Below are 72,089 nucleotides of genomic sequence, written 5' to 3'. Positions count from 1 at the left end.
CTGTTGAAGGCATACATGGCCAAGAATGATGCCTTAATCCAAAGCCAAGCATCTACATTGAAAAACTTGGGAAACCAAATCGGCCAGCTTGCAACTGAACTCAAGAACCGACCACTAGGTGCCTTACCTAGTGATACGAAAAATCCAAGGAATTTGGGGAAGGAGCATTGCAAAGCATTGACATTGAGGAGTGGAAAGACAGTAGAGCCCAACACCATCGAAGCTGAAAAGGAGCAAGCTGATGCTAAAGATTCAAAGGAATTTCAACCGAGTGTCGAAATTCCAGTTTCATAAGAACTAGAATCTACAAAACTTGACAAGGTAATTTCAGAACTAGCTAATTCTGATCAACTAACAACTCTGTTAGATGCAAAATTGCTACAGAAGACCAATCAACCAGTTCCAGGAAAGAAACCACCACCATCCTACCCTCAAAGACTTCAAAAGCAAAAGTAGAAGATTCAATTCAAAAGTTCCTAGACGTACTTAAGCAACTTCATATCAACATCCATTGGTTGAAGCACTTGAGCAAATGTCGAACTACATCAAATTCATGAAGGATATCCTGTCCAGAAAATGAAGTCTTGGAGAATTTAAGATGGTAGCTCTGACGAAGGAATACAGTGCATATCTTTTAGACAAATTACCTCCAAAGTTGAAGGATCCTGGATTTTTTACCATAGCTTGCAACATTGGAGCAACGTATTTTGGTAGGCATTATGTGACTTAGGTACGAGTATTAACTTAATGCCTATGTCAATATTTAGGAAGTTGGGGATAGGTGAAGCTAGACCAACTACGGTTACACTTTAATTAGCAGATAAATCTCTAGCACATCTAGAAGGAAAAATCGAGGATGTATTGGTACGTGTAGATAATTTTATCTTCCCTTCTAATTTTTTTATCCTAGACTTTGAAGCAGACAAAGAAGTGTCAATTATCTTAGGAAGACCGTTCTTAGCAATCGAAAGGACCTTTATTGATGTACAGAAGGGCAAGCTTACTATGCGTGTTCAGGATGACCAGGTAACATTTAACATTTTTATGTTTATGTGATTTCCTGACACAATTTATGATTGTTCTGTAGTGTCCAATTTAAAGGATTTATTAGTAGGGAAGGAGCTCAACTATGTTGAGGATCCATTGGAACAAATTTTGACATCAGATCCTCCGAATGATGAAGAGCAGGATGAATACTTAGTGTTGTTAGAAGCTAATCAAAAGGGACTTAATCCACAATCCTGTTTTGAATCTTTGGAATTAGAGAAAAGGGATTATGCCCAACCAAAAGCGTCAATCGAGGAGCCACCTAAATTAGAACTCAAGGTCACATCTGAAATATGTTTATTTAGGTAACAATTCTACTTTGCCTGTGATTGTTTCAGCAGAATTAAAGCGTCAATCGAGGAGCCACCTAAATTAGAACTCAAGGTACTACCTTTACATCTGAAATATGTTTATTTAGGTAACTCTTTTACTTTGCCTGTGATTGTTTTAGTAGAATTAACTACTAAGCAAGAAGAGAAACTCATCCTTGTATTGAAATAATTCAAGAAGGCTATTGGATGAACCATAGTCGATATTTGTGGAATTAGTCATCTGTATGCATACACAAGATTATCCTTGAAGATGGAAAAAAAGGGACGATTGATGGACAACAAAAATTGAACCCCATCATGAAGGACGTAGTAAAGAATGAAATCATCAAGTGGTTAGATGCGGGTATAATTTACCCCATCTTAGATAGTTCATGGGTAAGTCCGGTCCAGTGCATGCCAAAGAAAGGAGGTATCACAGTCATTGAAAATGAGAATAACAAGTTGATACTGACTAGAACAGTTACGGGATGGAGAATTTGCATCGACTACCAGAAGCTAAACAAAGCGACTAGGAAAGATCACTTACCTTTGTCATTTTTGGACCAGATGTTGGATAGACTCGCAGGGCGAGACTACTACTGTTTTCTCGATGGATACTTGGGGTATAATCAGATTATAGTAACACCAGAAGATTAACACAAGACAACATTCACCTACCCGTACGGTACATTTGCACTTAGACGCATGCCATTTGGTTTATGTAATGCACCTGCTACATTACAAAATGTCTATTTTTACGGATATGGTTGAGAAGTATTTGGAAGTTTCTATGCATGATTTTTCAGTATTTGGAGATACTTATGATGATTGCTTAGCCAATCTAGCAAAGGTACTAGGGTGATGCGAAGAAAAAACCTAGTACTCAACTAGGAAAAGTGCCACTTTATGGTACGAGAAGGGATTGTTGTAGGGCATCGGGTAACAAGACATGGAATAGAGGTTGATAAAGTAAAGATAGATGTTATTGAGAAACTCCCACCTGCAACATTTGTAAAGCGTGTTAGGAGCTTTTTGGGCCACGCCAATTTCTATTGAATATTTATCAAGGACTTCTCCAAAATTGCTAAACCCTTATGCAAATTATTGGAGAAGGACTCGACATTTAAGTGTGATGAGGAATGCTTAAAGGCTTTCAAAGATTTGAAGATTCGGTTAGTTATGCCACCCATAATTATCACACTAGACTGGGATTTGCCATTTGAATTGATGTGTAATGCAAGTGACTTTGCGATAGGAGCTGTCATGGGCCAGCGAAGGAACAAAGTTTTTCATCCCATCTACTACGCAAGTCGAACTCTGACAGGAGCTCAACTGAATTATACGGTAACAGAAAAATAGTTACTTTCTATTGTGTTTGCTTTTGACAAGTTTCGATCTTATCTTATAGGCACCAAAGTGACTGTCTATACGAACCACTCGGCAATTAAATACTTACTTTCTAAAAAATATGCTAAGCCGAGGTTGATTCAATGGGTACTTCTACTTCAAGAGTTCGATCTAGAATTTCAAGATCGAAAGGGAGTGGAAAAACCAAGTAACAGATCACTTGTCCAGATTGAAGCCGTAAGAAGGGAACTCTCCTCTTTATACTAATTTGAGAGACGTTTCTGGATGAACACATACTAAAGGTAAATCATGTCCATAATACCCCTTGGTTTGCTGATATTGCTAACTATTTAGCTTGTGGTTTGATGCCGATTGATAAGACATATCATCAAAGGTAAAAGTTTCTTCACGATGTGAAGTGCTATTTCTGGGAAGAACCATACTTGTTTAAAAAGTGCACGATCAAATGCTCAAGAGGTGCGTGGCAGAAGATGAAGTACAAAAGATTCTATACCATTGTTACTCAACTCCAAGTGGGGGACACTTCGAAGGTACTCGTACTGCGGCCAAGGTACTGCAAACCGAATTCTTTTGGCCAACACTGTTCAATGGCACATATACTTACATAAAGAGTTGTGATCGATGTCAAAGGGTTGGAAATGTCACCAATAAAAATGAGATGCCTCGAACAAATATCATTGACAAACATGTGTTCACAAGGTTTGGAAACCCAAGAGCTATTATCAGTGATGAAAGGTCCCATTTTGTGAACAAGTGGTTGAAATGGTTACTAGATAAACATGGAGTGAAACACAAGGTCACTACAGCTTACCATCCGCAGATGAATGGGCGAGCTGAACTGGTGAACAAAGAGTTCAAAGCCATACTTGAAAACGTAGTTTGTCCGAACCGAGGAGATTGGTCCAAAAGATTGGATAATGCTTTATGGGCTTACAGAATAGCATACAAGACACCTTTAGGGATGTCACCCTACAGGTTGGTCTTTGGGAAAGCCTGTCATCTACCCCTAGAGTTAGACCACAAAGCTTACTGGGCCTTTCGACAACTTAACTTGGATCCTAAGCTTGCTAGAGAGAAATGGATGGTCCAACTCAATGAGCTAGAGGAATTTGAATTTTCTCGTATGAAAATGCCAAATTACTCAAGAAGAGACTTAAGAAATGGCATGACAAGCACATTCGAGTTCGAGAATTTGAAGCAGGTCAACAAGTCTCATTATTTAATTCCAGATTAAGGTTCTTTCCAGGTAAATTAAAATCACGTTGGTCCGGTCCATTTACAATTCATCACGTCCATCCATACTGAGTTGTTGAACTCCGAGGTAAGGGAGGTAATTTTCAAGTTAATGCTTAGTATCTGAAACATTACTGGGGAGATAAAACTGAATGGAATCAAATTTTGTTCATTTTATTAGATGTTTGAATTTTTTTATTTTCCTTTTTAATAAATGATTTAGGGTTTATTTTCAGGATTAGTATGTTTAAATAAATTTTGTCTAGGAGATTAGAACTTAAGCAGGACCGCTTGTGACCCCTCCAATCTTTCCTGGGAATTGATTTTAACATAAATTTTCGAGAAATTATTCCCTAAATAGAAATTAAATTTTTGGTTTTTTTTAAATAAAAGGTTCAATTTTGATCCAAGTTTTAAATTGCAACTGAATTTCAAATTTTCATTAAGTCTAGGGACTTAATTGAAGTATTTTTAAAATTTGGTTCTCTTTTTGTAAATAATAAAAATTAGATGTCTCTTTTTGTAAATATTTTTAAAAGGCTTCTAGAATAAATGTTTTAACAAAAAAGATGATAATTGTTAATATATAATTATATCCATTATAATATATACTAATTATTATCAACTTTATAAAGTTAATATTAGTGTTAATTTAATCATGTTTTATTTGATAAGTTTTTTTAAGATGATAATCTTTAATAAATAATGATATCTATTATAATTTATATATTAATTTTAATCAATTTAGCATAGAATTAGGATTAGTTTATCTTATTTTTTAATAGCATTAATAATTTAATATGCATATATTTAATTATTAATTGTTGTTAACCTAGATTAGAATTAGAACTTAGAGTTTTTAGCTATTAAATTTCACTAAGAATTCTACTTTAAGTCCAATTTCCTTCATTATAAATACCACCTTCTTCATCATTCATCACACAAAATCCTAAAGCACCAAAAACCTTTAAGTGCCAAAACCTCCTAGCTGAAAAGCAGACATTTGGCCAGTAGCCCCAGCTCCACCGCACGCCACAGGCCCACCTCTTGTACACCTGCCCTCAACGTGCACTGTATTGCACATTTCGTGTTGCTGCCCATACCAGGCCCCCATCCCGCGCATTGCTACCTGCGTCCAGGTCCTACGCACCCTCATGCCAGGTCTGCTCGACGAGGATCTGCACGCTACTCACACATCCAGCCTAGCCTGCACGCGTTGCTACTTACTCCCAACGCCTGCTGCGCACTCACAGACCAGAACGACACCACCCTCTCACCCATCCTTAGCCAAATCCTCCAACCTAATTCCATTCAACCTTTTTTGCTTTCTAACTATTTATTTTTTAGGAGTTCTTAAAAAAAGGTGGTAAGATCGAATTTTCTCTTCAATTTTTAATTTTATTTAATTATTTAATTTTTCAATTTATTGAATCATTAATAATTTTTATTTAATTAAATTTTTGAGAAAATAATTTTTTCCATCTTTTGTTCAGGTTAATCATGCCTCGCAAGAGAACTCGTGTCTGAGCCCAAATTGATGAAACACAAAATAAATTCCATTGTGAAGAAGCCAAAGCAAGATACGAGAGTATCTTCAAAAATCAACAGATGCATCCAGAGAAAGGCTTTACATTGAAAGAGAGCAACTACAAAGATTTTATGGCACTTATTCGTCGAGTTGTTGAAACCCTCAATTGGGAATTATTTTGTGAGAAGAGACCTAGTGTGGATGAGGAACTAGTTCGTGAGTTCTATTCGAATCTAACTTCAAGCGAGTTGATGGAAGTTCCAGTTCGCGGAAACAAGGTACTAATAACTTCAAATGCTATTAATGAGATCTTTGAATTGCCTGATTTTGAAAACAATGATTATTCTTCCTTGATGAGCAATATAAAGCCTGAAAATTTGTAAGAAATTCTTGAGAAACTTACTATTCTAGGTTCTAAGTGGATTTTGTCAAAGCAAGGAATCCACACTTGTTGAAGAGAGTATCGACACCACTCGAAATAGTATGGTTCTATTTCATCTGTTTCAGCCTTATGCCTGGCTCACATGGGACTACAATTTCATTAGACTAAATAGTCTTATTATACTCGATCTTAACTGGAAAGACCATTGATGTGGGAAAAATCATCCTGAGAGGGATGCGAAATTATGCCGTTAGACGTAGTGGCCTAGCCTATTTTCCCTTTACGATAACAATTCTGTACTTGAAAGCTAAAATTCTTGCAAACGTAAAAAAGACAGGTTATAGCCAGGGCACAATCACAGATTGGAACCTTTACCGGATAAATGGAGATTCTGTTCTACAGCAGCGAATTGAAGAAAGTGAGGATTTTGAAGAAGAGGAAGAAGATCCCACAGAGATTGAACTAATGCAATCGGGTGAAGTCCCTGATAAGGTGGAACCACTAGAACTAGAAGTTGAACCTGATGATGAAACCTCAATGCTCAGAGCTCAACCGCCTAGCCTAGATCTTCGAGATGAGTTGTCAAAGTTGATGGACATAATGCAGCATATGCAATGGCAGCAACAAGCTTACTGAAGATACTAAAAAATAAGGGATGACTCGATGAGAAGTGCTCTTAAGAAAATTTACAATGACCCATTTATTTTTGTGCCTGAATTTCCAAATTTTATATTTGAACCATGGAGTCCATTATCGAAGAAGGAGCGAAGCGATTCATGCAAAGACAATAATGATGGAGCAAAAGGTGAGTCAATTTCGAAAGGGTCTGCAAATAAATAAAAGGGGGGATTTTGACCTTATTTTATTTTTGTTCTTAGGTCATTTTAGGATTAGGTTTAATTAGGGATTTTTATTTTCACAGAATAAGAGAGGAAAATCATAAATAAAATTTGAACAAGTCGCAATGTATAAAGTGTGGCAATAGGTATATACATGTCTAGGATTGGATCTAGAGAGAGCTTGGTACTTAAGTAGTCAATTTGACTCACCTCCTCTTTTCTAAAATCCTACCTGGTGTATAGTATCTATTCACTTTACACAATGAGAACATTGTTCATCTTAAGTAGGGGGATCAAAAATTTGAATTTGAATTATTTCCACTCAGAATAAAATTTTTCTTTTAATTATGATTAGGGTATATTTTGTTCAATAATTTGAAATTTTGTTAAGTATGCTAAACTTCAGTATAAATAAAGTTCTATTATTTCAATAAATTATTATGTTAGCTTAATAATGATGTGAATGTATTTCTAATAAAGCATGCAAATCATACCATAAATTTTTAGTTCCTTACAAAAGTTAGGCGTGCATGAAAGTTTAAGTTTTTAGAATTGACTTAGTAGTTTCTCGAGGGGAAATCCTAGGAAGCATGGAACATTGAAAATGATTTAGGCAACTTTTTTTGGACCGTTTGAGCCTTTCAAGCCAACCATAATGAAATTTTTATCCTTTGAAACCCAACTTTGAGACTATATGGCCTAATTTTATTTGAACCCTTGCAAATTTAGCCATCACTACTCTCTTAACTATCTTAAAATTGTCCCAAACACTAGACTCAGTACTATTCAAAGTATTCTTTAAAAATAAGTTTGGGGGAGTTGAAAAGAAGAAAAGAAGTATCGAATGCTCTAAAATTGTAATACATTCAGCAAAATGCTCGATTTATAAAAAAAAGAACATGAGTTCTTAAAATAAGATGTACAAAAGAGCATGTGAAAGCAAAGAAAGTTGATGTATTGAAGGTAATTATTTCAAAGGTCTGATACAAGCTGAGTCTAGGGTTTAAAAGCCTAAATTTTTCTATCTTTTTTACCTACCCTTGAGCCCAGCCACGTTACAACATTGTTAAGGACATAAGTTAAACTTAATGATTGTAGCTTAATCTTGAATAAAGGGAATAAAATCACATTAGTAAGGTTTAACATGACTTTATTAGGAAGCGTTTAGTCTAATTTTTGCTATCATAATAGTTGTTGAGATTAATTTGAACGATATGTATACTTAAGTAGCATAACTATCAAATTTCTTGTCTTTATGCACAAGTATATTAAATTCATAATTTTTGAAAAAATGTTGTTCTGAAGGAATTTTTCAAAGCTGTTTTTGAGAAATTCTTTTCAAAATATTTGCATTACTCAGAGCGAGCAATCAATTAAGTTTGGAAGTGTGGAAACACAAAAATTTACACACTTTTTCATACCCTTTTTCACTTAAATTCATGTGAATTCGGTTAAATTCTTGTCGAAAAATAATTAATTTTTATAAAATAATTAAAGTGCACTTAAAATATGAACATGTTGAAATTTATTTGATTTTATAATTATTTTTGATGAATGTTGGTTATTTTCGACAGATTTGTGCAAAAGACGAAAAATGGCTTAGCAGACACTACCAGAAGCACAAAACCAGAAGCAATTTGAAGTATCGAGGTGAATTAGTTTCTAGCTAAGGTGGTCAAATTATGCATATTTATTCATAATATAATAAATTTTAATTTATACCCAATTTAATTTAGGCTAAATAAATTATTTAATTAATTATGGAAAAAGTGGTCTAGTTGAACTGAACCAATTGAACTGAACTGGCCAAGGATTGGGCAGCCCAAAACCGTCCATATGTTGACCCAAATCAGCTTATTAGCTGATTAATTAAGCTTTCAAAGAAGCTCTTGAATACTAGTCAAAGTTTCATTCAAGCCCCTCCACAATTGGTGGCTTTATGGATTTGCCCCAAGCCATATTTAGCAAAGTTGAAGCCATCAACTTTGCCACATTGATGGCCAGCCAAGGGGAAGCTCTTTGGCTACTATTTTTAGAAAATTTTAGCTGCCACATTCAGGTATAAAAAACCCCCTTGGCTGATCATTCAAAGCACACCTCAATTCATTCACATCTCTTCTCTCCTCTCTCACTTTCTCCTCTCATTTTTCCATTTCAAGCCCCTTGCTCTTGTGCCAATTTCTCCCCTTGGTAAAGGGTTATTATTCAGCCATTTTGGAGCAATATTGAAGTGTTCATAGCAACCTTGATCAATAAAGACAACAAAGAACGAAGACGGAGCAACCTAGTCAAGCCACGGAAAAACACCGGATTTGATTCTTGTTCCCTATCTCTTTAACTTTTGTTGTTGTTATGATGAACATGTCTATGAATATTTATGTTGTTGGAATGGTTAATTTAATCAGTTTAGCTTGAATTTAATTTGTGTTGTTTGATTGTATTTCGTCTACTTAGATTATTAAAATTCTGTTTATACTATTATAGGCCTCGGTAAAATGCTTGATTAAGTAAAATCATTCCTAACTTATTCTTGCATTACAATTATGAGGTAGCTAATGAATTAATTATTTAAATGGATTTAAATTATAATTAATGGATGCATTACTTAATCAGTACATGTTTATTCTTCTAAGGTAGCTGAAGGTTAAATTAGCAATGTATCTGGCGATACACTTGCCTTTCATAACTTGTAAGATTATTGTGATTAAACTGTTTCAAGGTAGGGATACCTTGTTACCTCACATAGTCTTTTATGTGCTTATTATATTTAATTAATCAGTTGAATTGACATAGGGATATGCAAGAGATTAGTTCAATTTAATGAGTATGTATGTGCCATAATATGTTTGGTTATTAAAATCTGTTTAATCATTTGAATTAACTTATAGATATGTTAAGAGATAAATGGATTTGTGTAGGTGAATATGTCCATAAGTTAGCAAATTACCGAGTTGCCGTGAATTTATTCGTAACAACATAAGCATGAGTTTAATAATTTTAAGTTACAGAAATGTAAATAAATCAACACAATTATGTCATGTTGATTAAATCATATTTTGAAATCATGCCTTTGAGATTATTTCTTTAGTTATTTAGTTTAAAATCTTATTTTTCTTAAATCACCCTTTTTAATACAAAATATTTTTCTTCACCAAAGTGTTTCAAATTGCATTCATAAATAATCCTTTTCACAGTCCCTGTGGGTACGATAACTTGATATTTACTTATCATTTTATTACTTGTTGCGATTGTGTACACTTGCACATTTTCGGTGTTCTAGATATTTATTTGATAATTGTTTTTACTTTGTAAACATATGTCTTTAATTTGTAATTCTAACAAGACGATATAGCCAATAAAAACTATGATTTTCAAAATAAAGAATTCCAAGTTATTTTTCAATTGCAAAAGGCTTCAAAATCAATAAAAGGCCGTTTTGCAACATCAAGTAGTTAAAGTGAAAGGGTTTATTAAAAAATAATTAATAAGACAAGATTTCTTCAAAATACACTTTCTCACAGATTTCTGGACATATATGTTTTTCATAAAAAAATTAAATTTATTTACTTTCGATTGAACCTGAGTTTTCACGAAAAGAAACAAACAATATTTTATGCGACGATGTAACTGTATAATCTGACTGTAAGGTCTAGGCCGGGTTTGGGTTGTTACATTTGGTGGTATCAGAGTCAAGTTGTAGAACTCAGGTTGTGCATTTTTGTTTCAAAACATTTTAAAAGTATATTTTTTTGCATTATTTGGAAATTCTTTGTTAAACTTGACTTTTTTGATTTTTGAAAATTGAAACTGAGACTCTGACACCGATCCAAGTAAGAAACTTTGAAACTTTAGCTATACTTTAGATACTTTTTGCTACTTTTGTACAATTGATTGCCTATAGTGATTGTAGAAAATTAAAACATTCTCTAAACTCTGATATGCACTTTTGATAAAACTTTAGATCTAAGGTTTTTAAAACCTAAATGAATTCATAAAACTCTGAAATTGTAGATAAGATAATTAGTGCACGTGGATTTCAAGAATGTGGTACCTGTGGGCGTGGTTGTCGTCATTGAGGGGCTCATGTTGAGCCATTTTTTATGGGCAATATGCCCAATTTAGACACAAGTGAGACTGTTGGAACTCCTACCACTGAGATTGAGTCTAGGGCTCAAACTTCTGGGGATGATCCACTGCCCCAAGCAATGTTGAGGGTGTTAGAAAGGGTCGTTGGGACCCATACTGGATCTAGGAGCCGAGGGACAATAATTGAACAACTCTAGTCTAATGGGGCAGAATTATTTAGAGGTGTCACTGTGATCGCCTTGGTTGTGGCAGAGTACTAGTTAGAGGCCAAAGAAAGAATTATGAACAATTTAGGTTGCACCCCAAGCAGAAACTAAAGGGTGTGGTATATTTATTTTGTGAGAAAGCGATCAGTGGTGGCTAACTATTGTGGAGGGTACCCAACCTAAGCGAGTGACTTGGCCCTCTCCTCAGAGCACCTTCTAGAATAAATATGTAGGTACGAGTTATGTTGAGGCATGTTGACGTTAGTTTATGGGGCTAACCCAAGGTGAGAGATATGTGGCTGAGTAAGAGGTTGAATTTCTGAGGTTGAGTGGCTATGCTTGCAATTTGGTTGAGACCAATTATGATAAGAGTATCAAGTTTGAAGAAGGGTTGAGGTATGATATTAAGGTATTAGTAGCTCCTCAACGAGAGCGAGTCTTCAAAACTTTGATGAAGAAGGCAGAAACTACTAAGGAGATTAAGCTCATGGAGCACAAGAAAAGAATAAGGAAAAGAACCAAAATAAGAATAAGAGGGATTCAGGTCCTTCTATTTCTTCTCAATGGTCTATGAAATGGCCTAGGGTTGAGATACTTGATCTGCTATAATTCGATGTAGCTGATTAAACTAGTTTTCGCACTTTAAGAGCTTGAGCATTTTTGTTAAGTTTTAATTACATTTTCGTAAGTTTAGTTAATTTCAATAAAGTGTGTAATATAAGTATTTTACTTAGAGGCCAAATAATTTGTAAGGGTGAGCCAATATACTTTGTGAGCATGAAGGAGACCATTAGAAGGCATGCTAACTCGATACTGATCCTTATGTCACAACACGAAGAATTAGATGTCGCAACATAGGGAGCATAATAAAAGAATTCCAAGACTACCTTCGATGTCACGACACAGCCTGAGGATGTTACGGTATACCCCTAAAGGCACCTTAAATATAAGCATACTTCCCTTTATGTCGCGACACAGGACTTGGTGTGTCGCGACATCACCTCTGTACAAGAAATAATTATGAGCTAGGGGCATTTTGGTCTGCACAATCAAACATTAAGAATGAGGACAACAACTGACCTAGAGTTAAGGACAATGACCACCCTAAAGTCTATAAATAGGCTCATTTAATACATGCTACAAACACCTTTTCATATTGTTAATTTTCTCTTTTGATTTAGTATTTAGTTTTTCTTTTCTCTTAGGTTTAGGTTTTATTCTAGTTCTTGTTATTTGTTTTTTTGGGGAAATCGATTTGGGCAATACCATCAAACTTTGTGAGGATTCTGTGCTTAAATTCTAATATAAATTAGGCTTTTTCTAAGCTCTATTCTTTTGAACTACTCTTCATGTTTGTTCTTTTTGTCAAGTTTATATTGTTTATTAGATCCATCAGGAACTAATCCTCTTGTGGGGTATTAATGAGTGGAGGTATGATTAATTAACTATTTTGTAAGGTTTTCTTAACGGATCAACTATTCAGGAAAGAAAGAACCTAAACCCTAGGACTGGCACCCTAGGGAGTCATTAAGGTGGGAAGTAACCTAAATTTGTTATGGCCAATCTGTGAACACATTAACCCTGAATTAGTCCGGACTGTGAGATCGAGAGATAAGTAATTCTTGCTAACTTTTTATTCTAGTAGAAGATCAAAAGATCCTGTTGGGATACTGACTAGTTGATTGAACAAGAAAGCTCAAAGTGACAGTTGATTATGACTACCGAAGCGAGCTAATAACCCATGATCAGACTTTATATATTTTACTCTTTGATTTCTTGCCTTTTATTTATTTCTTTTCTTTCCTTTATTATTTTTATTATTATAGATCACCAAAATCTTTCTTTTTATTTATCATAATATAATCCGTTTAAAGTACTAATTAGATCTATTTATATTTAAATTAGAATTAATTTAGTGCTCGCCTCCTTTGGGTATGATCCGCGGAGTACTCACCTACTCCATTGTAATTATATTACAACCTAACCTGTATACTTACGAATACTGTCTTTTATATCTCTTGTGCAGGATTTTTACCCTGGACGTTGGTACGTCCGAAGGCGGTCAAGTTGTTGGCACCGTTTTTGGGGAGACAACATCACTATATTGATTTTAATTTTTTATATTAATAGAATAAATAGGAAATTTACGCATTATAGATATGAAATTTAAACCCTAAGTTAAACATTCCTTTATTTTTTTTAGCTTCAAATTATAGGAAATATGATGCAAACACTAGAGACAATTTTTTATACAGATTGGTAGTTGTCTAGTATTACGTATCCTATTATTTATAATTCACATTTTGAGCTAAATCCTTCTTTGCTAATATGGATTTCTAATAATATGACATTTAATAATCCTAAGACAGAGGATCCTATAGCTTTTCTATGACAATTTTATTATATATGCAGTACTATCACTTATGCTAGAGTTCTGCCAGACTCTATCAAATTATTATTAAATCTGTTTGCATTGGATGGAAAAGCGAAAGCTTGGTTAGATGCACTCCCACCCGATACTTTTACTACATGGATTGATTTTGTGTAGCTATTCCTTCGCCGGGTCCTCCCTATGACTCAGGTACTCAACATTTATGAAAAATTATTTCAATTTAAATAGTATATTACTAAAACGTTAGGACAAGCCTGAGAAAGATTTAAAACAATCATCATATCAGTGTTAGGAGGAGGCATACATTTTATAGTTCAAATCCAATATTTTTACGACAAATTGAATAGTCAGAACAGGTAAAAAATTTGATATCATGACTAAAGGGAGCATCTGGACGAAAATTAATAAGGAGGTAATGGAAGTATTAGAAAGATTCCATGAAAATGAATTTTCTTTGGGAATATATCAAGAATTAAAAGTATGGGAATTGGAAAATAGCAAAACAAAGAAGCAAAAGTGCAATAAATTAGAGACCATTACAGAAAATTTGGTTGACCATGAATATGAGTTAGAAGAAGAAAAATAGGATGATACTGAACAAGAAAATGATCAGACAACAATTTAGTTAGATTGATGGCGTCAAAGTAAGGGACAACCAAAACAAATTATTTTAAACACAACAAAAATGATACCCTCCGTTATGAAACCTTCTAAGTTAGAAGTAAAACCTCTATCACAACATTTAAAATACGAGTACTGGGGAAACAAAATATATTACCTGTGATTATAACAATCGGGCTAAGTTTAGAATAAGAAGAGGCTTTATTAAGTGTTTTAAAAACCAACAATAAAGCCATAGGATGGACAATCGCTGACATTAACGGAATCAATCCTACATTATGTCAACATAAGGTTAGATTAGAAGATGAAAAAAAGTTGTAGTATATGCACAATGACGACTTAATCCAGCTATGAAGGAAGTGGTCAAAAAAGAATTACTTAAATGGTTAGATACATGTATTGTCTATGTTATTTTCGACAGTGAATGGGTTAGTCCTACGCAATGTGTCCCCAAAAAAGGTGGCCTGGAAGTGGTTGAAAATGATAAAAATGAATTAGTTCCAACAAAAACAATTATTGGTTAGAGAGTAGTCTCGATTATCAGAATTAACTGATGTAACAAAAAAGATAATTTCCTACTTCTTTTTTTTAATCAAATGTTTGATAGGTTAACATGGAAGGATTATTATTGTTTCCTTGACGGATACTCAAGATACCATCATTTCCTAATGTAACACCCCGAACCCGAGACCGTAGTCGGAATCGAACACGAGGTGTTAACAGACTTCAAACCACTTATTAAAAATTTCCCAGACAAGCTGCCAATCTACATACTAGTCACTTCAAAAATCATATCTTGAGTTCTGAAACTCAAAATCTAGTTCCGTAAACTTTCCCCGGAACTAGACTCCTATATATATATGGTAGAATTTTTTTAGAATTTTTGGTTGGGCCAATTGGTACAGTTTATTAGTTAAAGTCACCCCTGTTTCAGGGTTCGACTACTCTGACCTTCATGCATTACGACTTATATATTTCCCTTTACAGAGCTTCAATGCTTATGCCGATTGTTTCTAATGAAACTAGACTCAAAAGGGAATCTATAAATATAAGGCATGACTTCTAATTGTCTCTGATTAATTTATGGTGAATTTCTAAAGTCGGAACAGGGGATCCAGAATTCGCTCTGGCCCTATTTCACAAGAGTTTAATTATCTCCTAACATACAGCTCATATGGTCGTTTCGTTTCTTCCATATGAAAATAGACTCATCAAGCTTCGATTAAATAATTTATTCCTTATTTAATTCCATTCCTACTATTTTTAGTGATTTTTCAATCTCACATCACTACTACTACCAAATCATTACTAAAGCAAACTATGCCTATTTTGTGATTTTTCCTTAATCTAACTAATAATTCATCATACATATCATGAATTTAACACGAGAATAATCAGCCATGACAACATTATCAAACCAATTTTACTAAGACTTATGACGAAGTATCATAGGACCAAAATTCAACTTAATATTTATGCCATTTTCGCATGGCTAAAGTTTACATACCAAAGTTCAACAAAACATAATAGCCTATACATGCGAAATGTTCTCCTAGACCAACTAAGAAGAAGATACCCCAAAAGTTGCAATCCGGTGTGATGACTTAGATGACGGTCCGAGCATGCAAAAAGACGAGTCCAAGGAACCTAAAATAGGTGGCAAGCAAACACCGAATGAGTATATAACTCAGTAAGTCATAAGCAATGCACTACCATCCATTAATAACATTATCACAAGAGGAAACAAAATGGAACGAGGCTAATTACTCCATCCAAACCGAACTATACCATAGTTCCTTAGACCTTTCAGTTCAATCTCATACCAAGTTACACATCCACATTCCATATACTAATCAATAGGATATTTGAGGCATTTTATACATCATTTTGTTTTCGTTACAATCATACAACTAAATGACCTTTCACTTATTCCACGATAATTCTTATGTACGTGACTTCAATTAAAATTGTCACATAGGTTCAAAACTTACCAAGCTCAACTCCAAATATAAACATAGCGCCTATTAGCCATGAACTCAAGGTACTTACCCGATCCCTGTCCGTGATCAACTCAATAATGTCGCACACTCAGTGTCAATAGTGATTCAAAAACATATAGTGAGTCCGCACACTTAGTGCTATATAATCAACTCGCACACTTAGTGCTATATAATCAAACTCGTACACTTAGTGCTGTACAAATTTTAAACCCGCACACTTAGTGTCAATCTCATGATCATAAATGTTTATACCCGCACACTTAGTGCCAAATCAACAACTCAATACATCTCACCTCTTTTCTTTTCATTCAATACTTTCATCACCACATACATACATGTATATAAATTTATCATTCCTTTCGGCATAATTACATAGACATTATGTCTATTTAAATCAATACAAAATATATGCTTAGTGACTTACCTTGTGTTGGGTAAAATAGTTCCAAGTCGGCTACTTGATGACCTTCGTCTTTCCCTTGCTTGATTCTCCTCCTTTAACTCCTTGAGCTTAATCAATAAATCAACTAGTTTAACCATCTTGCTAAACATTCATAATTCAATTACACATGCATATGTATGTTTGTATATTCGCAACCATCCTCACTAATTACCCATTTAGTCGATTATACACATAATTAAAGGTAACATCACGAACGGGCATACTTATGTATATTTATATATATATATATACACTTCCAAATGGGCATCACAATTAGATTTAACACCACCTTCATACTCAATTAGATGGCCGAATGTATGTATATATATACAATGTCAACTATAACATCTTTTAAACACCTAATTTCATCTCATGAACACTTAATCAAATTTTCCTAATCTAGCATATATTTTCACGTCTATTTGTAACATCATGTAAATTCACATATGACTACATTTCTTAAGTTCTACATCTTAATGCCCATTATAGCCACTCCCATGGTCTAAATCTAACAATCGGCAACACCTACCTTTTCACTATGTTAGCCGAATACTCATTCTCTTCTTAGTCCTAAATTCGGCACTTCCAACAAATTAGCTTAACAATTCCAACTTTCATGCTAACATCCCAAGCAACTTAACACATCCATATAACTAGCATGCTAATAGCATCAAGGTATCAACCAAAATTTTTAGGCTCCTTAGCCAAATTCTAACCCTCCATCAACCCCAAATCCAACCATGAGATAGATAGAATTTAGACTCATCACCCAAAGGTTGTATATACTTCCAAAGATACCCTTGAACATACCTTAATCTAGAGGACCACCTTGGCCTAATCTTCCTTCTTCCCCTTCCTCTAGTTACAGCAATTGCAAAAGAAAGAAAACATGAACACTCCTTCTTCTTCTCAAGTCACGGCAATGGAGAAGAGAGATGAGCATTTTTTTTTCTTTTTCCTTCTTTTACTAACATTATTTTATCTCCAATAACCCAATTTCTTATTATAATATCTAATTAAACATATGTATTGCCCATCAACATTCCATCTTGGCCGGCCACTATAAAGAAATTGGGCAACTTGACATGCAAGTCCACCTTTGTGTTAACATGCACTAATAAGCCATTTAAAATTAGCCTATCATATTTCACTATGTCTCATATTGATCCCTATTTAATAATTTCTCATGCAATTGGCAAAATTAGAGAATGAAACTTCCACATACTCATGTACACACATAATAAGTATAGAATATAGCAATTAATTATTTTTATGACTCGGTTTTGTGGTCCCGAAACCACTTTCCAACTAGGGTCACACTAGGGCTGTCACACCTAATACATCCAGATGACCAAGAAAAAACTACCTTCACATGTCCTTTTGGTACCTTTACTTTCAGACGAACACCATTTGGGCTCTCTAATGCTCCAACAACTTTATGAGATGTATGACTACTATTTTCGTTAACATGTTAGAGGAAGTCTTGGAAATGTTTATGGATGATTTCTCGTTCTGTGGAGATTCCTTTCAAGGATTTCTGGACAATCTTGAAAAAGTCCTGCAAAGATATAAAGAAACTAACGTAGTATTGAACTGGAAAAAAATGTCATTTCATGGTCAAGAGGGAATTGGTTTTAAGGCATCAAATTTTAAGAAAAGGCTTAGAAGTAGACAAAACTAAAATTAAGGTTATTAAGAAACTTCTGAATCCTACAATATTTTGGGGAGTGAGAAATTTTCTAGGACATACTGGGTTTTACAAGCAATTTAGAAAAGATTTCGCCCATATCTCTAAGCCGTTGAACCAACTATTGTAAAAAGAGACACCGTTTGTATTTGACCAGGAATGCATCAAAGATTTTGAGATAATAAAAGAAAAAAAAACTTATTTCTACTCCTATAATTATTACTTCTAACTGGTCAAAGCATTTTATTATAATGTGCGATGCTAGTGACTATGCTGTAAGGGCAGTGCTGAGACAAAAAAGAAATAACCTATTTAGAGCCATTCGTTATGCAAGTAAGACACTCGATTCAACACAATGCAATTATGCTACGAGTGAAAAGGAAATGATTGTTGTTGTGTTTGCTTGTGAAAAATTCTGGCCGTATTTGATGGCAAACAAAGTTTACGTTTACACTGACCATTCAACATTAAAATATGTTGTAAAGAAAAAGGAAATGAAAGCTAGATTAATGAGATGGGTATTACTGCTTCAATAGTTCGATTTATGGACAATGGACAAGAAAGAAACAAAAAATCAAATTGAAGACCATCTCTCTAGAATAGAGAATGACTCGAAACAATTGGATTCTGAAGAAAAAAAAAGAGATTTTTGTTTACGAACAATTGTTCAACAGAGACATCCACAAAGTAAAGTTCAGAAATAATGGCACTTGTGGTATACTGATTATGTATACTATATCGCTAAGGGCATTTTACCACCACAATTATCATGGCAACAAAAGAAAAGGATCATGTACGAAGCAAAAATTTATAACTTGGAAGATCCATAGGTCTTCCAACAGTGTGCAAATCAATAGGTAAGAATATGTGTAGTAGAGGAGGAAATAACTGATATTCTACAAGGATGTCATACATCTCATGTGGGGGACATTTTGGCAGAAAAAGAATGGCCCAAAAAGTACTACATTAAAGATTCTATTGGCTAAAAATGAACAAATATGCTTATGAATTTGTTCAAAGATGTAAGAAATGCCGAAGAACTGGAAGCATATAAAAAAGAGACAATATGCCATGAATCGAGATACTTGAAGTAGAAGTATTCGATGTTTGGGGAATTGACTTTATGGGACAGTTTCCAAGTTCTTTCGAGAACCAGTATATTGTACTAGTTAATGATTGTCTCTCTAAATGAGTGGAAACGGTAGCATTACTACCAATGACACTAAAGCAGTGTGAGATTTTTAAGTAATTATGCATCGGTACATGGATATATCAAAATATGATCAAATGTGCATGGAATAATAAAAAAAAAGAACATTCTTTCCACATCTGATTACAAGGTTATGCAAGAAAGTAGGACTGCCTATGGAGCAGCTGGATAAATAGATGAATCCTTGAAGAAGCTGCTATGAGATGATGTCTATAAGCAGTACTTGATTTTATAGATGAAACAAAAGGAGTAGAGAAGAAGACAAGGACTCCAGGAGGAAGATGATTAAAGCATATATATATTTAGTAAAACTATTTTTTTAGGATTAAATTCTATTAGGAAATAAAGTTACCTTTTAGGATTTTGTAATATTTAATAAACTATTAAATAATTCAATTCATATGTTTATGAATTTTTGTACAAACTCCTAGCAGAAACACAAAACAATGTGAATTCTTAAGGAAGAAGAACCCACCCATAGTCGATAGGATTACCACAATAAGTCAAGTAATTTCTTTTTTTCCTTTTCTCTAGGGTTACACATTGAGGACAGTGTATTATCTAAAGTGTTGGGGGTAACATAGAAATTTTATTTTGAATTTTTATGCTTTTTATTTTTTATTTTTCTTGTCAATTGTATGCTTAAGCTTATGGAAATACAAGTGATTGGTTAGGAGCATGTACATAGGTTGATTGCATTTACATAAATTTGGCATGATGATAGGTGATTTTAAATTTTTTATTATTAGGGTATTAAGTTATATATATTACACTATAAATAGGAATTAAGAAAATGTTGAATTTGTTGAATTTGTGATATAAAGAATACAAGGAAATGAGCATGCTAGTATGAATGATAAATTTTGAATTTTTGATTGTTTGGTGATAAATTTTGAATTTTTGATTGTTTGGTTGACTAAATTTTTGAATATTGAGATACCTAGGGATCACTTAAGACATTTTTTGGTACACACCGAGCCAAAAAGCAAACCATATTTTTTCATCTTTAGTACCTATTTTGAGAAAGAAAACCCTTCATGATGAACCTATATACAAAACCTAAGGTAAAAACGATATTTGTGTTGACCCTTTTCTTTGGTCCTGAATTACATGAACATAGACATTTGGCCATACATATTGAAGGATAACTAGATATGTTATGGTTGTTTTGTAAAAACAAGAGCGATACGAAAGATTAGTAGAGTATAGTGATATAGATTAGCTTAAAAGTGAAAAAAGAAAAGAAATCAAAAAGAAAATTTAACGAGTAGAAAAAGTACATGAAAAGTAAAAGCAATTGTGAGCGAGGTATCGAGAAAAAGAAAGCAAAATTGAAAAAATCACAATTATAGAAAAACTCGATCATTATTGCATAAAAACTCATGAACTAGCCACAGTTTCTGTATGATACTGAGATTTCCAATAAAGAGATAAAAGGAAGAAGACAGAAGAAGAAATAAGGCTGTGAGTGGAAAAGAGTCACTAAAGGGGAGAATAGGGGACAATATGATGTGTGAAGCTATTTTCGTGCTTGAAACTATTTGATGCTTACTGTTCTTGAAATCCATATCTGCCTAAGCCTCAAAACGTTACAGGTGGAAAAGCCCTATGTGATCTAGGTAGACTTATTCAAAACTTGAACTAATACTGAATAATTGTATTTATAACTGTTTGTATTCTACTAGGATAATCAAATTACTTGTATAATTTATTGATGGATTCCTACATTTGAAGACTCGTAATGCTTGAATTCTTTGTAATATACTGAACTTAAGTGTTTGATATCAAAAGCCGTAACTCAACTAAATATCATGTCAAGATTATTTGTGAATATGAAATTCTTGTTACTTGCTTTTGTAGGGACATTAGATTCGGGAAATACCATCAAACTCTATGAGGATTCTACTCTTAAATTCTAATACAAATAAGAATTTTTCTAAAACTCTATTCCCTTGATTCCTCTTCATGTTTATTCTTTTTGTCAAGTTTATATTGTTTATTAGCTCCATCAAGAACTAATCCTCCTATGAGGGATTAGTGAGTGGAGGTATGATTAATTAACTATTTTGTAAGGACTTCTTAGCGGATCAGTTGTTCAGGAAAGGAAGAAACTAAACCCTAGTCATGACAACCCTAGGAAGTCATTAAGATGGGAATTAATCAAAATTCGGTATGGCCTATCCATGAACACCTTAACCTTGAATCGGTCTGGACTGTGAGGTCGAGAGATAAGTAGTTCTTGCCAACACATTATTTTAGTAGAAGATCGGAAGATCCTGTTGGGATATTGACTAGTTGATTGAATAAGAAAACTTGAAGTGACAATTGATTATGACTATCGAAGCGAGATAATCACCCATGATAAGATTTGATATATTTTACTCTTTGATTTCTTGTGTTTTATTTATTTCTTTGCTTTATTTTATTATTGTTATTAGTATAAATCACCAAAATCTTTCTTTTTATTTATCGTAATATAATCCATTTAAAGTACTAATTAGATTTATTTATGTTTAGGTTAGAATTAATTTAGTGTCGCCTTATTTGGTTACTATCCTCAGAGTACTCACCTACTTCGTTGTAACTATATTACAACCTGACCCGTATACTTGTGGGTACCATCTTTTATATCTCTTCTACGAGAATTTTACTTTGGACATTGGTACGCTCGAAGGTGGTCAAGACCATAGCATGTTGAGCCAACTGCGAGGGTTGAACAAGTTTCAGTGTGCTAGTATTGTAAAAGATACTATCTTGGCGAGTGCTGGGGGATGATTGAAGCTTGTTTCAGATATGGATCTACTAGGCATAGGTTTATTAAGTGTCCTCGTATGATTGAATCGGTGTGAGCTCCAGTTCAAGATTAGACTCAGCCTTAGAGGCTCGTTTAGCAGGCCACTAAGGTCTGTGGTCAGTGTAGGGGAGGTAATAGAAGTGGTCGTGGTCAAGGGACATCGGACAGAGGTGTGATTCATACTGTAGCAAGATAACCAACTTTAGTTTACGCTACGAGGCATTCTGAGGATAGAGATTTGACCAACATGATAGCTTGTATGTTTATTATGCATTCAAATCCTTATTTTTCTTTGGTTGACTGTGGTTCCACGCACTCATATATTTCTAGTAGTGTAATAGGTAATTTTGGGATTTTGGTTGAGGATGCTAGTAGTGAAGTTTTTATGACTAGTCCATTGGGGCAGTCAGTTCAAGTTAATAAAGTATTTAGGAGGCATCCACTTAAGGTTCAGGGATATGTATTTTCAGCTGATTTGATGGAGTTTCCATTCAGCGATTTTGACTTGATATTGGGTATGAATTGGTTCGTGAAGCATCGGTTAGATTGGATTGTGATTCTAAGAGGGTGACTCCTAAGGTTGGGGATGGTGATGAAGTGGTGATGGTCTACGAGCGTCGAGTTTACCTCTCTAATGTAATTTCCAATATGGTGGCCAAAAACTTGGTCCAAAAAGGGTGTAATGTGTATTTTGCTTATGTGCACGACATGAGTGTTGTGGGATTAGTTATGGAAGGGATTCACACTGTGACAACCCGAATTAGGGCCTAATCGGAATAGTGGTTTCGTGACCACAAATCTGAGATAGAAATAATTGTTTTATAATTATTTTGGGGTTTATGATATGATTGCATGATTGTGTGAAAATTTCGTGATGAAATTCTATGCCTAAAGTGCTTAAATTGAAAGTAGGGACTAAATCGAATAAGTTGCAAAATTTGCATCCCGAAGTTTTAGTATGAAATTGTTTTGGAATATTAATTAGGAGGTCTTAAATAGCAATTTGACCAATTTTAAGTTCATGGACAAAATTAGGACATGGAAGGAATTTTGAAAGTTTAGTAAGGAGGGCATTTTGGTCATTTGGATATTAAATGAAATAAAATGGGAAAAATAACACAAAATTGGTCATCATCCTCCTTAGTTGCTGCGAATTCTCCCTCTCTCCATAGCTAGGGTTTCTTCAACTTTCAAGCTCCATAGTAAGTGATTCCAAGCCCGCTTTTAATGTTCTTTACGTTTTTGGAATCCGGAAGCTCGATTAAGCTTATGCTAGTAATAATTTAACCTAGGGTTCACATTTGGAAAAATACCCATAGGTGAAATTTGTGTATTTTGATGTTTTATGATAGAATATGAGGTTTTAAATTATGTTAAATAACTTGTGCTACTCGGTTTTAAGTGAAAACGAGTAAAAGCAAGATAATCGGTAAAAATACCTATTGTTCATAACTATATGATAGAGTGAGAATTTGATGTTGTTGTAGAAGAGAAAATGTTCAGCATATCATAAAATATAAGAATAAGGGCTGAAATTAAATTCCGAGCCTAGGGGCAAAATTGTAATTTTGAAAAGTTAGGGGCAAAATGTAATTTTTCCATGATGTGATTTTTGGATTGAAATAAATAGTATGAGTATTAAATGAGCTAAATGTGTTATTATAGATCAAGAAAGACGCAGAGTTGATCTCGAGCAGGGAAGGAAAAAGTTTTGGACTAAATTGCAAAATTTCCACATTTTGCACCAAGGTAAGTTTGTATGTAAATATTACAATAATTTCATGTACATTCTTATATTTCAGCCTATTATATAAATATACTAGCTGATGTTAAAATATAAATCGACTATTGGAAGAATGGAAATAAATATAGAGAGATCCGGTTGAACATTCAGAGAGATCGAATGAAATAGAGGGCGTAGCTAGGTCACATGTATGATGCCGAGTGCACATCATGTGTACAAGAAAGCTACGAGACACCTGTAGTAGCTAGGTCACATGTGTGATACGAGATGTATCCCATGTAGACAAGAGAGCTACGTGAAAGATAAATGTAGCTAGGTCGCATGCGTGATTCCAAGTGAAGGACACCATGTAGACAAGAGAGCTACGTGAAAGATAAATGTAGCTAGGTCGCATGCGTGATTCCAAGTGAAGGACACCATGTAGACAAGAGAGCTACGAGACAAATCGGTTGGGTCGCATGAGTGGTACTAAGTGTTCACCATGTGTACAAGAGAGCTAAACTAAACGAAGTATGATGGTGGAGCTGTGTGCTGAAACCATTAAATATCGAGGATTAATCCGAATTGTTCAACGGGATGGTTTTGTGGTGATATTGTGGTTTGGACCTACACTTATGGTGAATGAAATGTGGTGAAAATGATTTGTGGTATATACATATATAAGATAAAATGAGGTTAGCATAAAGAATGTGTGAAAGAGTGAAATTAGCATTAAAACTGTTTTTAGATGGTAGCAGTGATTTGATTTTGAAAAATCACCAAAAATAGGAGGAATATAATTAGAGGTTGAATGAGATGTGAAATTAAAGTTTAATGAGTCTACTTTCATATAAAAGAAACAGAGCAAGCAAAGGAGTTCTATATTTTGAGATATTTACAATTGTATGTGACTTGCTCAGGATAAATACGTGATCCCCTGTTCCAACTTTGAAAAATCATTAAAAATTGTACAAGGAAAATTAAGAAATATAGTTTACATGCCTAAATTCCTTATTGAGACTAGTTTTAAATGAAAAGACCTCAGGGTTGTTTGAATTGTGTACTAAGAGATATTCAATTTGTAGTGAACAGAGGTCGATCGATCGAGTGTGTAACAGGGAAACTTTAACTAATAAACTGTACTAATCGGCTGAACCAAAATTATAGAAAAAAATTAGCAAAAATCTTTATGAGTCTAGATTCAGGAAATTTTACGGATTTGAATTTCGAGTTTTGTAACCCGAGTTATGATTTATTTAGTGAATATGATGCAGAGAGACAGCTAAATCAAAGTGGAATGAATAGTGAAGTTAAAGTAGATAAACTTGAATTGTTGTGTAAACATGTTAGATTCTTTAATTAGTATTTACATACTTACTTACTAAGCTATAAGCTTACTTTGTTTCTCTCTTTTGTCTTATAGTGTTCTTGACTTGCTCGGGAGTTAAGGATCGTGAAGATCTATCCGCACTATCATACTTTAGGGTATTTGAACTAAACGTTTTGAATTATGGCATGTATAGTAGGCTTAATTATTTTGTTACGTGTCATATTTGTCTAGGTTAAAATATTAGTTACTGATTTCGACCGGATACTTTGTACAAGCCATTAAAGTGGGCTAATATTGTTCAAGACATATGTTATACGATGCACTATCAAATTGGATGACATATTTACATCTCGATTATGTTTAATGGTATGTGTTATGTTCTGGTAATACCTTATATCCTATTCCGGCGACGGTAATGGGTAAGGGGTGTTACATTTAGTGGTATCAGAGCTATGGTTTAGTCGGTTCTCGGACTAATAAAGTGTGTGTAAAGGTCTAGCTATACATGCCATAAAAATATTGTGATAGTGTGGTGACTCCTGATTATTCTAAACTGTGTCTTGTTTTAATATAGTAATGGATCCTGAAGGAACTGCGGTGATGATCTTTGTAATGTCGCCGGCTCCCTTTGAAGGGACCGCTTTGTGAAAAGTAGACTGAGACATTGAGACAAGGAGATGAGGCTCGGGATGCCTTTCTCCAAATGATGAACAATTGGTATCTTGAATTTATTCGAGCAAATCCAAATGCTCAACCTCCTCCACCCCTCCTATACCTCGGGCGATTCTGTAGTGCTCAAGGTATAGATTTGGTAAGAATGAACAAGCCTCCGGTTGACAAGATTCGAAAACAAGGGCGAAGAGTTTAGAGCAAAGGTCGATGATGATCCCGAGAAAGCGGAATTCGGCTTGAAAATTCTACCCGTATTTGATGAGCTCTCATGTACACCGAGGAATGCTTAAAGTGTCTTGTATCACTTTTGAGAGATTCGCTTACCACCGGTGGAAGACTTTGGTTGCAGTGGTGCCAAAAGAAAAGTTACTTGGGATTTCTTCCAGAAGAATTTAGAAAGAAATACATAAGTCGGCGATTTATTGATCAAAACGGAAGGAGTTCCTTGAATTGAAGCGAGGGAAAATGTCATGTAGCAGTATGAACGTGAATTTGTAAGACTCAACAAGTATGCCCGGAATGTGTGTCCACCGAGGCCATTATGTGTAGAAGATTTGAAGATGGGCTGAATGAGGACATTAAAGTGCTTGTAGGAATTTTGGAGTTGAAAGAATTTGTAGTATTGGTTGATCGAGCTCTTAAAGTCAAGAATTGAACAAAGAAAGAAGAAAAGTGCTATTGAGGCCCGAGATGTCGAAAAAAGACAGATAAGCAAGCCATTTCAATCTCAACCAAAGAGGTCCAAAGAGACAAACCCTCGAATGACAGTTTCAATTGGGGATTCACAGAGATCGTGGTAGAGCATATTCGGGTCTAAAGCTCAAGCTACTTGATGGCAAGTGTGGGTAATGTGCGACCTAGAAAGCCCGAGTGTCGAGAATGTGGCGAGCAACATTATGGTGAGTGTTGGGGACCGAAAGCGAGCTTGTTTCAAAAAGGTTCTCATGAGCATTTTATTAGAGATTGTCCGGAGAAAGTTAAAGAAGAAAGATTTGAGTGCTAGATGAATACCACCGCTAGTAGAGGTAGACCACCGAGAAATCTGGAGGTGGGACTAGTAGTAAAACTATGATGAAAGATTTAACGGCAAGATCGAAGCTAGAGCACCGCTAGAGCTTATGCTATACGTGCCCGAGAAGATGCATCATCTCCCGATGTTATTACTGGTACATTTTCTCTCTATGATACTATTGTTATTGCATTGATTGATCCCGGGTCCACTCATTCCTATATTTGCATGAATTTAGTATCCAATAAAAGTTGCCTGTTGAATTTACTGAGTTTACGATTAAAGTGTCGAACCCCTTAGGCCAATATGTGCTAGTTGACAAGGTTTGCAAGAATTGCCCATTAATGATTCAAGGTCACTGCTTTTCGCCAACTTGATGTCATACCATTTGGTGAGTTTGACGTTATCTTGGGAATGGACCGGTTAACATTGTATGATGCTAAGGTAGATTGTAAACAAAAGACACTAGAGTTGAAATGTGAAAATGGAGAAATTCGTGGGTTGAAACAGATGAATCAAATAAATTGCCTATGGTGATTTCGCACATGTCCGCACGTAAATACATGAGAAAAGGGTGTGAAGCTTATCCGCTTATGTAATGAATATTGAGTTGCCTCAACTGAAATTTGAATTAGTACCGATAGTCTGTGAGTTTCGGATGTATTTCTGAGGAATTGCCCGGGTTGCCTCGAACGAGAGAGATAGATTTTGCCATTGATTTGTTGTCGGCACCGCACCGATCTCGATTGCTCCATATAGAATGGCTCATTGAATTAAAAGAATTGAAGGCTCGATTGCAGGAGTTAATGCACAAGGGATTTGTGAGACCGAGTTTCTCTCCCAGGGTGCTCTGTATTATTCAGAAGAAGGATGGTTCAATGAGACTTTGCATTGATTACCGTCGACAATAAGGTGACTATAAAGAACAAGTACCGCTGTTGAGGATTGATGATTTATTCGATCGCTTAAAGGGGCCACAGTGTTTTCAAAGATTGATTTGAGGTCCGGTTACTACCATTGAGAGTTAAGGAGTCGATGTGCGAAAACCGCCTTTAGGACAAGGTATGGACATTATGAGTTTCTTGTGATGCCTTTCGACAACAAATGCTCCACTATATTTATGGACTTAATGAATCGGATCTTCCGGCCATATTTGGATAAGTTTGTAGTAGTGTTTATAGATGACATTTTAATTTATTCTCGAGATGAGTCCGAACATGCCGAACACTTGAGAACTATATTGTAAATCTTGAGAGAAAAGAAACTGTTTGCCAAGTTTAGTAAAAGTGAGTTCGGCTTCGTGAAATCGGATTTTAGGGCATATAGTCTCGGTGATGGTATTCGGTGGATCCAAGCAAGATTTCTGCGATCGTTGATTGGAAACCGCCAAGAATGTATCCGAGGTTAGAAGCTTTTAGGCTTAGCCGGGTATTATAGACGTTTTGTTGAAGGATTTTCGATGATTGCCTCTCCTATGACTAAGTTGTTGCAAAAGAATGTTAAGTTTGAATGGACTGATAAATGTCAACAAAGTTTTGAAAAATTGAAAGCACGATTGACTGAAGCACCAATTTTAGTACAAATTGAGTCGGAAAGGAGTTCGTAATTTATAGTGATGCATCATTGATGTGCCTTGGATGTGTGTTGATGCAAGAGGGTAAAGTGGTAGCTTATGCTTGAGACAGTTAAAACCGCATGAGAAGAACTATCCTACACATGATTTGGAACCGGCATTGTTGTTTTGCCTTGAAGATTTGGCGACATTATTTGTACGGTGAAAATGCCGAATTTTACCGATCACAAAAGTTTGAAGTACTTGATGAATCAAAGGATCCGAATCTGCGATAGCGAAGATGGCTTGAATTATTAAAGGATTATGATCTAGTGATTGATTATCATCCGGAAAAGCAAATGTAGTTCTTGACGCCTTGAGCGAAAATTTCTTTTTACTTTGAGAGCCATGAACACGGGGTTAGCATTGTCGATGATGGGTCAATCCTAGCGAAATGAGAGCTAAACCGTTATTTCTCCGTTAATTTGTGATGCTCAAAAGAATGATAGTGAGTTGCGGATCAAGAGAACTCAATGCGAATTAGGTTACGACTCGATTTTCGAGTTGGACCGGATGATTGTTTGATGTTTCGAGACGGGATATGTGTGCCGAAAAACGATAAATTGATTCGAAAATATTACATGAGGCGCACAATGGTCATTTATCGTTCATCCCGTAGCACAAAAATGTATAATGATTTAAAGAAGTCGTATTGGTGGCGGTATGAAAAGGACATTTTGAATTTGTAACCAAGTGTTTGATCATCAACAAGTAAAAGTTGAACATCAAGTGCCTTGAGATTACTTCAACCAAGAATGGTGCCGAGTGGAAATGGGACAAGATTACCATGGATTTTGTAACCGGTTTGCCTTTAACTCCTAAAAAGAAGGATCTTTGTTTGGGTAGTGGTTGATAGATTAACAAAGTCAGCCCACTTTATACCAAGACGTCACTGATTACTCACTTGATAAATTAGCGAATTATATGTTGCTGAAATTGTGAAGTTGCACGAGTACCTATGTCTATAATATCGATAGAGATCCAAGATTTACCTCGAGATTTTGGAAAAAGTTACAAGAAGCTTTGGGTACAAAATTGAACTTTAGTACCGCATTTCATCCACAAACAGATGGTCAAACGAAAGAGTAATCCGGTACTCAAGATATGCTTAGATCTTGTGTTTTAGAATTTGGAGGTAGTTGGGAGAAATATCTATCTTTGATTGAGTTTGCCTACAATAATGCTTATCAATCAAGTATACAAATGGCACCGTCATGAAGCCTTGTATGGTCGTAAGTGTCGGACTCCTTTATATTAGACCGAGCTTAGTGAGAAATGATTCATGGAGTTGATCTAGTTAAAGAAACCAAGAGAAAATAAAAGTAATTCGGGATTGCTTAAAAGTCGCTTCAGATCGACAAAAGTCATATGCGATTTAAAAGAAAAGAGATTGAATTTCGGTGGGTGATAAAGTGTTCTTGAAGGTGTCACCATGGAAAAAGATTCGAGATTTAGTCGGAAAGGCAAGTTGAGTCCGCGTTTTATTGGGCGTCGAGATTCTTGAGAATTGGACCAAGCAGGCATATCGGTTGGCCTTACCGGCAGAGTTAGAAAGAATTCATAACGTGTTTCATGTATCAATGTTGCGACGTTATCGTTCGATCCTTCACATGTGATTTCTCCAACGAAATTGAGATTCGATCGGATATGACCTATGAGGAGGAACCAATAAAGATTTTGGCTCGAGAGGTTAAGCAGTTAAGAAATAAAAGTATAGCTTTAGTGAAAGTATTGTGGCACGAGACATGGGATAGAAGAGGCTACGTGGGAACCCGAGGAAGCTATGAGGAAACAAGACCCAAACCTCTTTCTGGGTAAGATTTTCTGGGACGAAAATCTCAAAAGGGGGAGAATTGTGACAACCCGAATTAGGGCCTAATCGGAATAGTGGTTTCGTGACCACAAATCCGAGATAGAAATAATTGTTTTATAATTATTTTGGGGTTTATGATATGATTGCATGATTGTGTGAAAATTTCGTGATGAAATTCTATGCCTAAAGTGCTTAAATTGAAAGTAGGGACTAAATCGAATAAGTTGCAAAATTTGCATCCCGAAGTTTTAGTATGAAATTGTTTTGGAATATTAATTAGGAGGTCTTAAATAGCAATTTGACCAATTTTAAGTTCATGGACAAAATTAGGACATGGAAGGAATTTTGAAAGTTTAGTAAGGAGGGCATTTTGGTCATTTGGATATTAAATGAAATAAAATGGGAAAAATAACACAAAATTGGTCATCATCCTCCTTAGTTGCTGCCGAATTCTCCCTCTCTCCATAGCTAGGGTTTCTTCAACTTTCAAGCTCCAGAAAGTGATTCCAAGCCCGCTTTTAATGTTCTTTACGTTTTTGGAATCCGGAAGCTCGATTAAGCTTATGCTAGTAATAATTTAACCTAGGGTTCACATTTGGAAAAATACCCATAGGTGAAATTTGTGTATTGTGATGTTTTATGATAGAATATGAGGTTTTAAATTATGTTAAATAACTTGTGCTACTCGGTTTTAAGTGAAAACGAGTAAAAGCAGCATAATCGGTAAAAATACCTATTGTTCATAACTATATGATAGAGTGAGAATTTGATGTTGTTGTAGAAGAGAAAATGTTCAGCATATCATAAAATATAAGAATAAGGGCTGAAATTAAATTCCGAGCCTAGGGGCAAAATTGTAATTTTGAAAAGTTAGGGGCAAAATGTAATTTTTCCATGATGTGATTTTGGATTGAAATAAATAGTATGAGTATTAAATGAGCTAAATGTGTTATTATAGATCAAGATAGACGAGGATTGATCCGAATTGTTCAACGGGATGGTTTTGTGGTGATATTGTGGTTTGGACCTACACTTATGGTGAATGAAATGTGGTGAAAATGATTTGTGGTATATACATATATAAGATAAAATGAGGTTAGCATAAAGAATGTGTGAAAGAGTGAAATTAGCATTAAAACTGTTTTTAGATGGTAGCAGTGACGTGAATTTGAAAAATCACCAAAAATAGGAGGAATATAATTAGAGGTTGAATGAGATGTGAAATTAAATTTTAATGAGTCTACTTTCATATAAAAGAAACAGAGCAAGCAAAGGAGTTCTATATTTTGAGATATTTACAATTGTATGTGACTTGCTCAGGATGAATACGTGATCCCCTGTTCCAACTTTGAAAAATCATTAAAATTGTACAAGGAAAATTAAGAAATATAGTTTACATGCCTAAATTCCTTATTGAGACTAGTTTTAAATGAAACAGACCTCAGGGTTGTTTGAATTGTGTACTAAGAGATATTCAATTCGTAGTGAACAGAGGTCAGATCAGTCGAGCGTGTAACAGGGAAACTTTAACTAATAAACTGTACTAATCGGCTGAACCAAAATTATAGAAAAAAATTAGAAAAAATCTTTATGAGTCTAGATTCAGGAAATTTTATGGATTTGAATTTCGAGTTTTGTAACCCGAGTTATGATTTATTTAGTGAATATGATGCAGAGAGACAGCTAAATCAAAGTGGAATGAATAGTGAAGTTAAAGTAGATAAACTTGAATTGTTGTGTAAACATGTTAGATTCTTTAATTAGTATTTACATACTTACTTACTAAGCTATAAGCTTACTTTGTTTCTCTCTTTTGTCTTATAGTGTTCTTGACTTGCTCGGGAGTTAAGGATCGTGAAGATCTATCCGCACTATCATACTTTAGGGTATTTGAACTAAACGTTTTGAATTATGGCATGTATAGTAGGCTTAATTATTTTGTTACGTGTCATATTTGTCTAGGTTAAAATATTAGTTACAGTACTCGACCAGATACTTTGTACAAGCCATTAAAGTGGGCTAATATTGTTCAAGACATATGTTATACGATGCACTATCAAATTGGATGACATATTTACATCTCGATTATGTTTAATGGTATGTGTTATGTTCTGGTAATACCTTATATCCTGTTCCAGCGACGGTAACGGGTAAGGGGTGTTACACACACTATAAGGGATTTTTCGGATGTATTTCCTAAAGAATTGCCAGAGTTACCACTGGATAGGGAGGTTGACTTTGGAATTGAGGTTTTGCCTGGGAGAGCTTCGGTGCCTATTGCTCCTTATCGTATGGCACCGAAAGAGCTGAATGAGTTAAAATTGCAACTTCAGGAACTTTTAGATAGGGGTTTTGTTCAACCTAGTGTGTCCTCATTGGGAGCACCAGTCTTCTTTGTCAAAAAGAAGGACAAATTTATGAGAATGTGTAAGAATTACCACAGTTGAAAAAATGAGTGGTAAAAAATTAATACCCATATCCAAGGATTGAATATCTGTTTGATCAGTTTCATAGAGGATCAGTGTTTTCGAAGATTGATATTCGTTCTGGGTATCATCAATCTAGGATAAAAGAGGCTGATGTGCATAAGAATGCCTTTAGGACTTGTTATGCGCATTACGAGATCCTTGTCATGCCATTTGATTTGACTAATGCTCTAGCTGCGTTAATGGATCTCATGAATCGGGTTTTTCAACTGTATCTATATCAGTTCGTCATAATGTTTATTGACGATATCTTGGTATACTTTAAGATCAAGGATGAGCATGATAAACATCCTAGAGTGGTTCTTTAGATTCTTCATGAGAATGAACTTTATCCTAAGTTAAGTAAGTCTAAATTTTGGCTGAGTGAGGTTATGTTTCTGGGGCATATGATTTTTACTCAGACAATCACTAGAAATTTCTCAGTAGTTGTACAACTAATGATAAGTTATGGCAAGAGAACATCATAGTTGTTCAGTGAAGTTTCAATATAGTATCAAGTTTTAATATGAGTTTTGATGCGAGTTCTGAATCAAGATGAGTTATAAATGATTTATTTGTGGATTGCCATTAAGAAGATGATAGAAAGATTTCACTAGATTGGTTGTAACATGTGAGAAATTTCAAGGATGAAATTTTCATAAGGGAGGAGAGTTGTAACAACCCATTTTTCAGAGGTGTTGGAAACAGTGGTTTCGGGGCCACCAAATCCGATGAGTGAGTTCATAAATATTATTATTTAATATTTATGAGTCAAATGTTATTTAAAAAAAATGTTTTTAATTTGATGTTTTATGTTATTTAAGCGATTTATTAAGTTCAAGTGGTAAGACCTTAAAGTCAAGTGGTTTTAGAAAATGAGGTATTGGGATCTCGTTTCTATAAACCGAGCTGTAAATAAATTTATAAATATTGACGAAGTGTCATTAAGGTTGTATTAAAGTTTTGTTGAAAAATTTTAATGTTTCGATAATTAATTAATTAAAAAGGACTAAATTGTAAAAGATGTAAAATTTGACCACTATTTGATTTAAGTGATTAAATGGTTTATTGAATAAAGGAAAAGGGACTTAAATGGTAATTAAACCATTTAAGGAGTTAGTGGACTTATATGGACATGAATTTGGTGTTTTATTTATTTATTAACCAAGGTTAAAATGGTAATTTTATAATTAATTAAATTAAATAAAACATAAGTAAAAAAAATAAAGATTGTCATATTCCTTTCTCTTTCTTTTTTTTTTTCAACTGAAAGCCATGGTTATGGAAGCTAGGTTCGGCCATGTTTCATTTCATGCATGTAAGTCCCTAAGCTATCGGTTTCTAATAGTTTGTATGTTTTTTAAATCGTTTCAACTAAGTCCAGCTAGCCCATACCTTTGATTTTGAAACTGCTAATGATTTGAATGTTTCCATTGATTAACCTTGTGATTTTAAATGTTAAATGATGAATTTGAGATATTAGTTGTTATTTAAAAGTATTTTAGTAAGTAAATTTTGATGAGTTTTCCGATTAGGGACTAAATTGTTGAAATAGTAAAAGTACAAGGATTTGATATGAAATTGTTGCAACAATGGGCTGTTTTGGATGCCATAATTATTTGGATAGTCTCAATTTTGGGTAAAAATGGTTAATTTGCGTGTGTTAGTGTTAAGGACTAAATTGAATAAAAGTAAAACTTTATGGGCAATTTTGTAAAAATATAAAAAATGACTAAATTGCGTGAAATAGATTGTTTTACTATTTTACTATCTAAATTAATAGATTGAATGAAATTATTAATTTAGATCAAGATTTGGTGGAAAATCGAGGAGAATAAAAAATTACCAAAATGCCCCTCTACTTTGACATTTCTGCAATTTTGCCAGGTAAGTTCGTATGAACTGTGCTATGTATAATGTTGATTAAATTGAATGTTATTATATGATTTTTTTGAAAATGAATCAATATATATATGTTAATTGTACAATTTATCGAGTAAAGAAACAATGAAAATTCAACGACGAATGACGAGTATCGAGCCTCGTTTGAACTTTGCATACAACTGTTTACCTTGCAGTTTGTAACACAAGTCTCAGATATTCGGCATGCTCGATTTCATCACTGGAATAGATCAAAATGTCATCTATGAACACAACCACAAATCGATTTAGATACTGTCTGAAGATCTGATTCATCAAATCCATAAAAATAGCAGGTGCATTAGTGAGTCCGAAAGGCATAACCAAAAACTCATAGTTCCGTCTTTCTTTTTCACAAATAAAACTGGTGTATCCTAGGGAGAGAAACTCGGCCGCGCGTAACCTCTATCTGTCAACTCTTGCAACTGAGCTTTCAATTCTTTAATTCAGTTGATGCCATTCTATATGGAACTATCGATATCGGAATCATCTCAATACCAAACTCTACCTCTCAGGTTAGTGGCAAACCCGGTAATTCTTCAAGTAACACATCCAAATACTCACACATAACTGGTACTGATTCAATTTTTGTTTTAGTTGCTTTAAAATCAAGCACATAAGTAAAGTAAGCTTCATAACTCTTTCTCACGTATTTCTGAGCTAACATCGAAGATATCACTGCTGGTAAACCATTCAGATCATTAGACTCAATCCGATTAATCTCATCATTTTGGCATCTCAACTCACTAGTCTTTCATTTTGCAATTTACACCAGCATCGTGCAAAGTCAACCAATCCATACTCTGAATCATATCAAACTTGTTGAATGGTAACAACATCAAACCAACTGAAAGACATGAATCTCGAACCATCAACGGAAAATTCTAACACATTATGTCAACCAAAACACATTGGCCTAAGGGGTTTGGTATTCTAATCACAAACTCAGCAGACTCTATAGGCAAAGTCTTACTAGATACTAAGGTCTCGCATACATAAGAATGAATCAAACTAGGATCAATCAATGCAATTACATTAGTATCATAGAGAGTGAATATACTAGTAATAACATCTGGGGTTAAAACATCCTAACGAGCGTAAATAGCATAAGCTGTGACAAGTGCACGAGCCTCAGATCGAATTGTTGTGTCTTTAGTTCCTCTCTGACTGCTACTCATATTTCCCGTATTTGTAAGATATCTACTCTTGGCTGAAGTGTTACTCGATCTTGAACTTTGCATAATCTCTTGCTCAACTGACTTGGGACAATCTCGGATAAAGTGATCTAAGGATCCACATTTGAAACAAGCTTAATTATTCAATCTACAAATACTCGAATACCTTTTACCACAACATTTACACTCAGGTTGATCAGAACTGACATTTTTAACACTAGCAATCGAAGTAGCTGGAGCTCTGAAGCTTGAATGTGATCTAGCACGATCTCTACTCGAGTGTCTCATATTAGCCTTTGAACGGCTATAATCATATCAGAATTTCTTTGATGCAGACTGAAATGATTTACCCAATGATCTCTCATGGAAATCTCTGGCTTCAAAATCAGCTTTTCTTTTCATATAACTTGGGAAGTTACAGGAACTTGAGGGGGTGGAGGTTGTTGAGCAGTCGGATTTGTTCGAACAAACTCCATAAACCACTCATTCATTAACTGGAAGAAGGCTTGCTTAGCTTCTCTCTCTATACAACTTGAAATCGATCTAGAATCAGTCGCGCTACCCTTTGAGCAGGAGCGGGTGCATTATCTTCTATGTCATCCGTTACGGCTTGATCGGGATCCATTTACTATACAAAAACACATTTTCAAATGTCAAGAGCCATTACACTATCAAAATATAAAATATGGCATGTATAGCTAGACTCACATGCATTACGTTAGTCCTAGAATCGACTAAACCGTAGCTCTAATACCAATCAAATGTAACATCCCTAACCCGTATCTGTCAACAGAATGGGGTTACAAGGCATTATCCAAAATGATATAACTTTCATACATTCACACAATCACTCTGATCACATTCGAAATCTTACATTTGTAACTTCAGTTAAACAATTCTTGAATCAATAATACACAATTTACAAAACAATTTAATAGATTCACATATAACCATTTTGTTATCTTATAGCATAAATTACTATTCATATGGTCATTATACTTCTTTTACATTAAAATTTCATGCATATATTACCTTATCAATATGAACCATTTTAAAACACAAATATTAAGTCATATCACCTAATTTACAAGCTAAATAACATGTTTAATCATCATGTATTCAAACAATCTATGAACAATTTCTAAGCATAATTACCAAATCAAAACATACCAAAATTTAAATGCTAGCATAGTGACAAAATTATAAATACACAACCAATTCATTTGCTCGCCTATTCGACTATCAAAATTAACCATTTTAGTCATGCCAATTCCACCATTAAATTTTAAGTTAAATTTACCATTTAATAATTGAATACAAATGTCAACTTGTCACTTTAAATGTCAAACCACAAACAAACATGTCATATGCATATGTATCAATTTATCCACCATTAGCCGAATATGCTTGCACATCATTTACCAATTCCAAACAAATTTTACAAGACAAAGTGTGTGTGTATATATATATATATATATATCAAATTTTATGTCAATAATGAACCACACCAAATAACCAAATTCACAATATAGCAAAGTCATCTTATAACTTAACAAAACATGTACCACATTTCACATAATAATCCATATTCAATCTTCATTGCCGAATACATCCATGACATCATGCATGTCTCACGCATATCTTATATCATTAAAATACTCTTTACCTTTGTTCATGATCAAGCTAAAACCAAGTAGTAAGTATATTACTCAATTATATATATCCAACTATAATTTCCCCTATATGCCATAACCAAAATATACTTTAATATCAAATCACATAATAACACCATACAAAACATAACAACAAAGTTTGCTATATTTATCTATGTATAAACTATAGCCGAATCATCAAAATCACATCCAAACATAACCATAATTGAATCAAACCTTGAAAACAAACTTAACAAAATAAACAAGCCATTTTCGCATGGGTTGTATATATACACATACCAAAATCAACATATCCAAATAAAATCTAGCCTATACATGCCATAGGTTCGAAATTCAACTTATAAAATATCGAAAACAATCGATAGTGTGAAAAACGTTTCTGACAATTCCAAGCTCATAACTTGACTCCAAAATCTATAAAACAGAAGCAAACATACACACACAATAAGCTATCATAGCTTAGTAAGTTATAAGCAAATAACAAATCAATGACAATATCATTCATTACAACAAAATTGAAATATGCTATTATGATCATATACAATTTCAAACTTACAATTACCTTTGTCAAACATATAATTATAACACAAATTCAAATTGGCCGAATGCACATATAAATAATAACATAATTAATTTTTTTCACTACTAAGATCACATATATATATTCACTTGTATCATAAAAAAATTGTATCATAAACCAAATATCCAACTTACATTAATCTCAAATATGAAATTAGCTATCACATACCTGATCACTTTAGCTCGATTACACATTCGATCACAACTTATTATTGCCTGTTGAACCATTCAAAATTGAATAGGATACTCGGATAATCATACATATGGTTCAATGCCAACGTCCCAGACATGGTCTTACATGTAATCACATATCGATGCCAATGTACTAGATGTGGTCTTACTCACACACATATATCGGAATCACATATCGATGCCAACGTATTAAACATGGTCTTACTCGTACACAAATATCAAAATCACATATCGATGGCAACATATTAAACGTGGTCTTACTTGCACACATATATCGATCCCATGGTCTTACTCGCACATCATATATCAGAATCCTATGTCATGAAATATATATCCTATCTATTCCTAAGGCTCATACGGGGCTTTTGGATGTCGTAACTCGATCGAATCGAACTCGTAACCATTGCTCTCAAACATATATCACTTCGGTACATTCTTAAAATAATTATAACAATTCAATTCAGCATTTATAATATACATATATTGAAATTTCCAACATCTATGTGCCTATAAACTTACCTCGGACAACGATAATCAATACAGGACGACTGTTCGACAACTTTGGTTTTCCTTTGATCCAAATCCGATTTCTTTAGTTCTTGATCTAAACATATTCATATAAAAATTATTAAAACATAGTTTCATTCAATTTAGTCCAAAAACACTAAATGGGAAAATTACCATTTTACCCTAACATTTCACACTTTTTACAATTTAGTCCAAATTGCACAAAACACAAATTATCCAAAATTTGATTACATTATGCTTAGAAAAAATATTTCTTATGTTCATACAAGTCCATACATTTCATTTATTTCACATTTTAGTCCCTCAAATTATTATTTTTGCAATTTGGCCCTAATTACTCAAAATCATCAAAAATTCAATACAAAACAAATTAATCCAAAAACATATCTTTCATAATTCATCATCTAACATCACAAAGCTCAATTATTCATCAATGGAATAACTCAAAATATTCATCAAAATCAGAAATTAAAGCATGGGCTTTGTACATTACACTGAACGATCTCAAAAACGTAAAAATTATCAAAAATCGAGCTAGTTACATACCTTGATTAAGCTTAACAATGACCAAATATGACTTTCTTTTCTTTTTCTTTTCCTTTAGCTAATTTTGGCTATCAAATATAAACATGTATGGCTTTTATTTATTTTATGTTTTATATTATATAACATTATTAATTATTTTACATATATGACCTTTATTAATTAATATAAAACCATTATAAAATAAGGTCACAACAGTCCATATGATATTCTCATGGATAAATTGCATTATAAATACTTCAAACTATAAGGACACATTCAATTCGGCCCTTACACATTAAACCATCAAATTTTCATTTTACGCGATTAGCACCTTTTTATTAAATCAGACTCCAACGACGAAATTAAAACACGAAATTTGACAGATATAAATTCACACATAATAAACATAGAATATAATTTTAAAATATATTTTTGACTTGGATTCGTGGTCTCGAAACCACTGTTCTGAATAGGGTCTAAATCGGGCTGTTACAAATACAGTAAGTCGGGAATTGATAATGTCATTTAGGCTTATGATAAGCATTGGGAACATAATGGAAAGTAACTAAATTTAAAGGTGTATAATCTTATAGAAAGGTTGATGGTTATACATTATGTCCTACAAAATCCATTCAAGTTATGAATTATATGTATATGTGATATTAATAAATTTACTAATTTGTGAATTGATGATCATATAGATTTATGAATTTTGGCATTGACTTTGAGTTATGTCTATTTTAATAAGTTTATTATTGAAATGGAATTTTATGCTTAAAGTTTATACGAGCTTACTAAGCATGCATTGCTTACATAGTTATTTTCCCTTACCTTGCAGATTATCGGAAGCTCGATCGGGTTGGAAGCTAGTCGAAGATCCATCACATTATCCATTGATTTTATCGATATATTTTGATGCTTTGGTAGTGGTTATAATGGCATGTATAGGTGGACATATGTCTAATGTTTAGTTAATGATATCGGCATGTAATGTTGCTTTGAATTTGTGAAACTTATGACATCTGATGCCTTGATGATTGGCGTGCTTTAGGCATTTTGATGTTTAAATGTAACGCCCCAAATCTCAAAAACCCTGTTAAAATTATTTTGTATGTTTACGACATGAAAGTATGTCTGGCTTAGTGGTTTAGTACTCTATGGGTGTCTGAAAAGTTGTGGGTTCAAGCTCGGGCTTGAGCAAAATTTGTGCTTTTATTTTATTAAACCCCTGTCTTCTATTAGTAGACTTTTAAATAATTGTGGGGAGATATGTCATGAAAGGTTCGTTGGTCTAGTGGTATGTGGCGTGTTTCTCTACCAAGGGACTGGAGTTCAAGTCCAGTTGCATGCAAAAGAGTTTCTTTTTGCAAATAGCTATGTGGGAGGTGGGATGGCATTGGGACTCTAGTGGTGGGATGGCAGAGGAGTTGTTGAGGGAATTTGAATCGGTCAAGTGAGGGAAAAGAGGAGAGATTTGTAGAGAGATAGGGGGAGTGGATCAAAGAGGGGGGAGAGGTAGAAGTAGCCGTAAGTGGGAGTCTTCTTGGTACCAATTCGGTCATTGGCAAGGGGACTGCCAAGATTGGTTTTAGGGTATTACTCTCCTTTCGTCAGTTTTTCTTGTTTTTCTTTGCATTTTGAAGTTGTGGCTAAATTGACCTTTGGCATATTTTCTTCTCTTTTTTCCTTCAAACCCTAACCGAATACCCTTCTTTTCTCTTCTGCGTCTCAGTCGTTCATTTTTTTTGACCGAACGTTCCCTTGTTTCACTCATAAGCCTTTGCCGGAATGTTCTTGTTCCTTCTCCCTCTTTTCTAGTCCAATTTTCTTCTAAGTTTCTCTACTTTGCTAGCCGAATACCCTGAGTGTGGGACTTCTCCTTCTCTTCTTTCTTTTCTGGCCATTTCTTGCTAAGGTGCTATTGAAATTCTATGGTTTTTGGGTTAGTGGTTGCGGTTTGTCTCCCCCTAGCAGAATCTCATTTGGTTTTCTTTTCAAAGGTTCAGCTTTTGGTATCTCTTAGGCTGAACGATTGCTTTCTCTCTTTCATACCATGGGATAATATTCATCAATACCTTTTTATTTCTTTTTTCGTGTGATTGTTGCTAGGGGCTCGATTTCGGTAATCAATGTGCTAGGCCGATTACCCTACCCTTACAAGTGGTGTCTTCTTTATTGGTAAGTACTTTAAATCCTAGATACAATTATGTGGGATTGTAGAGTTTGATGAATTGGTTAACTGTTTCGTGTGAAGGTTGAAACTTTAGGAAGAATACATGGATTTTAGGAGCGAGAGGGGTTCTACAATAGTTCGTTGGTAAGTAGCGATGATTCGGTTAAAGTTTTCTGTAATGCTTTAGTTTTCTGTAAAGTTTGATTACGGAAGTGTTGAGGCTACAGTTACGTTACAGGTGTGTGAACACTATCATTAGTTGTGAAACTGCAAAGGCTAAAAAGCCGAAAAGCCGAAAGGTTGAAAAGTCAGAAAGTGGGTTGTCAACACCACTCAGACATGTGGGCGCCCGTGTGATAGGCCGTATTACAAAATGAGGCTGTGATGTCGACAAAATGGCCATGAGTGTTTCATGGGCCAAAGTTGTATTGGGCCATTTTGGGCCAAATTGGGCCAAGTGGTCCCAATGGGCCCGTGAGCCCCACGTGGAGAAATTGTAAAAAATGTGGTAAATTGTTGGGCAGGTTGTGTGAACATCACGACTGAGACCATTTTTGGGCTATGTGGGCCATATGAGAGTATAGGCCAACATGGGACCAGAGTATGGGCTGAAAGCCCATTATCACTGATTGACTGTTAAGGTTGCACGGGTCGCCTAACATGACTGTGGACCTAGTGTTGGGTCGGTAAGTATACTTAGACCCTATACTGATAAAATGACCATTATACCCCTGTGAGGTAAATTGACTGAAATAACCTGCATTACGTATATTTGTTTCTGAGCATGATTTTTCTGCATACACGTATGTTATTATGTTGCATTACATGGCATGGGATATATGATTATGGAGGAAGTGTACTGAAAGGCTATAAGCCTATTACTTGCTGCAAATACTGTTTTAGTACCGAATTTGATACTATTTGGTGCGTAAGGTTGGGTGGGTCGATTTGATCCCCACATGGTGTGTAGAGCTGGTACAGAGTTGGTGTGTAGCGGATAGATTGAGTAGGACTCTTTACTGGCATACTGTACTGAAATGGGCTAAAGCCCAGACTGTCATTGTTATTGAAATGGGCTAAGGCTCAGACTGCTACTGTTACTGGGAAGGGGCTAAGACTCTTAACTGAAACCGATAGGGCTTAGGCCTAGATTGCGCTTACTCTGATTACTTATTTTTATGGGATTTCAGACACTGAGTTTTTGTAAACTCACCCATCTGTTATCTGTGCAAGATATCCCCGGGCTTAGCCGAACGAGGTGACGGGGGACTCAATGGTGGCCACTCAACGTAGTTATTTCTTTTTATACTATAATTAAGGTTTTACTTTGGGTTTTTAATATGTAATAAGGCCGCTTAATTTTTATTTAATTTGGGGATTTATTTTCTTGAATTTTTACCTATTAGTAGTAGGTCTCGGGTTTTAAAATTAACAAGTTATAAACTAATGATTTTGTATAAACACCATGTTTACGCAACGCAATATGAGAGTTTCTGAAATAACTATTTTTTAAAGATTCAATGTCAACCTAATATGATTTTCTAAAATAATTTAAGTTTTTTGTATGAAAAGACATCATAAGTTTTAATCAACTCAAAGGAAATTTTAAGAAGAACGGTTTCTCATCAAATTTGTGTTTTGGAAAAACATTCCAATGTGACATCGAAGATTTGGCCATAACGTCTAGGCTAGGTTTGGGGTGTTACATTTAGTTGTATCAGAGCCAAGTTACAAAACTCTTCTGTGGGTTTGGGTTTTCGAAACCATGGAAATGTTTTACTAAATGAGTGGTACACCGAGTCTCTACGATGATCCTCTAAGTCTTCTGACTGTTTACACTGAAATAAGGATATAGAAATGTTATTATTAAAACTACTTAGGTAGTAAAACTGTACTAAAATCTCTTTAGTTTGAGTGAACTTCAAAATAGCGAACCGCAAAAACAGACTCTGAAATAGTATTTCTCATAAAATATCTGTAATAAACAACTAGAACAATAAAATTGACTGGCATAAAACTTTTAATACAGTCAGAAGCGCGATTGGATACTGAGCACTAGAGGTATTCATAGTAGAGGTCGCGACAGAGGCCATGAAAGTGCTCAGGCTGGGTCATCGTCTTTTGGACACTAGCCTAATGAGGTTAGTGAGGTTCCAGGTTCACCTATGGCTGAGACAGGGTCTCAAAATCGAGCAGCTGGGGATGGCACACTTTCCCAAGCAATGTTGAGGATTCTAGAAAGGGTCGCTGGGCCTGGTACTGGTAATGTGGGTCGTAGGTCAGTTACGGAATGAATCAGGTCAATAGGGCAGAGATTTTGAGGGTTATTGCTGGAATTGCTCATAATGTGACTGAATATTGGATCGAGGCCATAGAGAGGATCATAGATGACCTTGACTGCACCCCCGAGCAAAAATTAAAAGGTGCAGTATCACTGTTGAGAAATGAGGCCTACCAGTGGTGGCTTACTGTCAAAGAGGGCACTCAAGCTGATCAATTGACTTGGGAGTTTTTCAAAACTACTTTCTAGGCCAAGTATGTAGGTGCCAGCTATGTGGGATACTCGTAGGAGGGAATTTCTGAACTTAACTCAGGGAGATAAGATAGTGGCTGAATATGAGGCTGAATTCTTATGATTGAACCTTTATGCACGTGGGATGGTGGCAACAGAATACGAACGGTGTGTTTGGTTTGAGGATGGCCTCAGAGATGGTCTAAGAGTTCTGATAGCTCTTCAGAGGGAGCGAGATTTTGCAGCACTTGTTGACAAGGAAAAAATTGCAGAGGATGTGACGTGTACCGAGCGCTAGAACAGAGAGAAAGGCAGACGTAAAACGGATGCTGAGCCCTTGAATTCTTTTCAGAGATTTAAGAAAAAGCCCAAAACTGATGGGCCGATCAGAGTTAGGACCCCTACTACTGCTACAACTGGACCGCAGTTTTGTACTGAATATGGGAAACGCCATCAGGGCGAATGTCGGAGGAAGTTGGGTACATGTCTGAGATGCAGAACTTTGGAGCACCATGTTAAGGATTGTCCACAGAGGCACGAGTAGATGCAAGCTACTGGTTTGGGTAATGTATAGTTGGCTAGTCAGCAGCCACCGAGAGGCTGTGGTCAGGACAAGGGTGGAAACGGTATGGGTCAGGGTCGTGGAGCACCGGGCAGAGGTGCGGGTCATACTGAGGCAAGGTAGCCTGCATGGTTTATGCAGCACGTCACCGAGAGAATGGAGATGCTCCAAATGTCATAACGGGTACGTTCTTTATCCATAATGTACCTCATACTGCATTGATTGATGTTGGGTCTACTCATTCGTATATAGCATGCTCTATGTTTAAGATATTGGGTATTGTGGCTGAAAGCACTACAAGAGAGATTACTATTCTAAGTCTACTGGGGTAGTCCATTCGGGTATATAAGGTATTTAGATGTGTTCCTTTGGAGATACAAGGAGTTGTTTTTCTAGCCAATCTAATGGAACTGCCTTTCGGAGAATTTGATTTAATATTGGGCATGGACTGGTTAGTTAAACATCGGGTAAGCTTGGATTGTGCCACTAAGTGAGTTGTACTGAGACCTGGAGTCGGTGAGGAGATAGTGGCAATTGGGGAACGACGAAAATATCTAAGTGATATAATTTCTGCGCTAAGGGCCGAGAGGTTGGTACGCAATGGTTGTGAAGCATACTTGGCCTATGTTAGTGTTTCAGATGTTGGAGACTCTTTGCTAAAGGATATCAGAACTGTTAAGGATTTTTCGGACATCTTCCCTGAAGAGGTTCTAGGATTACCTCCAGAACGTAAGGTAGAGTTCGGGATTGAGCTCTTCCCTGGTATAGCTTCGGTGTCCATCGCCCCTTATAAAATGGCACCAAAAGAGCTTGTAGAGCTGAAGACCCGAATTCAAGAACTACTGGACCGTGGGTTTATCCAACTGAGTGTGTCTCCGTGGGGAGCACCAGTCTTGTTTGTGAAAAAGAAGGATGGATCCATGCGTATGCATTGACTATAGACAATTGAATAAGTTGACTATTAAGAACAAATACCCTTTGCCAAGGATTGATGATTTGTTCGATCAGTTGTGGGGAGCGAAAGTTTTCTCTAAAATAGATCTCCGGTCAGGGTATCACCAACTGAAAGTTAAAGAGGCCGATGTACACAAGACAACATTTAAGACTCGTTATGGTCATTATGAATTCCTAGTAATGCCATTTGGAATGACAAATGCCCTGGCAGCTTTTATGGATCTAATGAACAGAGTATTCCAACTCTACCTGGATCGGTTTGTTGTAGTATTTATCGATGACATACTGGTGTATTCGAGGACGGAATATGAACATGATAAGCATCTTCAAGTAGTTCTACAAATTTTAAGGAGAAACAACTGTACGCCAAGTTCAGCAAGTGTGAATTCTGGTAAAAAGAGGTAAGGTTTCTTGGTCATGTGGTGTCTACTGAGGGGATAAGGGTTGATCCTCAGAAGATTGAGGCTATCTTTTATTGGAAACAGCCAAAGACTGTATCGAAAATCTGGAGCTTTCTGGGGCTGGCTGGATACTATTGCAGATTTGTAGAGGGATTTTCACTGATTGTCACGCCCTTAACTAAACTGCTACGTAAGGGCGTTCCCTTTAACTGGATTGATGATTCAAGAGAGCTTTGAGAAGCTCAGGAAATTTTTAACTATGGCCCCTGTCTTGATTCAGCCAGAGTATGGGAAGGAATTTACTATTTACAGCGAAGCATCACATGTTGGTTTGGGTTGTATGTTGATGCAAGAGGGTAAGGTGGTTGCTTATGAGTCTCGTCAGCTTAAGACACATGAGGTGAATTATCCGACTCATGATTTGGAGTTGGCCGCAGCAGTATTTGTATTAAAAATCTAGGGGCATTACTTGTACGGTGAAAAGTGTATCATTTACACGAATCACAAGAGTCTCAAGTATCTCTTTACTTAGAAGGAGTTAAACCTTAGGCAGCGTAGGTGGATTGAGCTGCTTAAGGATTATGACTGTTTGATTCAATACCACCCTGGTAAGGCCAATGTAGTGGTCGATGCACTGAGCCATAGGGCTATGACTGATCTAAAAGCAATGTTTGCTCATCTTAGCTTATTTGATGATCGTAGTTTATTGGCCGAGCTCCAAGTTAAACCAGTATGGATTGAACAAATTAAGAGTAAATAGTTGAAAGATGAGTCATTGGGTCTTCTGCTCCGGCAGATTGAGAATGGTAATGCAGTGGATTTTGGGCTGAATTGTGAAGGGTACTCTGTCCCTAAGGATATTGATTTAAGGTAGACTTTACAGTGAGAGGCGCATAGTAGCCCTTATGCTATGCACCCAGGTGGAAATAAGATGTACAGAGATCTCCGTAAGGTATATTGGTGGCCAGGTCTTAAGCGTGAGATTACCGACTTTGTGAGGAAATGTCGACTTGCCAACATGTTAAAGTAGAACATCAATTGCTTTCTAAGTTACTTCATCCGGTTAAAATTCCTATGTGGAAGTGGGAAAGAGTAACTATGGACTTTGTGAGTGGGCTACCCCTAATGCCTTCTAAGAAAGATTCCATGTGGGTCATCATGGATCAATTGACCAAAACTGCCCATTCCATATCGGTTCACACAGATTTTTTATTGCAGAAACTACCTAAGTTGTATGTATCTAAGATAGTGAGACTACATGGGGTACCAATTTCCATAATATCCGATAGAGATCCTCGCTTCATTTCTTGGTTCTGGAAGAAGTTACATGAAGCTCTGGAACACGGTTGGACTTCAGTACTGCGTTTCATATTCAGACAGATGGTCAGTCGGAGAGGGTAATCCAAATATTGGAAGACATGTTAAGAAGTTGTGTAATTGACTTCCGAGGTAGCTGGGAGTAGTACTTGCCACTAGCAAAGTTTGCTTATAACAATAGTCACTAGTCTAGCATACATATGGTACCTTACAAAACACTATATGGTCATAGTTGTCGTACTCCATCATGTTGGACTGAGTTGGACGACCATCATGCTCTGGGTTCTGAGTTAGTAGCTGATATCAAGGATAAGTTCAGAGTAATTCAGGATCAACTGAAGGCGGCATTAGACAAACAGAAGTCATATACGGATCTGAAGCATAAAGATATTGAGTATGCTATGGGAGATTTTGTCTTTTTGAAGGTCTCATCATGGAAGAAGGTATTGAGATTTGGGCGTAAAGGTAAGTTGAGCCCAAGGTTTATTAGGCCTGACCGTATTTTGATACGAGTCGGACCGATTGCATATCAGTTACAGTTACGTCCAGAATTAGAGAGAATTCATGATGTGTTCCACATCTCTATGCTGAGACGCTACTGCTCTAATCCTATGCATGTTGTGCCGGTTGAAGAGATTGAAATTAGAGCTGACCTAACTTTTGAGGAAGAACCAATCCAGATTTTGGATCAAGAGGTAAAAGTCTTGAGAAGGAAGTCAATCCCACTAGTAAAAGTTCTTTGGCGGAATCATAGTTCTGAGGTGGCTACGTGGGAACCCGAGGAGGCAATACGGCAATAATATCCTCATCTATTCTAACCATGTAAATTTTGAGGCCGAAATTTTCTTTAAGAAGGGTAGAATTGTAACGCCCCAAATCTCGAAAACCCTATTAAAATTATTTTGTATGTTTGCGACGTGAAAGTATATCTGGCTTAGTGGTTTAGTTCTCTGTGGGTATCTGGGAAGTTGTGGGTTCAAGCTTGGGCTTGAGCAAAATTTGTGCTTTTATTTGGTTAAACCCTTGTCTTCTGTTAGTAGACTTTTAAATAATTACGGGGAGATCATGTCATGAAAGGATTGGTTTAGTGGTATGTGGTGTGTTTCTCTGCCAAGGGACTGGAGTTCGAGTCCAGCTACACGCTGATAAACCGTAATTTATACATGTTTTTATCCCATGCTTAGCGCATTTATGGATGGTTTCTCCTCAGATTTGTTGAATTTGATGCTCCTAATTCTTTAATTTCATGTTTTATACTTAGGTGAGTATAGGAGAGTAAAAAGAGCGAGAAATGGGCTAAAAACGGAAAAAATGGACCCACATCTAACCTTAGCCCTTGACTCATATGGCTTTCTTTCAAACTGACTCATCGGGAAGCTTCATCTCAAAGCATGAGACTAGGTTTACACTGAGAGCCTAATAAAGGACAACTTTATTAAGACAGCTAGAAAGAAGAAAGATCAATATAGTACTTACTTTAAGTATAAGCTAAGCACCTCTTGCATAATCAACTGCTTGGTAGTCAAATAGAGAAGAACTTGGAAAATTCAGTCGAAGGAGCGGAACTTAGAGCCTTTACTTGATATTAGTAAAGCGCACTTACTCTAACGGCATACCTTTTGCATGATGGGTCAGTGAGGAAATGGGAACAGTGGCTTAAGCCATTAGGTGTAGGCACTTTCCAAAGGTGGAATCTTCTAGTTCTTCCTATTTGACCCGAAACCAATCAATCTAGCCATGAGCAGGTTACATCCGTCGACAAAAGGATCACCCTAAGATGATCATCTCATGGCTATTGAGAATGAATCAAATCAGATGGTTCTATTTCTTAATATTTCTGACTTGCTCCTACGAAAATCAACATGGCCTGGACTTCCTCACACGGGCGTGTCACACGGCCTTGTCCCTTTTGCAGGATCGAAGCATGACTTACTCGGGTAGACTACACGCTTGTGCCTATTCAACAACCTTGACCACGGGCTGGAGAAATCGCACACTTGCGTGTCACACGAGCGTGTCCCTACTAAGCCCAAGTATAACCCTATTCGGAAAAGCCCAATTTTGAGGGCTCTTAGGCATTTTAATGTCTATTTAAACACCTGAGGAGGCAATTAGGCAGGTAAAGGTAGAGTAGGAGGCAATGAATTACTTAAGGGAAGATGATTGGTCCATCTCAGAAGTCGAATTCATCATCAAGACTGAAGATCTCCCTTCAATTTCCATTCAGGGGTTTTGGGTTTTCTTTATGTTTTGTATTCATTATTTTTCTGAGATGTTTTCTTTTATAATTATGAACTAAACCCCCTAAATACCTAAGGGGAATGAAACCTAAGACGGATCATGTTATTATTATCTAAATTGTATGATAAACATTTGACTTGTTCTTTATTATGTGTTCTTAATTCGTGTTTTAATATTCCAGGATATTGATTCGAGTTAATGCTCTTATTCAAAGGAGGAATAGACCCTGTCTGAGAGTAAATTTTTCATAATTAAGCGGAGTTGATTGCACGCCTAGAGATAGGGTGATAAGATTTTGCCGGATTAGGGGGAAACCTAATAAGGGGATCCATAGATCGAGTTAATGCAACACTAGGTGTTAATTAGAAAGAGATTTCAATTAATCAACCAAGGGTTAGAAGTATTAGTCTCGAGAGAGATAATAATATAACTTAGGGATTTCTATAGATGAAGTCAAATGAATAAATCGTCTGATTTAGAGTCAAATAACAAGTGAAGTCTAGGTGGATTTTTCCTTGGGTAATGTCTTAATCAATCGAATTTTCCCAAAAGCATTTCCCTAATTTCTCTCTGTGCACTCTTAGTTTAGTTAATTTATTTAGATAAACAAATCTCTTAATTTTTAGGTTAGATAATAAAAATAAAGTAATTACTAGTACTCTTGGTTCCTTTGGGTTCGACAATTTGGTCTTGCTAAAGCTACACTACTGTTCGATAGGTACACTTGCCTTCATCGTGATAATAGTTAGTTTCAAGAACGATTTATTATAAATTTTTAAAACCTGTCACGAATATCATGTATCATGTATCAAGTTTTTGGCAATTTAAATATTTATTTTATTTTCTAATTCTTCATTTATTTTCTTCTGATACGTTTTTCTAGTTTAAGACCAGAAGAAACCCGTCAGGACCATTACTGTTTGATAGTGAGATCGATCACACAGTTCACAAAAACCAAAGAGAAATAAGGCGAAGCTTATGATACACAGAGAAAGAGCAAGAGAACGATACTTCAACCACAACCGAGGAGATGGCTGAAAACCAAGAAAATCCGCTGCCTCATGCGATTGCTGCTGATTAGAATCCTGCTTCGCGTACTATGTATGATTATGCTAAACCTTCTTTAACAGGAACTGAATCGAGCATAGTTAGGCCTACTGTAGCTGTAAAATATTTTGAACTAAAACCTAACACAATTCAAATGATACAACAGTTTGTTCAGTTTGATGGTTTGCAGGATGAGGATCCCAACGCTCACTTGGCGAATTTCTTAGAATTTTGTGACACTTTTAAAATTAATGGCGTTTCTGATGGTGCCATCCGCCTTCAGTTGTTTCCCTTTTCATTGAGGATTAAGGCTAAATAATGGTTGAACTCTTTACCACGAGGGTCAATCACTACTTGGGAACAAATGACCGAAAAGTTTTTATTAAAATATTTTCCACCAGCTAAAATGGCTAAATTATGTAATGATATCTCTTCTTTTGTGCAGATGGATTTAGAAACACTCTACGACGCATGGGAGAGATACAAGGACCTCTTGAAAAGATGCCCTCACCATGGGTTACCACTCTGGCTACAGGTTCAAATGTTTCATAATGGCCTAAATCCTTTAACTCGACAAATGGTTGACGCAGCCGCTGGTGGGACTATCAATAATAAGACACCTAAAGATGTTTATGAATTTATAGAAGATATATCACTGAATAATTATCAGTGGCAAGTCAAGAGGACAAAGCCAACTAAAACAACCGGCGTTTATAACGTCGATTTGGTCACCATGCTCTCTAATCAGGTAGAACTCTTGAATAAGAAAATTGAAGGTTTTCTTAGTTCTTCACAGGTTCACCCAGTAATGCAGTGTGAAGCAAGTGGAGGTGGATCGAGCAATCCAGAATACCCACCCTATGGCCACAACATGGAAAATGAGCAGTTAAATTACATGGGTAATAATCCTCGATCTCAAAATAATCCTTATAGTAATACTTACAATGCAGGTTGGAGGAACCACCCATATTTCTCATGGGGAGGCCAAGGGAATCAGTGACCACCAGCACCTCCAGGCTTCCAACAACCACCCTACCAACAAGATAAAAAACCGAACCTTAAGGAGATGCTAACAAAATTCATCTTAGTGTTAGAAACTCATTTTTAGAATACTGAGACAGCACTTAAAAATCAACAAGCGTCGATCCAAGGGCTCAAAACTCAGATAGGTCAGCTCGCTAAATTGATATCTAAATGACCACAAGGTAGCCTACCGAGTAACACTAAGTCTAACCCAATGGAGCAAATCAATGCAATTACTATTCAAGATGAGGAAGGGTTAGTTGCATCTGAACCATAAAAGAGACAAGAAACTGTGGTAAGTAAAGGTAAGGGTGAGGTGGATCACAATGACCAGAAACTAGTAAGTAAAGAGTACAAACTTCGTGTGCCATACCCAAACGCGACAAGGAAAGACCGCACAAAAGAACATAACGGTAAATTCCTTAAATTATTAAAGAAGTTACATATTAACTTACCATTTATTGAAGCTCTTTCGCAGATGCCAAATGCAGTCAAATTCTTAAAAGAGCTTTTAACAAATAAGCGAAAGTTGAATGCGGCGTCGCATGTGGAACTAAATGCAGTTTGCTCAGCCAAACTACAGAATAAGCTGGCAAACAAATTAAAAGATCCAGGGAGTTTTACGATTCCCTGTTTAATTGGTAGCCTAGATGTTAATAATGCTTTGGCTGATTTAGGGGCTAGTATTAATGCCAAGCCTTACAAAATGTTTAAACAACTAGGTCTTGGGAAACCCAAACAAACTAGGATGAGTATCCAATTAGCTACTAAAAAAATCAGATTTCCTAGAGGGATTATTGAAGATGTACTCGTTAAAATTGACAAATTTATATTCCCAGTTGATTTCATTATTCTAGACATAGAAGAGGATAGTAACATTCCTTTAATTTTAGGTACACCCTTTTTAGGAACCACTTGAACAATAATTAATGTTGGCACAGGTGAATGATGAAACAATCATTCTTCAAGCTCGTAATTTGAGTAACACATCGAAAATTGAAGGTGGTTGTATAAATCAGTCTACTAAAACTGACCATATAGTGCAACCTATTTTGCATGAAATAAGTTCAAAGAACCTGCATGAGCCATGTTCAAGCAACAACAAAGGACCTATCTATGAAGAACGAAGGCTACAAATCGAGAAACTAGATGAATGACGGATACAGAAATCGAGAACACCCGATAAACTGAAATCGAGCCAGGCGAACTCAATACATCACCAAATTAACTTAAGGTTGGAGAAAAAGTACTACTAGATGTAGCAGATCCTCGCATCACCACTTCTGTACCTAATGAAAAATTTCCTCTCACGGTACTCAGCATTTTCCCATATGGTACAATCGAGGTAATTCACCCTAAATTCAAAACTTTTAAGGTAAATAATACTCGTCTTATATCAATTGATAGCAGGGATGAGGAGCGTAAACTCCTCGAGCCATCGTGATCACACACCAGAGAGGTAAGTCAAGCTTAGACTATAAATAAGCGCCTCTCGGGAGGCAACCCGAGTACTAACAGTAATGATTTATTTAAATTCTAGTTTTTCACATCTAACCTACTAACTGAAGTCTTGAAACACAGGATTTTCCCATCCACATGGCTAGGCACACGGGCGTGCTTTAGGCCGTGCACACACCACCAGAGGAGACACGGCCGTGCGATACGGCTATATGAGAACAGAGCAAAAATTTTTCCCCAACACGGGATACAATAAGTCACCACGACCGTGTGATAAGGCCGTGGGTAAAACTGCCAAACCAACACGGGCATGAGACACGCCACATGGAGAAATGAGAGTATGAGCCAACATGGGCCCGTGTGCCCCACATGGAGAAATTGCACAAAATGTGGTAAATTATGGGCCAAGTTGTGTGAACTGCACGACCGAGGCTATTTTTGGGCTATGTGGGCCAAATGAGAGTATGAGCCAACATGGGCCCGCAGTATGGGATGAAAGACCATTATCACTGATTGACTATTAAGGTCGCAAGGGTCACCTAACATGATTGTGGACCTACTATTGAGTCGGTAAGTATACTTAGACCCTATGTTGATGAAATGACCATTATACCCCTGTGAGGTAAATTGATTGAAATAACCTGTATTACGATATATCTATTTTTGAGCATGATTTTTCTGCATTCATATATGTTATTTTGCTGCATTACATGAGGTGGGATATATGATTATGGAGGAAGTGTACTGAAAGGCTATATGCCTATTACTTGCTGCAAATATTATTTTACTACCGAATTCGGTACGATTTGGTATGTAGGTTTGGGTGGGTTGATTTAATCCCCACATGGTGTGTAGGGCTGGTACGAAGTTGGTGTGCAGCGGATGGATTGGGTAGGACTCTTTTCTTGCATACTGTACTGAAATGGGCTAAGGCCCAGACTGTCATTGTTATTGAAATGGGCTAAGGCCTAGACTGCTACTGTTACTAGAAAAGGGCTGAAACTCCTAACTGAAATCGATAGGGCTTTAGCCCAGATTGCGCTTACTCTAATTACTTATTTTTATGGGATTTAACACACCGAGTTTTCGTAAACACACCCATCTGTTATCTGTGCAGGAAATCCCTAGGCTTAGTTAGATTGAGGCGATGGAGGACTCAATAGTGGCCACTTAACGTACTTATTTCTTTTTATACTATAATTAAGGTTTTATTTTGGGTTTTTAATATGTAATAAGGTCGCTTAATTTTTATTTAATTTGGGGAATTATTTTCTTTAAGTTTTACCTGTTATAGTATGTCTAGGGTTTTAAAATTAACAAGTTATACTACAAACACCATATTTATGCAACGCAATATGAGAGTTTTCGAGACAACTATTGTTTAAAGAGTTCAATGTCAACCTAATATGATTTTCTAAAATAATTTGAGTTTTTCGTATGAAAAGACATCCTAAGTTTTAATCAACCCAAAGGAAGTTTTAAGAAGAAGGGTTTCTCATCAATTTGTGTTTTGGAAAAACACTCTAATGTGACATCACAGATTCAACCATAACGTCTAGGCTGGGTTTGGGGTGCATTATTTATAGCCAAAGTGGTAAGAGTTGGCATGTTTGCAAAGTGATCATTTAGGGCATGTTTTGATATGTTTGATATGAAAACAGGTTTATCAAAAAATGGTTAAATATGCACATGTATAGGTGTTTTGTGGTTGATGATATAGCCATTATGTTTGCCTTGAAATTATGGTATTTTGGAAGATGCATTAGTTGTTCTATTGGCATGCATATGTGGTCTTATAATGGTTGTTATTTTGGCATGTTGGTGCTTAAACGTTGGGAGTTGGAATGGTATATAAAATACGTGTTATGAAATGTTGTTTTGATATGCTTTGATGTGATCATTGAGGTATGGAAATTGATAGTGAACATTGAGTTAATAAATGGCTAGTTTGGTGTGTTTAGATGCGTTGACATATGGTCAAGTGTGCTAAGGTAGTGATGATAAGTGTTGAATATTCAAATTGGTGTTTTTTAGTATGATATTGGTATGTGAACATTGTGCTAAATGTTGTCATAAAATTAGTTATAAAGGTTAATTGTTTTGTGGTTAAACTTAGCAAATGTATAATCATGTTTCATTATTGTGATTGAGGTTCCTTTTGGGTATATTGGTTGTATGATTAAATACTATGATGATCTAGCTTGAATATGCATGTGTTAGGTACATTTTGAATGCTTGAATATAAGTGCAAATGAATTGTAAGGGTGTGCTTGAATTGGGTGAAAGAAATGGCTTGAATTTGGCCTATTTCTTATCCACACATCCTAAGACACGGACGTGTGTCTCAGCCGTGTGTGACACACAACCACGTGACACGGTCGTGTGTCCCTTGTAGGTTTTTAAAGATTGCATGCCGAGAGTTACATGGCCTGACACACGGGCGTGTGGCTTGGCATTTTGACCCAAGCCAGAGAATTACACAGGCACAGACACGGGCTGGGACACAATTGTGTAACCCTACTTTGAATGCCCACATAGCCTGAGACACAGGTGTGTGTCTCAGCCGTGTGAGTTACAGGGCCGTGTGACCGTAGTAGTATGAATTTTTCTATCTTTTTCCATGAAGTTCTAAATGCTTTTGATTCAGTCTCGAAACATTTCTAAAGTGTTTCTATTGCCTTAAAAGCTCAAAAAGGGATGTTATGCATATGTTTGAATGAAATATAATGTGTTTTATAAATGATTATAATTGAATGTTTTAAGATAAAAGTTTTCAGTAATGCTTTGTAATCCTATTCCAGTAACGAATATGGGTTAGGGGTGTTACACTTCCTTTCCTAAACATCTGACCTGTAACGCCCCGAATTTGGGCCTAAAAGGAATGGGCCTTGAGTGTAGGAATGTATAAAAGTTTAGGTGTGCGAGAAATGTCACAAATTATGTGTAGCTTTAGTGGCTAAGTATTTAGGCATAATTGGGAGTGCTTGAGAAGCCTGGGTCCAAGTCTGGGTGTTTGCAAAATTTTAATTTTTGGGCCTTTAAGTGAACCTGGATGTTAGCTTATAGGACTTATAATAATTAGTGTTTGTTTTATGACACAAAGGGAGAAGGAATCTAGTGGCAAGGTGGCACTACATGTGTGGCAAGGAGTCTGAGGTTCAAGGCATGGCATGCACAATTGTATGTTTATTTTGCTGCTTGAGTTGGGGAGGTGTTGGAACTGGACTGGAACTCTGTGGTTGAATTGGTCATAAAAATTTGAATTGAATTTGAATGGGGAGGTAGAGTAAATCAAGGAGAAAATTCAGATGAAGGATTGGTGGAGTTTTTCATGGATTTTGAAATGGGAGAAGTTGGAGTCACTGGGGTAGTTTGTTTAGGCAAATTCGGCTAAGGGTCCATTATGGTGCAATTTTTAGCAATTTGGGGGTGTTGGGGTACCGAATTAGTATAGGTCATTAAGTAGTTTTCTATTTTGTTTCGGTAGCATTTCTTTTGGAGTTTTGTCATTCTTGTTATGTGTGTTTTGAGTTTTGACCATTCGGGTCTTTCTCCTTCTCTGGTTAGTAACCTTCAAATTTCCATTGGTCACTTTATGGAAACCCAAGTCATAAGGTGTCGATTTCCTTTCCTCCTTGTTCTCAATATTGCTTCTCTCGTTACTTTATTCTTGCCTAGCTGAATTGTCTTTCTTTTTGTGCAATTCTTCTTCTCTTTCTTCCTTTACCTAAATTGATTTCTTTCCATTGGTTTTCTTTATCCTCTTCTCCCTGTTTCCTATTCTTCTTAATGTGAGCCGAATTCAACCTCTCTATCTTTGCCTTCATTCTTTTTTTTTTTCCTTTTCTATCGATCAAAGGTTTCGACCTATAAGCGTTATGAATCAGTAAGTATACCGTTTAGCGATCTGTCAACTTTGCTTCTTCTATTATCTTTTTAAACTAAATACCCTTTCTCCTAAATCTCTATGATTGCCGAATGGTGACCCCCCTTCTTCCATGATGTATGTTCATGGATTCCAGGTATTACTGAGGAGTGAAAGGCACAAAACGTTCTCGAAGCATCGAAACCCAGTCTTCCAATATTAGGTTAAGGTAATTCCGATACCTTGTTGGTTTGGGTATAGGCCGATTACTCTTAGTACTTTAAGTTTTATCTTTATGGGTTTTAGGCTATTTCTTAATGGGTTCTATCTATTAATCTCTTATATGTGCAGTTAAGTGCCAGGGTACGTGTGATTGGTATTAACCAATCTAAGTGTAGTTAACCACACTTCTTTTGGTTAAGGCTTTAGGTGTGAGCAGTCCTCTCGACTTCACGAAGAGGTGTGTAACTGTATGCCTTGTTCTAATAATCGACTAAAAAGCTGAAAATGTGTGTGTTGTTTTCTCTGCCATGACTGTAGATCGGCAAAATGCCGAAAAGCCAGAAAGATGGCGTGTGATGCCATATGAGCATACAATCACGCGTGTAGTGAATCGAGCTCACGGGACGTGGGCGTACAACGAGGAAGCCCACCATGAGCGAATTCATGGGCTTAGGCCATAGTGGGTGGGCCACTTGGGCCACGAAAGGGGCCGAATAGGCCTAATGGGCCCGTGGGCCCGCTTGTGTCAAATCAGCTACTAGGTGGAATATGGTTGGGCTTGTCATTTCGTGTACATGGCTTAGGTTGTTCTGGGCCACATTGGGTCGGACTGGGCCGTATGGGCGCAATGGGCTTGTGGGCTATAACATCCCGAAATAGGGCCTAAACAGAACAGTGGTTGCGAAACCAAAAATTTGAGGTAGAAAATTTTATTTTATTATTATTTTGAGGTTTATGATATGATTGCATGATTGTGTGAAAATTTCGTGATGAAATTCTATGCATAAGGTGCTTAAGTTGATATTAGGGACTAAATCAAATAATATGCAAAACTTGCATTCTAGAAGTTTTTAGTATGAAATTGCTTTGGAATATTAATGAGGAGGTCTTAAATAGCAATTTGACCAATTTCTAAGTCTATGGACAAAAATTGGACATGGATGGAATTTTTGGAAAGTTTAGTAGTAAGGGCATTTTGGTCATTTAGTTATTAAAATGAATTAAAAACAAAATTAAAAGCCAATTTTTGTCCATCTTCTTCATTAGGACAAAATTTCAAGGGTTCTCCATAGCTAGGGTTTGTTTCAAGCTTTCAAGCTCCATAGTAAGTGATTCCAAGCCCCGTTTTTAATGATCTTTACGTTTTTGGAGTCCCGATAACTTGATTAAGCTTATTCTAGCAATAATTCAACCTAGGGTTCATATTTGGAAAAATACCCATAGGTGAAATTTATGTATTTTGGTGTTTTATGATTGAATATGAGGTTTTAAATTATGTTAGACAACTTGTGCTACTCGGTTTTAAGTGAAAACGAGTAAAAGGGCTTAATCGGTAAAAATACCTAATAGTCATAAGTACATGTTAGAGTGTGAATTTGATGTTGTCATAAAAGGGAAAAATGATCAGCATGTCATAAAACATAAGAAAATAGGATGAAGTTTAATTTACGAGCCTTGCGGCAAAAGTGCAAATATGTGAAAGTTTAGGGGCAAAAATGTAATTTTGCCAAAGTTTGGGTCTAGGACTGTTTTAATAAATGTGAGTATTAAATAAGCTAAAATTTTTTATTATAGATCAAGAAGAACAAAATCCGGAGTTAGACCGGGGAAAGAAAAAGATAGTGGACTAAATCGATATAGTTGATCGTATTTTGTTTCGAGGTAAGTTTGCGGTAAATAAATGCAATATTATATTATTTTATGTTAATTTTGTTAATTTTCAGCATGTATATATTTATTTTATGAAATTATTCAAAGAAGACTGAAGCATGAATTGACGGAGAAGTAATTTCAGAAAGTCTCGGTTGAACCTTAGGAATGTGTAGGATACAAATGTCATGACATTAGGGTTCAAGGATACCATGTAAGACCATGCTAAGGTATGGCAATTGGTAAGGTTTCTAAGGCAAGGAAATCATGTAAGACCATGTCAAGACATGGCATGGCATTGGTGAGTTCATAACGCAAGGATACCATGTAAGACCATGTCAAGACATGGCAATGGTAAGTTTCAAAAGGATACCACGTAAGACCATGACAAGTCATGGCAATGGTAAGGTACCCGTGTATCCTTAGTATTTGAAGTGATTCAATGGGAAAATTTAAAGAGAATATCAAGGTAAGGTAAGGTAAGACAAGTTATACTAAAAAGGTAAGACAAGTTCATGCTAGAAGAGTAAAGGTAAGTACATAATGTTCATGTATGCTTGATAAGGAAAAAGGTAAGTAAAATGTATTAATAAATTTGATTAAGTAAGTAATTATTTAAGTAAGTGAGTAAGTGAAGAAGTTTAAAATATGTCTATGACAATTAATGAAGTTGCATTATGCAGTATCATGCCAAGTAGTAAGATAGTTTTTATGAATGTTGTTATTTATTTGCATGCAAACTTACTAAGCTTAATGCTTACCCCCTTTATTTTCCTTCTTTTTATAGTTTTCTCTAGCTAACTCGGGGATCGTAAAGTACTTCGGAGGTCCGATCACACTATCACGAGGATTATTTTGGTATAGCTAGACATTTCATTTTGAGTATGGCATATATAGCATCGTAGCCATTTTGAGTGTATGATCTTATGATATGGCTAATGATTGGTATGTAAATGCTTGGTAATGATTAGCTATTGGAATGGCTAATCAAAGACATGATTGGTGTTATGTATGCCTAAATGCTAGTTATTCCATGGAAATTATGAAAAAGGTGAAATTAGCACAATCAGACAGTAGCAGTGACGTGAATTTGAAAAATCACTAAAAATAGTAGAAATGGAATTAAATGATGAATAAGTTATGAAATAAATTATTATGTCTATTTTCAAATGGAAGAAACAAAATAGGTAAATGAGATATATTTTATGCGATATTTAAATTTTTGAGAAATAGGGCTAGAGCGATTTCTGGATCCCCTATTCTGAATTTGGAAATTCACCAAACGTTGTACAAAGATAATTAGAAGTAATTATTTACATGTACAGATTTCTTATTGAGTCTAGTTTTATGAGAAATAAACTTCATAGTAATTGGAACTCTGTATAGGGAGATATTTGATTCATAATACACAGAGGTCAGAGCAGTCAAACCCTGAAACAAGGGAGAATTTAACTAATAAACTGTACCAGTTGGCCCCACCAAAAATTCTAGAAAAAAATTAGTTGATAGATATATGAGAATAGTTTCACGAAAAATTTACGGAATTGGATTTTGAGTTTCGTAACTCAAGATATGAATTTTTAAGCGACTGTGACGCAGATTGCCACCTTCTCTAGAAGTTTTAAAAATAAATTGTTTGAGTTGTTTAAGTAATGAATTAAGTCTGTTAACACCTCGTGTTCGAATCCGGTGATGGTCTCGGGTACGGGGCGTTACATGGGCTCACACAGATAAAATGTATGTTATGCGGTAAGTTTTAGACTGGGCTATATCATTTGTACAGCCGTAATAGTTTTGGGTTAAATGGGTCGTATGGGCCTAATGGGCCCATGGGCTCGTATGGGTAAATTTCCCTGTTAAGCGGGAAGTAGATAGACTTGTCATGTCACGCACATGACTTAGGTTGTTTTGGGCCTCGATGGGCCGTGTAGGCCTAATAGGCTCATGGGCCCACTTGGATAAAATCTGCGATAAGTGACTATTAATGAACTCGGCTATGGTGTACACATAGTTGTATCTAAATTTGGGCTAAATAGGCTACACGAGTGTGTGGGCCAACTGGTCGGGTAATGGGCCTTAGGCCCACTTAAACTGTTATGTCTGTTTAGGTTACTTAGGTCGCTCGAGGTGACAATGGACCCTCAGTTGGGTTGTTCAGACCCCCGATTTGTAAAATGACCGAAATACCCCTAATTTGTGAAATTATCGAAATACCCTTGTAGGGTAAAATGACCTTTTTCCCTAAAGAATAAAATGACTATTTTGCCCTTATGGGTAAATGACTGACTTGGGCTATGACTGATTTGACTGTGAATGTATGACTACATTTTAATTTACTTGACTGTGGTTGTATGACAGATATGCTTTTAATATATGTTTAAATGACTGTTACTGAGTATGGCCATTCTACATACACATGTGATGGTTGAGCATGACATACACGACATATTGCATGGGGTTGGGACATTGATATGGAGGAAGTTATGTTCTGATAGGGTCGTACGGGTCGCATGAGACGACTGTGGACCGACGGACGGCTTAAAGCCGCATAATCTAAGTATGGCTCTGTGCCAACCTAAAAATGGCTCTGTGCCATCTTGACTATGACATTGTGCCAAACGTATTTACTTGTGGCTATGTGCCTAACATACTTATTCATGACTCTGTGTTGATCATATTTACCCAAGGCTGTGTGCTGATTATCTTACCGACGCTGATGCCTATGTGCCAAACATAATACAGTTACCGATGACTTTGTGCCAATTATAATACCGCTACTGAAGGCTTAGAGCCGTATATATACTAGCAGCTTTGTTGCAATTTCGATTAGTGCTGCAACCGGTGCTAACATTGGTGTGCTGGCTGGGTGGGTCGATTTTATACCCACATAAGTGTAGGCTTGGTACGGGTGGTGTGTTGCCTGGATCAGGGTAGGATGCATCCTCATACTGTTGCATATCTGTATATGAGATCTTTCATTGTATTGGGCTCAGGCCAACTTGTTCTGTTATTGGTTTGCACTAGGCCCAATTGATTCTGTTATGGGCTGTGGCCCAAATGATATTGTAGTGGGCTTTGGCCCACATATGCTCTGAACTGGACTATACTGTTATTGTTAAAAGGGCTTTGGCCCAAACTGTTTCAATTTCTGTTTCTATATACTGACTGCTACTCTAGTAAGGGGATTATACACTGAGTTTTCATAAACTCATCCCGTTTATTAGTTGTGTAGGTAATCCCCAGCATTAAGAGGATCGGTGCTGGAGGGACTTGGAGATGGCCACACGACTGCCTTTGGACTTTATTTATGTTTTAGATTCTGTTTTGGGTTTTCAACTTTTGGAATAAGGCCTCTTAAAGTTTCTGGATTTTAACTTTGGGTTTTATTTACTTCGATTTATAACTGTTTTTAAACAACACTACATTTTCACAACATTCTCGGAACGGTTTCGTAACTTAGTTTTTAACATCACGTTTTCGTAAATCAGTTACTTTTAAAATTAGCTTCCACAACTTAAAAGAAACTTTGGGAATAGAATTAATAACTTTCCAATGTACCACTTTATAAAACAAACTAACGTAACTGGGATTTTACTCAAGTTTTCAAATAAGAAGGGTTTTTAATGAAAACATGGTTTTCAAAAAACACTTCAATATGACACGTCAGATTCGGGCCTAACTTCTTGGTCGGGTTTGGGGTTTACATGGCCCATTAATAATCTCTACAAACTAGTTAATTATTTATACCTCCACTTGCTAATCCTGATTGTATTTTATTCTTGAAAGCACAAAAATCCAAAATAGTTTTATTACGTCTACAAATGTAAAGAACTAAAAAGAATCTAAACCCTAAAAGAAAAAACTAAAATCTAAATTCCAAAGGAAAAATTATAATATAAAAAGTTATCTTTTAACAGGTGTTTAATAGTCTATTTATAGAGTTAAGGTTACTGTCGTCATCAACCCTATGTCAACTGATGCTCTCGTATTTAAATTTTTATTATGTGGATCAAAATGCCCTTGGATCATAAGTGTTTCCGTATAGGATCAATGTTGCAACACCCTAGTGCCTGTGTCACGACATTGAAGGCAGTATGCTCAGGTTCAGGGTAGCTTCAGGGGGTGTGTCACGACATCCAATGGATGTGTCACAACACCGAAGGTAATCTTGAAATTCTTGCATTCTACTCCTTATGTTGCATCATCAAACTTCTTGTGTTGCAACACAGTGAGAAATATCGAGTTTGTACACCCTCTAATGGTCTTCTACACACTCACTAAGTGCATTAGCTCACACTTAGGCCTCATTCGCCCCCTTAGGTCAATAAAAGACTTAAAATACACTTTTTTCTCGCATTGAAACTAAACTATAAAAACTTAACAAAAACATAACAAAAATTCATATATTGAAGCTCCTCAAGTGCAAAAGTAGTTTAATTTGCTATACCAAATTATGAAAGATCAGGTAGTGGCTTATGCATCAAGACAACTTAAGTAGCATGAGGTTAACTATCTGACGCATGACCTCGAGCTTGCCACAGTTGTTTTTTCTTTTAAGATTTAGAGGCATTATCTGTATGGTGAGAGGTGTATCATCTATACTGATCACAAGAGCTTCAAGTACCTCCTCACTTAGAAGGTGTTGGATCTTAGGCAACATTGTTTGATTGAGTTGCTTAAGGACTATGATTGCATGATAGAGTATCATCCTAGCAAGGCTAATGTGGTGGTCAGTGCTATTATTCGAGTATCTATGTCTGAGTTGAATACAATTTGCTCACTGAGTTGCAATTTAAGCCTACTTAGTTGAATGAGATTAATAATAAATACCTTTGGATGTGTTTTTGATCAGTCGAGTTCAACAGATTGATGAGGGTAAGACTTCGGATTACAAGCTTAATAGCAATGGTATTTTGTGTTTTCGAGGTTAGATTTGTGTGCCAAGTGATGTGGACTTGAGGAAATCTATTATACGAGAAGTAAATAGTAGCCCCTATGCCATGCATCCCGACGGTAATAAGATGTACTGTGACCTCCGAGAGTTGTACTGGTGTCTTAGGTTGAAACGTGAGGTGACTGATTTTGTGTCTCATTGTTTGACGTACCAACATGTAACACCCTATCTCTGTTGTCGAATTACGGTTACAAAGCATTACAGTACAATTGAAAACATTTAACTTTAAATAAAAACTAATATTTAGTGTAACACCCCAAACTCGACTAGAAGTTAGGCCCAAATCTGACATATCACATTGAAGTGTTTTTCGAAAACCATGTTTTCATTGAAAACCCTTATTATTTGAAAAACTTGAGTAAAATCCCAGTTATATTAGTTTATTTTATAAAGCGGTACATTGAAAAGTTATTAATTCTATTCCTACAATTTCTTTTAAGTTGCATAAGCTAATTATAAAAGTAACTGATTTTCGAAAACATGATGTTAAAAACTAAGTTGCGAAACTATTCCAAGAATGTTGCGGAAACGTAGTGTTGTTTAAAAAAAATTATAAATCGAAGTAAATAAAACCCAAAGTTATAATCCAGAAACCTTAAGAGGCCTTACTAAAAAAGTTGAAATCCCAAAATAGAATCTAAAAACATAAATAAAGCCCAAAGGCAGTCGTGTGGCCATCTTCGAGTCCCTCGTAGCACCTATCCTCCTAATGCTGGGGATTACCTGCACAGTTAATAAACGGGATGAGTCTATAAAACTCAGTGTGTAATCCCCTTACTAGAGTAATAGTCAGTATACAGAAATAGGAACAAAAATAGTCTGGGCCAGAGCCCTTTAACAGTAATAGTACAGTCTAGTTCAAAGCATACATGGGCCAAAGCCCATTACAATATCATTTGGGTCACAGCCCATATCAGAATCAATTGGGCCTAGCCCAAACCAATAACAGAACAAGTAGGCCTAAGCCCAATACAGTGACAGGTCTCATAAACAGATATGCAATAGTATGAGTATGCATCCCACCCCGATCCATCCAACATACCACCCGTACCAACCCTACACTTACGTGGGGATAAAATCGACCCACCCAGCCAGCATACCAATGTTAGCATCAGTTGCGAGATTAACCGGAATTGCAAAAAAGCTGCTAGTATATATGCGGCTCTAAGCCTTCAGTAGCGGTATTACAATTGGCACAAAGCCATTGGTAACTGTATTATGTTTGGCACATAGCCATCATTGACGGTAATATAATCTGCACATAGTCTTGGGTAAATATGATCGACACAGAGTCATCAATAAGTATGTTAGGCACATAGCTACGGGTAAATACGTTTGGCGCAAAGCCATAGTCAAGATGGCACAGAGCCATAATCAGATTAAGTAGCACTAAGCCGTCCATCAGTCTACAGTCATCTCGTGCGACCCGTACGATCCTATCAGAACTTCCTTCATATCAATGTCCCAACCCCATGCAATATGTCGTGTATGACATGCTCAATCATCACACGTGTATGCAAAATGGCCATGCTCAGTAACAATCATTTAAACATATATTAAAAGCATATCAGTCGTACAACCACCGTCAAGTCAGTTAAAACAAAGTCATTCGATCACATCAAATTGGTCAAATTCATAGTCTAAGTTGGTCATTTACCCACAAGGGCAAAACAATCATTTTACCTTATAGGGGTATTTTGATAATTTTACACTACAAGGTTATTTCAGTAATTTTACAAACCGAAGGTATTTCAGTAATTTTACAAGTCGGGGGTATTTTGATAATTTCACAAATTAAGGGTATTTCGAAAATTTCACAAATTAGGGGTATTTCGATAATTTTACAACCCGGGGGTATTTTAGTAATTTTACGAATTGGGGGTCTTAACGACCCAACCGAGGGTCTATTGTTGCCTCGAGTGACCTATGCCTATGTGTACACCATAGACTGGTTCATTAATAGTCACTTGCCATAGATTTTATCCGTGTGGGCCCACTAGCCTTTAGGCCCACACGGCCCATTTCAGCCCATTGAAGCCAAAAAAGTCATGTGTGTGACATGAAAGTCTGTCTACTTCTCGCTTAATAGTGAAATTTACCCACGCGAGCCCACAAGCCCATTGGGTCTATACGGCCCATTTAACCCAGAACTATTCATGGTTGTTCGAACGATGTAGCCCAGTCCAAAACTTACCACATAACATACATTTTATCCGTGTGGGCTCACAAGCCCATTGGGCCAGAACGGCCTATGCCATGTATGCGACATGACAAGCCCAACCATATTCCACCTAGCAGTTGATTTGACATAAGTGGGCCAATTGGGCCTATTCGGCCCATTTTGTGGCGCAAGTGGCCCACTGCGGCCTAAGCCCATGAATTCGCTCATGGTGGCCTTTCTCGTTAGACACCTACGTTCCGTGAGCTTAATTCACTATACTCGCGATTGCACGCTCGTGTGGCATCATACACCATATTTTTGGCTTTTCGGCATTTTGACGTTCTATAGTCATTGCAAAGTAAAAAACACACACATTTTCAGCTTTTCAATCGATTATCAAACAAGGCATACGGTTACACACATATTTACGGCCTTTATGCCTTTTACCAGTTATAGAGTACGGATACACACTTGTTTGTGATAAGTGAGCAAATCTGACGATGCTAAACCTAGATTCAATCATAACCCCATGTTAGCCCTTTAATCGTTAAAATTAACACCCTCACATAGCACCTGATTCCAAAATGGTACTTATTGCCTACCTTAAATAGCAACCAATTCCTCTCTTTAACCACTGATCAAAGCCGCCTTCCAAAACTTGACAAAATTTGTATAGCATTACCACCGTACAAAATCTGTATGGCATTACCACCTTGTTAACTAAGGTTATAAATGACAAAGATTAGAAATAAAAGAACAACAACTTACCACTACTTAGGAGTATTCGACGTCCTAAGGAACACTCTAGGATTTGAGTCCCACGAAAAATAGTCACACTCCTATTGGAAAAGGTGGATAAAGATAGTGTTAAGGAGGAAACTTATATCGACAAAGTGAGAAAGAGGGAGAAGAGTAGCCGTGAACCCAAACAAAATCAATTACCTACTCAAGTGTAGAGGGATTCGACTCCAAACAGAAAGACAATCGGCTAGCCAAGAAAAATCAAATGAGTGGCAAGGGAGAGGAGGCAAGTGCTATTCGGCTAAACCACAAAGAAGGAAAACCTAATTGAGAGAAGGAAGAAAAGATAAGAAGAGACCAAAAGCTATTCAGTCACGCAAAACAAATGAGAAAGGGATAGGGTGGAGAAGTTTGGTTCAGAAATGAAAGAAAAGAATAGCCACAAACACGTAAGAACAACTCCTATATTCGACCTTTCAATTCTATACTAAAATGGCAAAGAGGTAGAAAGGTTGCACGAACGGTAAAATTCCAAACTATGCACGGCAATACAGAGAAAAGAGGAAAAAAATTGAAAACAAAGAAAACCCAAAATGGCACAAAAGAATTTGATACTCGGGAAAAAAAGTCCTATGACTGAATTTGCACAATGGGGAGTTTAAATTTTGGCAACCAACCCTTCCCATTTCAAATTCCCTAATTTTCTCCTTGAATTAAGCCACCAACCAAGTTTGAATTACAAACAAACTCCTTCATCCAAATCTTCTTCCCTTGAAACACTCCCTTAAATCACTCAACCTTCAATTCAAATTTCCTTGAAACACTCATGATAAAGCCATCCACAGAGTCTCAGTCCAACTCCACCTCAGTCCATGGCCATCAGTAAAAATAATCTCTATTTGTACAAGCAGGGATTCGAACCTTAGACCACTAGCTCACTTGTAACGCCACTTCCACTAGACCACATTGCTCCTTGTGATGTAAATTCATCAAAAATATTCTTAAAGCCTACCCACTAACATCAAGGCTCCTTTAAGAGAAAAACATAATTTTTTGCTAAAGCCCAAGTTTGAACCCAAGACTTCTCCAGCACTCCCAAACACTCCTAATCACTTAACCACTGCAGCAGACAATCAATTGTGATATTTCTTCCACACATAAACTTTTATGTGCAGTCTCCTAGCGGTTCCTATGCATAAGGCCCAGAAATTCAGGGTGTTACATTTAGATTAAATACTAGCATTCAAACTCACATTACATTTATAGTATAAATAAACTTACGGGGCCTTAAATTGAGTTTTCGAGGCCCTAAAACTAGTTTGGAAACAATTCGTAATCACTTTGAAACAAAATAGAAAAATTTGGAAATAGTGGTCACACAACCATGTGACATAGCCCAAACCGTATAGACATTCCAAGTCTGGACACACGGCAGTGTCCAAGCCCGTGTGTCTAGTCATGTGGGTATTCGATGCTGGGTCACAAGGCCATGTCATAGGTCATGTGCTAGATCATGTTACATATTGACTTGAGACACACGGCCCTGTAGCAGGTAGTGTTTTAGTCCATGTGAAACCTACACTTTAAACAACAGTGACACATAACCATGTATGGTGGCCGTGTGTAGCACACAACTATGTGACAGCCAATGTCCCAGGCTATGTGTTATATAGCTTGCCCCTGAAACAAGCCATTTTCTACCCATTTTCTTATGTGCCAAGACATACCAAAAACAAATGTTTGCAAGCCTTCAAATCATAGTCAAACATATTTAAAACATTCCAAAACAATCAACCAATGTGCCTAACCAATTTGTCCTCATTGATGTAACGCCCCAATTTTTGGGTTTTCTGTGATTTTTAAAATTTGTGTGTGTTCTGGTTGGTTAAAATATATATTTTAGTAGGTTAGCGGGCCTTTAGAAGGCCCAAACTTAAGTTAAATCCGTGGTAGTCTTCAGAATTTTAATTTTATGAACAGGTGATGCAATTGGCATTTGGACTTTTAAGAGTAAATGGGTAAAAGATGACACAAAAAGGAGTGTGGTGTAGTGGCAAGGTGGTGCCACTTAGGGGACAAAGAAGTGATGCCATAGAGGAAGTAAGGGGTCCAAGGTTCAAGTCTTGGCTCTTGCAATATATTTTGGTTTTTCTTTTCAATAAATCTGGAAGCAAGCAGGTGCGCTTTAAACTTTAATGTGTTGAATTTATGACACAAATGAGTTGATGGCCTAGTGGTGGTGGCGTGAGTTGGCATGTGAGAGGACTGTGGTTCGAATCCCTTGGCACCCAAAGGTTGATTATTTTGCTATTTTGGGACGACAAGAGTTGGTGTTGGTTTTAAACTCTAGTGATGGAGGGATCCCACATCGGGATGCTAACTTAAGAGTAGATGAAGAGCTGGCTTTAAATAAAGCAAACCATGAGGAGAGTAGGCATACCTTTCTTAGCTGATCCCTTTCGCTTTGTGATGTGCTCGTTTGGGTTGGGCGTCAACTAAGAGTGTTTGGAGCACAGATTAACTGCAGTCTCCTAACAGGTGTGTGTTTCTCATTACTCTTGCAGTAGGAAGGCTATTTCGGGCTGCGATGGGCTGAAATGGGCCATGTGGTCCCAATGGGTCCGTGGGCCCAAGTGGATAAGTTGTAGAATTACTAAAATACCCCTGTAGGGTAGGACTACCGATTTACTCATGGAGGGTAAAATGGCTATTTTGCCCCTCATGCGTAAATGACTAACTTGTGTGATGATTGGGTTAGTTGACATGGATTTATGTTAGTTATCGTTAATTCGTAAATCTAATGTGTTAGTGGTCAATTGTAGGATTATCGCATGGGAGATATCGTCATCAATCGTCATCAACCAGGTGTGTAAACGACACCCTCCCTTAGACTGAATCAGTAAAAGCCGAAATACCGAAACGTTGGTATTTTATGAACTCACGAGCGTGCGAGCGCTCGTGAGACAGTTGTTAATGAATATAGTGCATTTGGATGATTAGAGTGCAAGTGTGCATTTTCGTGCACAACGGTATTTTTAGGCTTAATGGGCCAATGGGCCCACTTGGTAAAAAGATGAGGTAAGTACTTCTGATCACTGGGTAAATGTTAGAATGAGCATGAAACCTTAGCAATAGGTAATAATTACTGAAATACCCTTATGCATGCAAAATTATGATTTTACCCCTAGGGTTATTTTTTTCTGAAAAGCATGATGTTCTGCTTCAGATAATGTATGCCATGACATATTATTTCATTGCATGGGACATGGGTTTATATTGATGGAGGAAGCGTTCTGGCAGCCTCGTTGCAATCTGGTGGCCTCACCACATATATCTGTTCTGGTGACTTCGTCACAATATCTGGCAGCCTCCTGCAATCTGGTGGCTTCGTCACATATATATATATATATATATTTGTTCTGGTGGCCTAGCCACAATATCTGTATCTGGTGACTTCGTCACAATATCTGGCAGCCTCACTGCAATTTCTGTGGTGTGTAGCGGTTGAGTGGGTCGAGTAGTCTCCCCACATGGTGTAAGGCTGGTACGGGGGTGTTATGGATGGCTCTAGGTTGGGATTTCTGCATTCATTATATATTTGTTCTGTATCTACTATGGGCCTATAGGTTTCATTCTCGATTTCAGATCGGGCCAAGGCCCGTATAAGTTTGACTCGAGGTTTGATCTGCTTTGGGCTATGGTTGGGTTATGTTACACAATCGAATTTATCGAACTCACCCTTTATTTTCATCTCTCAGAGAAATCCCCAACCATAGTGGGCTTGGAGCCGTGAGGGATTGAGTGGCCACATCATCTCGCAGTTGGTTTTTCTAAGTTAGTTTATTTTATTATTTTTATATTCGATTTAATTATGGGTTTTAAGTTGTAATAAGGCCGCTATTTAAATTTCTTTTTTCTGCTATGGTTTCATTTTCTGATTATATTTATACTATGACGAAACTGCTAGTGTCAGGCTACGCGGGTTTTCAAAATTAATGAACGTTTTCAAGACTCAACAAGCACAAAAGAATGGAGAGCCTAAAGATTGATAAACCGGCTTTTCATTCAATCGTTGTTTTTACAAAGACCACCCCAAATACTTAAACCAGCGAATGCATACTAAGTCGTAAGTCCATGTGACACGTCAGATCTGGCCATAACGTCTGCCCGGGTTTGGGGTGTTACAATTGACACCACAATTCAATAAACAAATGCGTTCACAAAACGTTGCACAACAATATTCATTAAAGCTTATAAGTTTATACATAAGAATACATACCATAATTATCATTTCATTTTGTCCATTCACAACCAAATATACAATTTCTCATCTACTTTCAAAAATTTATACCAACTAGCCAAAACTTAGTTATATGCACATCTCATACTAAAACAAAAGAACCTATACAAGCAAGTTATTACCAAATTTAAATAACATTACACTAACCTACAAAGTAACTCAAGAAATATGTATTTAACATATATAAAAAACACACCTATTACATGCCATATAACCCAAAGATAAACATATCAAAAACTACTAAAAGATATTCGGATAGCCTGATTCATTGAGTTGATCCGACTACTTGATTCCACAAAAATGTAATCTACAAGGAAATAAGAGAAAAGTCACGAGTAAGCTTAATAGAGCTTAGTAAGTTCAACAGTTAAATAATAAATTTATCGAGTAAACATATCTAATATAAAATATAAAAAATTAACCAAAAGCCTGTCAACCACAATCAAATCACAGGTGAGCTTTATGCTTAATTGCAAATGATACAATCCAAATAAATTACATTATAAAATTGAAAATATGCCCAATACATTATAAAATTAAAAATATGCCCAATAATTGTTGCAACATATTCAGATACACGGTTAATCATTTAGAACACACCTGGTCACCAAGTGCCAAGCCCGTAGGCTAACATCCCTCTGAAACACACTTTGGAGCTGAGTGCCAAGCCCGAAGGATTTACATCTGAACCTGGAGACACACCTGAACCACTGTAATATACATGGTAGTCCGCAACAAATGTTGAACTTTGGTATATTTAGTAAATAATAATAAATAAAAAAATCATCATCTCAACACTAATCAATCTCGTATAGAGCATGATATAACCTATTTGCATTCCAATTGTATCCTATCTTACGTTCATCGGCTCAAAATACATATATCAAACAACAATGATTCATTTAATTACTTCTTCAACTCATATTCATTTTTATATTCAATAATTTCAGGGTATTTAACAATTCAATTCACAAATAATATAACAAAGTTAAACCGTACAAACTTACCAGGTTAAACTACAGAAACAACAAAAATTTAGGGACTATTCCGTAACCTTTCCCTTTTCACAATTATCAACTTACCTTGATCTATAATATATTTTATTTCAATTATGAGCCTAAATTTCATATATTATTCAATTTAATA

General features: G+C 36.1%; 1 protein-coding gene and 1 non-coding gene across 2 annotated transcripts; one reads left to right on the top strand and one right to left on the bottom strand.

Annotated features, from left to right (window-relative positions):
* The first annotated feature begins 47,481 nt into the window (after window positions 1-47,481).
* LOC108468715 (uncharacterized) lies at window positions 47,482-48,081 on the top strand. The gene is made up of 2 exons (XM_017769584.1): window positions 47,482-47,724; window positions 47,815-48,081. The coding sequence occupies exons 1-2, from the start codon at window positions 47,482-47,484 to the stop codon at window positions 48,079-48,081; spliced, it is 510 nt and encodes a 169-aa protein (XP_017625073.1).
* A 2,900-nt stretch (window positions 48,082-50,981) lies between these two features.
* Window positions 50,982-51,088, bottom strand: LOC128286041 (small nucleolar RNA R71). Its single transcript, XR_008276588.1, has one exon. It is a non-coding gene; the product is annotated as a small nucleolar RNA R71 (small nucleolar RNA).
* Between the last annotated feature and the right edge of the window lie 21,001 nt (window positions 51,089-72,089).

The sequence above is a fragment of the Gossypium arboreum genome, chromosome 12 (assembly GCF_025698485.1).
Source record: "Gossypium arboreum isolate Shixiya-1 chromosome 12, ASM2569848v2, whole genome shotgun sequence".
Taxonomy (NCBI): Eukaryota; Viridiplantae; Streptophyta; class Magnoliopsida; order Malvales; family Malvaceae; genus Gossypium; species Gossypium arboreum.
The sequence above is the reverse complement of the archived record's forward strand: the minus strand, read 5'-3'. Positions and strand labels throughout refer to the sequence as shown.

What these genes read in the sequence shown, in the direction of transcription:
- LOC108468715 (XM_017769584.1), top strand. Translation starts at nt 47,482, where the DNA reads ATGGTACCTTACAAAACACTATATGGTCATAGTTGTCGTACTCCATCA. An exon ending in AGGTCTCATCATGGAAGAAG is followed by an intron (nt 47,725 to 47,814) that starts GTATTGAGATTT and finishes ATTGCATATCAG; the next exon opens with TTACAGTTACGTCCAGAATT.